Source organism: Mustela nivalis, assembly GCF_964662115.1.
Source record: "Mustela nivalis genome assembly, chromosome: 6".
In the NCBI taxonomy this organism is placed as follows: Eukaryota; Metazoa; Chordata; class Mammalia; order Carnivora; family Mustelidae; genus Mustela; species Mustela nivalis.
Genome location: NC_139025.1, coordinates 3,057,631 through 3,124,571, shown reverse-complemented (window position 1 = coordinate 3,124,571; position 66,941 = coordinate 3,057,631). Strand labels below are relative to the sequence as shown.

The window sequence follows — 66,941 nt, the reverse complement described above, 5'->3', positions numbered from 1 at the left end:
CGGTCTGGATGACGTCGTCCAGCGTGAAGCCGCTTGGCGTGCTCTTGGCGCGCAGGTCCGCGTACAGCTCGGGGGTCAGCACCTTGGCCATGTGGTTGTTGTGGCCGCTGAGGTCGGGGAACTCGTCCTCGGCCGGGAAGCGCAGCTTCAACGTGTTGTGGCTGTTGGAGAAGGGCATGGCGGCGGCGGCGGCGGCGGCGAGCTGCGGGGAGATTCGGGGGTCAGGGAGGACCCGGCGCACCGTGCCCCTCGGGGACGCGCAGGCCACGCGGGGCCTCGCTGCCCGGGCTCCTGGTCACCCTGGGACGCGGCCAAGGTCAGCGGGGTCCGCAGCTCGCGCAGGGCGTTCCCGCACCGCCCAGGACCCCAGGCCCCGCCGGCGCGCGCTCCAGGCGGCGGACCCCGGTGTGCGGGACTCTGCGGCCCACAAGCCCCTTGGTGCGCAGCAGCGCCCCCGCCCCGGCGCCCCGGCGGCCTCCGCCCGTCCTCCGGCCCACTCACCGGGTGGCCGGGCGGGGCAGGGGCTCTCCGTCCGTGGGCAGCTCCGGGCGCGGCGCAGGCGAACAGCCGCCGCTCCGCGCTCCCGCGGCTCTTAAGGGGCGCGACGCGGGCCGCCCATTGGCCGCTATTTATAGCCCATTCATTCCATTGGCCCGCGCTGCGGGGTGGTGCCGCCGCTTTGTCCGCCGCCCGCAGCCCCCGACAACCCCCCCAGGCCGCCCACCCCTGCTGTCTCCTCGCCGGGACCCCGCGCAGCCCGCCCACCCCGCCCGGCGTCCGCCCAGGACCCCGCGGCCGAAACCTCAAGCCTTTGGACGTGCTGGAAGTTCCCTCCCACGCTGCCTCCGGGCGGGAAACTGAGGCAGGGAGCCGCGGGGCACTTGAAGGCGCTCGGGCTCCTCTGCAGCCGGGCTCTGACCTTCCCCGGTCCCGCCGGGGCCCGCGGCGGTCACGACGAGGGGCCAGGCGTGAACGTTCCGCGCTCCCGCAGCAGGTACTAACCCTCCCCCACCCCACCCCCGCCGGGTCCGAGCCGGCCAGGAGCCGCCGACCTTCCTCAAGGTGTCCGGAGGCATCTCCCGGGCAATGTTGGTGCAGAGCGAGGGCGCGCCGGGAGGCGCAGTCTGGCTGCGGTCCAGCGGGGCGGCTCCCGCGGTACCTTGACCTTGGGCAAGTGCCCCGACTCCGGGGAACCCGAGCCAGAGACCCCCGGCCCAGCCCTTCCTGGGAGATGAGAGAACAACATGGCTCTGGAGGCCACCGGGGTTGCACAGCCTCAGAGCCTCCAGACCCCAGCCTTGGCCCCTTTCCACCGGGGACAGGTTCATCTCACCACCCCACCCCCAAAGGCAGGCCCCAGAGACTCTCGGCAAAGATGGGAGGAAACACGAACAAACAATAAGCATGTGTGACATTTAAAAACAAACAAAACCAAAAACCGCCCCTCACTAAAAATCAGAATCATCCAAATTAAAACTAGGACTATACCTTCCTTCCACTGCCCCCAATACACCCAGATGGCAAAAATGTGAAAGACTGACACCAGCCAGGGCTGGCTACGGGCTGGAATGTGGATAGACAGGCCTTCACACACTGCTCAACTGTGAACGGCTACATCCTTTTTGGAAGGTAATTTGGCAGTATATTAAAATTAAAATTGCTTGTACTCCATGACCCAGCAATCCCCCTTCTAGGAATCCAGCCTGTAAAAAGGACAGTCTCATTTCTCTTTGCCGATAGAGATGTGCAGTGGGAGAAACATACAAATGAGCTTGGATAGAACTCGATGCCCATCACTTGGGGACTGGCCAGGGGTAGGAAGGCGTGTCCCCAGCATGGAGTATTACACACTTATTTTAAAAAATGAGTTAGACCCCTAGTCATTGAGCCACCAGCAAGGACTCAGCAGCCTCCCCCTCAAACCCCTCACCTCTTGAAGATCCACCTGCCTTCTCCCAGGAGGCCTTCTGTCGGCCATTTCCACCGAGGAAAAGGGATCCTGTCCTATGTCCGCCCTCCACAACCTCCACTCTTCTGAACCCTTTGCTAATGCACATAAGAGTAATGATCTGCTTCCTGCTGGCACTGCGGGTCACATCCATAAGAGCATTCAACAGAGAAAGGGCAGGAAGACCCTTCCTACTTCCAAGTCACCAATGATTACAAGAGAAAGAACTTAATGAAGGTGTTTAAGAGGAAGCCTGCCTACAACGGTGATGCAACGAGCACCCAGAATACGGAGAAGTAATTCCGCTGCAAGCTGACCGTGCGAAAGCATGCACCAGTTCCTCACAGAGACCGGGCTGGCTAAGGACGGCCAGCGGAAGTTGCGAGGCTGGGCTGTTGTTGTTGATGTTCATCTTTTTTTAAGTAATCTCAGCCCACAATGTGAGGCTCCAACTCACAACCCCGAGATCAAGGGTCGCGTGCTCCATCGACCGAGCCAGCCGGGCGCCCCAGTTTCATGGGTTTTAAGTGCTTTTGATTCACTGAAGCTTACATGAGGATTTCCTTGCAATGAGTAGAATTTCCCTTCTGTCCCTTATCGCAAGTTCAGAAACCTCGTGGCTTACATAATGTAACCATTGGGGTCTGCTTTTAGCTTGGAGTAATGCAATTCCTGCCTGCGGTCAAATGAAGAGAAAGGGGCGCCTGGGTGGCTCAGTGGGTTAAACCTCTGACTCTTGATTTCAGCTCAGGTCATGACCTCGAGGTGGTGAGATCAGGCTCCAAAGCAAGACAGGCTCTTTGCCCGCAGTGTGGGGGGCTCTAGAGTCTCTCTCCCTTGCCCTCTGCCCTTCCCCCACTCACGTGGCCTCTTTAAATAAATAAATTACATCTTTTTTTTTTTTTAAGGTATTTATTTGTTTGTTTACCTGAGAGAGAGAGCACAAGTGGTGCGGAAGGGCAGAGGGGGAGGGGCAAGCAGGCTCCCCGCTGAGCAGAGATCCGAATGTGGGGCTGGATCCCGGGACCCGAGATTGTGACCTGAGCCAAAGGCAGAGGCCTAACCCACTGAGCCACCCAGGCGTCCCAGTAAATAAAATCTTTTTTATTTTTTAATGAAAAAAAGGGGAAAAAAGTGAATTGGAGCTTGTGTGTCCATGTCCACCATACACTGCCCTGTGAATAAAGCAGGAAAGGAGACGAAGCCTGTAGCACTGTGTGTGTCGCACAGCATCCCTGCTGCAGGCTGCGAGGTGAACGTGGCGCCGCTGCCGGAAGGCTGGCCCCAAGCAAGCAGCCACCCGAAACAGAAGGAAACCAGAAGGAAATACTGGCGGATCGGGGAGGAGATGGGTGCTGCTGGGCAGGGGCGGGGCACAGGCAGCGCGAGCAATCCCAGTGTCTCTGGTGCCTCTGGGGAATGGGCACTGGAGCAAAAACCCAGAGGAGGAGCGAGTCCCTTCACCTCTGCCTACGTGCCCCGCCGCGGGGCCAGTGCCAGCAGGCAGTCCCTGCGCTCAGCCCCTTCCCTCGTGTGCCTTAGCATGCTTTGACCTGTTCCCTGTCGGCATTCTCTCAGGTACGTAAAACAAAGCAACGCGAAGTGGCAAATGGCCCCGGGCTGCCCAGATAGCAGGTGTCCCTTAAGACTGGAATTTCTGCGCACTGTGCTCGGGCAGCCCCTCCTCCAGTTTTAGAAATCATCTGCAGTTGCTCTCTTTACCTCCCCACCCCCAGCCACAGCCTGATGGGCTCAAGTTTCTGTTTCTGGAAGTCTGGAGGCTGACTTGGCTTTCAGACATGGGGGTGGGGATGTGGAACTCGGGGCTTCTCAGAAGAACCCCCTCTCCACCCTCAGGCCACTACGGGCCTGGCCTACTGGGTGGAAGGCCGGAAAGTCTTGCTCCCTCTCCTCCCTAGAGCTCGGCCCACACTGGCGAGGGGCAGTCCAGAGGTTTGGGGCTGCCCTGCTCAAGGTCAGGCCCCTGTGACCCTCCTGCCGGAGGCTCGAGCAGTCCTCGGCTTTCGGACATGGGTGTTGTACCATGCTGCAGAGAAGTGAAGGAAGACCAGAGGTGGGAGACGGGAGAGACAGGTCAGAGGTCCAGCAAACCCTCAATGGTCCAGGAGTGCCCAGCCCTGGGCTAATTTAACCTGGAGCCCATCCTGGGGACCCCTGGGGCAGGCCAAGCCTCGGCTGGACTAGACTCACAGCATGGGTGATCGACAGCTGTGCTGGGGGAAGGGGAGGAGAGATTCAAGGCCCTTAGACCTAAAGGTCATGGTGGCCCCTACCAGGCAGAGGCTGCTTGGGAGCCTGGGTGGTCCCAGAGCAGAGGAGCAAGGGGTGGGGAGGCCTGGATGGTGCCAGCCTCTACCGCAGCTAGAATAACATTGCCCCAGTGGCCTAACCCTTACCTGCGGACCCTCCATTTTCCCCAGGGCCCAAGGAGCCGGTTTGGCAGTGTCTGGGCAAGAAGCTGGGTGACGTCACCCAACCAGTTTATGGTCCAGGTTCCTCAGAAATCACAGCTGGTTGCACATTAACCAGCTGGCCCTGGAGGGGGAGGGAAGCTTCAATGGAATCCTCAGCTTTGCACCTGTGGGACTTAGCCTGCCTAATGGTGCTGCAGCTGTAGGCATGCAGAGGCAGGCCAGATGGGAGAGCCAAGCAGGGGGCCAGAGGTCATTCTCAGAGTCTGTCCTCAGAGGGCAGTCAGGGTATGGGCTGCCCCGTTGGCTCAGTGGGGAGAGCACGCAACCCTTGATATCGGGGTTGTGAGTTTGAGCCACATGCTGTGTGTAGAGATTATTTAAAAATAAAATCTTTTGGGGGCACCTGGGTGGCTCAGTGGGTTAGAGCCTCTGCCTTCGGCTCGGGTCATGATCTCAGGGTCCTGGGATCGAGCCCCGCATCAGACTCTCTGCTCAGCGGGGAGCCTGGTTCCTCCGCTCTCTCTGCCTGCCTCTCGGCCTACTTGTGATCTCTGTCAAGTGAATAAATAAAATCTTTAAAAAATAATAATAAATAAAATAAAATAAAATCTTTTTTTAAAAAGGAGGCAGTCAGGCTGAGCATTTCTTCCTCTTTGTGCCCTGTCCCTAGTTCTGAAGAACCAAAGGGGAAGCTACTTGGGGTCAGGAGAGGAGTGGGAGCTGCTTTGGGGTCAAGCACTCTGAGGCAGGAGGCTAGGCTAGTCAGAGAGGGGAGGCGCTTGGTCCCGGCCAGGTGCAGCCTCCCCCAGTGCGAATCTTCAGCTTCTCCCTTTCCCCCAGAGTGACTCTAACCCTTTTCTCCAAGGTCTTTTTCCTGCCTGCTCTCACCTTTATTCAGACCTACCATTGGTTCTCTGAAGTTAAGATTTACTGGCTTTAAATTCCAGTCCAACTGTGGACCCATTGCCTATGTGACCTGAGGCAACTACCTAACCTCTCTTGAGTCTGCATTTTCCCATCTGTAAACTGATCTGCACCCCTGCGCAGTCCCCTGCTCCATAGGATTGTGGAGAGAGTTTAATATGATGAGACTTAGCTGGGCTTATATAGAATCAGTTCTTGTTAGTGAAGCCTCAATATGTAAACTCTGCCCAAAGCAAGGTGCCCACCTGACCTGGGTCATCAGCTGGAGCTTGGGAGAAGCTGGTGCTTTGAGGACACAGACTGAGGGCTGGGGCAGGTGTGGATGGGACAGACGGACAACTCTGGGTAGGCTGCCTGGAGGAAGGAGCTGGGCCAGCCAGTTACGGACAGAGGCAAGTGGGAAGTTGGGACCACAGGAAACCACGGCGGAGTCACCAAGTTCTAATTTAGACTCTTAGTAGGCGCCCAGCCCCAGCTCCGTACTGCAGCTGAGAGGTTGGGGAAGAGGAACCCCCAGAAGTGGAACGCTGACATCTCCCAGGGGAGCGATTAGGTGGTGACTCAGGCAGGTGCATCACGAAAGGAGCGAAGATCACCTGGAACAGAGGCAGCCGCAAATGGGGCGGCTCGTCTCAGTGCTGGGAGCAAGAGGCAGAGAGGCAGGGAGGCCGTGATGAGACACACCGGCACCTGATCCCAGAGGAACATGAACCATGGGCTATGGGAGGCCGCCTAAGTCCCCTTAACTTTTTACCACCCCCCAAGGAAGGTTCCCAGACCGAGGTCCAGCCAGGGCAGAGGCATGGTGGGGGCAGGGTGGGGGCGGTGGACCTGAGGCTAGGCAGGGGTGTCCACCATGGATTTTGTGGGATCCATGGCAAGGGCCACAGACCCTCTGGCAGGCCTGGCCACTCCCATTTTGCCAGGCAGGAGCTATGTGGGCCTGGGGTGTGGCCCGTGGGTCATTGCTAGCTGGCCCTGGTTTAAGCCCTGACTCAGCCTCTGGGTAGCAGGGGTCGGCGGGAGAGTCTCTATCCCTTTCAGGCCAACAGGCCGAGGCCTGGCTGCTGGAAGCTGGGAGATGCAGAAAGGCGTCCCACGGCCCTGTCGTCCTCCCTCCCCCACTGTCCACCGAGGAGCTGGCTCTGAGTCAGCCGGGCTGAGACACAACAGGGCTGCGCTTCCCTTTTCTGGCCCTCGCCTTCCCGCTGCCCAGCCCCCAGCCCCCGCTCAGGCCGCTCGCCTGGGCCTCCGGGACCCCAGCGTGAACCCAGCTCCTGCGTCTCGGCACCACCGACCTGCCCCTCCCCTGCCCCTGCCCCACGGCTTCCCTGCAGTGGAGGACGTGCCCGCGGGGGAGCCCGGGCCCGGCCTAAGGCCGTCTGGACACCTTCCCGGACAGCCCACCGGTCTGCAACGTCACTTTCCGGAGTCCACCCCGGGGCGCGGTCCGAGGGGCTCCCAGGGCGGTCCCGCGGGCACCACGGCCAAGGCAAAGCGCCTCGACGCGCCTGGGCAGCTAGCGAGGGCCGGCCTTGCCGGGAAGCCCAGCCCCGGTGCCCGCCCACGGCAGCCCGGCCGCGGGGACGCTGCAGCCCCCCGAGGGTCCCCGCACGAGCTTGTGTAAACAGGGAAGCCGCGGCGGACGAAAAGGCGCCCAGGAGGCGCGCTCGACGGCCGGGCGGGGCTGCTCGCGGGTCCCGGCATCCCGCGCGCGCGGGGGGCGGGGCGCCGTGACGTCATCGGCGGGCGCCGGGCCGGAGCCGGAAGTGCGGAGCCGCTGTCGCGGCGGCACGTGCGGAGCGTCCGGGAGCGGCCCCCGCCGCGCGAGGCGGGTGAGACTGTGCCCCGGCCGCCCCCGCCGGGTGCCGACCCGGCCTGACGCACCCCGACCCCTCCCGGGGGGCCCTTGCCGCTCCCGCATCCCCCTGAAAGCCCGCTTGGGGGGAGACAGGGAGGGGGGCTTCGCGGAATGGAGCCCGGCCTGGAGGTGATCGCGCAGACCGGCGGCCGCTGCCCCGCGGCGGCCGGGCCCTCATCTCGCGCCCGGAGCATGGCAGCCACTCGGCTGGGCTCCGGCCCTTGCTTGGTGGGAAACCTTGGGCCCGTCCTCCGCCGTGGCCCCGCTTCCGTTTCTCCCTCTGTGAGTAGGGCCGGTGACTTGGGTCTCGTGACCCAGACCGAGGAGGGTTTAACCTGTCCAGCCAGGGTGCAGCCAGGGACCGCGGCAGCCGCCCCACTCGCACCGCGGGGCTCTGGGCCTCACAGCCCTCGCCCAGATTCCAGGTGCACCCTCCCGGCACCTTTCCGCACTCACGTCGACCCGCTTCCTCCCAGGTCCCAGCCACCTGCCCGGTCGCAACACCATGAGCTTCGTGGCCTATGAGGAGCTGATCAAAGAGGGTGACACGGCCATCCTGTCGCTGGGCCATGGTGCAATGGTAGCAGTGCGCGTGCAGCGTGGGGCACAGACCCAGACCCGGCATGGTGTCCTGCGGCACTCCGTAGACCTCATCGGCCGCCCCTTCGGCTCCAAGGTGACCTGTGGCCGGGGTGGCTGGGTGTATGTGCTGCACCCCACGCCTGAGCTCTGGACCCTGAACCTGCCGCACCGCACGCAGATCCTCTACTCCACCGACATTGCTCTGCTCACCATGATGCTGGAGCTCCGGCCTGGCTCTGTGGTCTGTGAATCCGGTGAGTTCTGTGGGCTACCTCAGTTCTGTTTCTAGAAAAGTGACGTGAACATGGAGATCCGACCCAGCATCGAGACAGCCTCCAGCCTGCCCTTCCTGAGGACGGTTGTGGGTGCTCAGCCTGTCTCTTGCAGGAAGTCTCTGGGGGGCTAACTGCAGGGAGTGAGACCTGGTGGAACTGGTTAGGAGGCTGACGCTGTGACCTGAATGAGAGTTGATGGGGCAGGACCAGCGCTTTCTCCGCCAGGAGCTGGTGTTCGGTGAGGGTCCTGCCTGCCTTGGTGGGGCAGGGCCAGAGTGCCTCTCGGCTCTGGCCTGGCTGCCGACTGCCGTTGCCTACCTCTTTGCTGACAGAAGAGCAGGGAGCGCCTGGCCTAGCAGTCCCTGACCACCCCTTCCCGGAGGGAGGCCAGAGCTGCTCTGAGGTGCTCATTGTAGGTAGGGAGACTGCCTCAAGCTCATCCTCGGCCGGCAGCACTGTACCGAGTCCAGGGCCCGAGGTCCGTCTTGGCCCTTACACACACTTACATACACATGGGCAATGGGGCCAGCTAGGACGGAGATTGAAGCATACACCGCAGCCGGGAACAGCCCAGGCACGCGTGCACCTAGATTTCCAGCACGTTCGACATGGGCTGCGCAGCTGGGCTCCAAGGTCACGAAGTTTCCACCAACTTTCCAACTTTCTGAGGACTCGAGGCCATCTCGCCCTTCTGCATGTGGACAATTGGATGGTTCCTGTTGCCCAGCCAAACACTCTGAAATGGGAAGGGTCAGGCACAGACCTGGGCTGTGGGTCAGAGGGTGGGCAGGGGCTGGGCATTGGCCATCTGCTCATCCGCAGGGGACCTGGGGTGATGGTGGCGGCAGGACAGTAGGACTGCAAGACGGTGCCACCCCCTGCTACTGTGTGTGCGGTGGGCATGCTTCTGGGCTCTGCTGTGCCGGCCCCTGGTCTAGGAACTGTGGGTCCGGCCCTGAGTAGCACAGGTCGGGTTTCTGCTTCCCCGAGCAGGGAGTCAGCCCAGTGTCACCATTTCAGTGCTGAGTTGATTGTCGTAAGGCTGCACGTTTGAGGGCGACTCCCAGGGGTCCCTCCAGCTGGTTTGGTCGGGGAAAACTTCTGACAAGATGTTCAGCTGGGAATGATGAGAAGGAGGCACTGCCAAGAGCCGAGGGAGAGCGTCTCCCTAAGGGCGAGCCATGCAAAGTGCGGGCCCAGCAAGGAGGCCCGAGTGGCCAGAGCAGGTAGTGAGGTCAGGAGGAAACAGGCTCCGACGGCCATTAGGGGTCGGACCCTGCGTGGTGTGGGGTGGGGAAGGCAGGTGTGACTGAGGTGAAGAGACCCTGTGCCGTGTTTGAGGCGGGATAGAGGCTGGCCGGGCCAGCTGGTGGTGGTCACCCCAGGCAGCGGGGTGGCAGGGTGGGAGTGAGGGGAGACAGGAGTTACTAGTGGGTTGAATGCTGGGTGGAGAGGGGCACCGAGCGCGCTTCGGGATGTCTGGCTGAGCTCTGGGCGACTTTGGGCTGGGGAAGGCTTGACAGGGAGGGGTTTGGGATTGGAGCCGGCCCAGGTTTGCTCTTGCTCCTGCTGAGTGCCGGTCAGCTGTTTGGGGCAGGGGTGGGGGAGGCGTGTGCACTGGACACTGGGTAGGAGTCTGGAGGGCAGGGACATGGCCTTGCAGCGTGTTCATCAAGGCTGGCATCTGAAACCACGGGGGGGGGGCGGTCATTGTGGGGGCGGGGCCGTAGTCCCGCTGGGGGCTGCCAGGTAGGAAGTCCAAGCTGAGGGGTGTCTGAAGGCAGCTAAGGAGTGGCCAGAACAGGTGGAAGAGAACCAGGGGACGATGACGGGGAAGACTGGCGCCGTGTCGCCAGGTGGTTACCGTGTCCCAGCTCATCGCCGTGAGGCCGCGGGGAGGAGGACAGCGCTGCCCCTGTGTGGTGGAGGTGGGTGAGGGGCAGAGGGATGGGCAGCCTGAGCGGGCCAGGAGCTGGGGGAAGGGTACGGGACAGGCCCGCGCTGCCCTGTCCACTCTGTCCAGACCCTGCGGGGCCTCTGGCGTGGGATTGGGTAGGGCTGCCACCGCCCCCCCAGGCCCAGGGCAGACTCAAGAAATAAACCCCAGCTCCTGTCCCCACCCAGCCCTGGTGCAGCCCCAGCTAACCAGACTCTAGGCGGCCGGGACCTGACGGGCCGTTCTGGGAGCAATGCCCCCAAGTAACTGGGATCGTGTGTCCCCGTGGGGCCTGTGTGGGTCTTTCAGGGTGAGGTGGAGCTCCTTCGAGTGTCCCCAGCAGCCCGCCTGACGTGTGTGCCGTCCCGTCAGGCACTGGCAGCGGCTCCGTGTCCCACGCCATCATCCGCACCATCGCGCCCACGGGCCACCTGCACACGGTGGAGTTTCACCAGCAGCGCGCAGAGAAGGCCCGGGAGGAGTTCCAGGAGCATCGGGTGGGCCGCTGGGTGACGGTGCGCAACCACGACGTGTGCCGCAGCGGCTTCGGCGTGACCCAGGTGGCAGATGCGGTTTTCCTGGACATCCCATCTCCTTGGGAGGCCGTGGGCCATGCCTGGGACGCCCTCAAGGTGGAAGGTACAGTGAGGGTTCTGGTGCGGCCCTGGGGCTAAGCTCCTGGGCTGGGCCTTGGGCCACCTGAAGTCCAGAGGGGTCAGAAACCACCAGGCCACACAGCCTGGCCAGGCCAGGGCCCCTTGTGGCCCAAAATAGGGGTGGGTCAGGCTGGCTGAGGACTCAACATTGAGGTCAGCCCATGAGAGGGGGAGGTTGGAAGGAGTAGGGTCCGGGGAGAAGGCAGCCCCAGCTGACCCCTGCTCCTTGGCCTTGTCCCACTCTCACGCGGACGTGAGGTCTGAGTTCGCCGGGGAATGTGGCAGCTCCACCTCGGTGAGATGTGGGGCCCATGCCAGGGAACATCTCGGGGGTTGGAGGTCAGCCCCTGACCCCAGCCCTTGCCAGCGGAGTCTCCCTTCCCCCCAGCCACAAGCCAGCTGACGGCCCCTTTTAGGGAAGATGCTGGATGTGGAGGCGGGAAGGTTGGCTCTTTGCCAGGGAGGAGCTGGTGAGGCCCTGGGTTTTTCCCTTTTCTGGAGAAGGAGCCGGCCCAGGCAGGGCCCCTTCCCTCCTCCCTGCTGAGTAGTGCAGCCAGGAGAGCAGGGGGGGAGCCCAGGGGGCCCCCGGGGAAGGGCCGCCCCTCCGAAAGAGGTGCCAAGGCGCGGCTTCACGAGTGAGGGGCTCCAGGCAACGGTTCCCAGGGGGTCCCCTGTTGTGACCGTGACCCTGGGTTTTGCCAAGGTGGGCCTCGCTTCCCCACACCTGCACGCCTTCCAGCTTTGCCCCCAGGCACCATAGTCCCGGGTCCCGGTCCCATGGAGGCTGGAGCCAGCTGCCCAGCCTGGGCCAAGCCCAGGGGGTCACACTCTTGGGCCTTCTTCCTGTCACGAAGCTTCCTTCCTGGTGGCTGGCCCTGGGTACCATCTATCGCCCCCATCCCCCAAGCTCCTCGAAGCTCCCTCCTTTGGGCTCTTGCTGTGTCTGATCTTGTTGGTCCCAGAGGCTCCCAACTTACTTGTGGGCCTTGCATTTTCCAGTGGCTCCCCTGCCTGCTCTGTGCAGATCCCCACGAAGGGCCGTCCCCAGGCTCTGTGGAACTTGGGCTGGCCCGCAAGCTTGGGCCCTCGCCTGGTGGGGCCTGTTTTCCTGGTGGTACGCATGGGGTCGGGTTCTTTCTTGGGGATGACCCTGCGCCCTCCCTGGGTTGGCTTCAGACTGCTCGTGCCTCCTCCAGGCCCACACCTTCTTGAAGACCTGTCGGGGGCGGGGGGGTGTCTCTGTCCCCAGGTGTGGCTGACCAGGCCTCAGGGCCATTTGAGGACTCACCCGGCCACGGCCCTGTCCCCGCCGCAGCTTCCCCACACCCTCCCTGCTAGGACAGGGATGTGGGCTGGCCCCGGGCCAGGCTGAGGGACACCGCGGGTGGGCCGTGGTGGGAGGAGGCAGGAAGGGCTGTCAGCTCCGCCTGCACCCTGTCATCCTCGGCCGTCAGGCTCCGCTCGGAGTAGGCGCCTCCTGTTCCCCCGAGCAGGTGACAGCCTCTAATTTCCCGTGACAGCAGCAGCTCCCACCGCCTGTGAACCCCTTCCCCCGCTGCTGCCGCACTGCATGGCTGGATCTGTTCTGGGAGGGTGATCTGGCGGCTGCCAGGCAGAGGTTCCGCCCTGACCCCTGAGGGGTGGTTCGTCCCGGCCCCAGGCCTTGGCTTCCTTGTGGAAGTGGAGGGTAGCGGTGCCCAAGTCCAGACGGAATCAGGGTCGTGGGCTCGGTCTAAGCGGTCCCTTCTGCGCAGCTCCAGGGGAGCTGCGGCCCCATCGTGGTCTGGGCCCACGCCTGCCCCCCTCACCCCCGCTGCCCCGGGGACAGTGGGGGGCCCGGCCTCCCCCCTGCCACCCCCAGTCCTCCAACCCCAAGCCTGGCTCCCCACAGGTGGGCGCTTCTGCTCCTTCTCGCCGTGCATCGAGCAAGTGCAGCGGACCTGCCAGGCGCTGGCCGCCCGCGGCTTCTCGGAGCTCAGCACGCTGGAGGTCCTGCCGCAGGTGTTCAACGTGCGCACAGTCAGCCTGCCCGCGCCCGACCTGGGGGCCCACCCGCACCCCGACGTGCACCCCTTCCGCAGCGGGACGCCCATGAAGGAGGCTGTGGGCCACACGGGCTACCTGACCTTTGCCACCAAGACCCCGGGCTAGTGGGCCTCCCGCCAGGAGCTGCGGGGAGCGGGGAGCTGGCCACAGGCCGCCTTATATGGTCGGTGAGCCTGCTGGGCCTGCCTTTAGATGGACCTTGGGGCCTGCGGCGGGCGGGGCAGGGCCTCCCACAGCCTGGTTCCCTCCCTGCAGCCTCTCTGGAGAGGAAAGCCTCCGGCCCATCAGCCTGCTGGACGCCCCCACCCCCCGCTGCTGCTCTCTTGCTACAGAGTCTCCTGCTCTTCTGGTTGTTGAGACCAAGGGCTATAGGTGGTGGGGCCCGGGTCTGACCACTTCCCAGGTAGCCCCACACTGGCAGGGAGCAGGGCCGGAGCCAGGAGGAGGACCCCGGGACTGGGGGCCTCCAGAGCTGACTGTGCCCGGCTGGGGCGGGAGAGGTAGGCTTTCTAGGTGGCCTCAGGCCTGAGCACACCCCCATCCCTGTCCCCGTGAGGTGCCCTGCAGGCCAAGTGGGGGTGCCCTGTACCCCCTCCCATGGAAGGGAGGGGGCCCTGGGCAGCCCTGCTCGTCTGCCGCGCCTCTCTCGTAGCTGGAAGTGCCTTCCGTGGCCCCAGTCCAGCCAGAGCCCTGGCGTGTTGGTGAGAACAGCGCCCACGCGGCCAGGACCCTGAGGGGGATGGTGAAGTGCCTCAGGTAACCCGCCCAGCCCTCTCAGAGCTGTTGGAACCCCGGCTGGCCAGCCCCGGGGCTGCTTGGGTGCCTCTGCCCCTCACAGGAGTGCCAGGGGCACGGGGGGCGCATCTGGGACAGAGGGCAGCAGCCCTGGCCGCCAGCTCTGGGCCGAGCGGCCGGCATCCCCGCCTGCCTCGGTTGTATGAAGGGCCTGAGCGTCTGCCCTTGGCCTCCCCTGTCCTCCAGAGCTTCCGTTTCCCCCATTAGGACAAGAGCCCCAGGGAAGGTGCTGGCAGGGGGGCTGGAAATAAACACTGTTGTCTCGGCCATGCTCACTGGTCTCTTCGGTGACCCTCACACCAGACCCTTGTTCCCCAGTGCCAGTGTCCAGGCTGGACCTCCCCACACACAGCCCCTGCCCCGCTGCTTCCTCTCCCTGTCAGACAGCAGCCTGGGACATGATGGACAAAGGGGCAAGTGTGTGGCCACCCCCACTCAGCTGCAGAAAGGGCCACTTGTCCTAGTGAGGGGGAGGGGGGTCTGCCTGTGTGTGCGCGTGCGCGCTTGTCCTGTGTGTCCCAGAGCACTGGACCCTGCCTTCACGGCCCGGCCTGGCATGGCATTTACAGCATGGACCGCCTCTTGTGCTTCTGGAAGGGCCTAGAACTCAAGAAGAACCCCCCCCACCCCCTCCAAAAACAGGCCTGCCCTTCCAGCCCCAGGCCTGAGTCCTTGCAAAGGAGCCAGGTGGGGTGGGCCTGCTGGAGGACTGGGCTCCTGGGGCAGCTTTAGAGGCCTGGGGGGCCTCCCCTCTCCTGCCCAGGCTCCTGACAGGAACCGAGTCCCTTCAGAGTTCCTCTGGGGCCCTGGAACCACCGACCCAGTGTTCTTACTCTCCTCCCAGCACTCGTCCCGACCTCTGAGCAAATGCCTAGCTTGGGGGACAGGAGGGACCTGTGCCTTGGGCTGGCCTTGAAGAAAGCTGGGGGAGACCCCTGGCCCAGGTCATAACCCTCCATGCTCTGCAGAGCGCACGGCCCTGCCCGAGCACCCTCCTCCCTCCACGCGGCCTGAGGATGGCCTAGACTACAGCCCTGGGCGTCCCTGGGCCTGTGGGAGCTAGAGGATTGAGGTCAGGAGACCCTCACACTTGGCCCGGGGCAGCTCCAAAGTCCGGGGGGCCCTCTTGCCCCTCAGCTGTGCTGCCAGGCCCCACACAAGCCCCTGGGCATCAGTCTCACCCCAGGTAACCTCCAGGCCCCATTCAGCTTCAGCCTGGAGCTCCATGTCACCCTAAGCCCCCCAGGAACGCCTGTGCACCCTTTGAGACCCACGCCGGTGTCTCCGTGCCTCCCACCAGCAGTCTCGGGCTGCCCCACTATTCTCCCGCATTGCTCAGCCCGCGATCCCCGGTGAGTGCGCCTCGGTTCTGCAGAAGGGGGTCCTGGGTCCAGAGGTACCACCAGCGCCCATGGCGAGTGAGTCTGCAGGTCTGTATCATCACCCCTGCAAGTCAGCGGCATGGGGCTGGTCACAGGGCGAGGATTCACCCAGATGCTCCCTGTGACGCTCCGTTTTTCCTGGAAATTCCTATACTCACGCTGTGACACATCCTGCTGCCTCTACCCCCGCCAAGGCCTAGGGTCCCTGAAGGCCTAGAGTCCCTGGCTCACCCAGTCCCTGGGCGGCAGCCCCGGATCCTGCCCTATGGACAGGATTAGAGTCCGCTTCGGTCTCCATGGAGGCTGGCTCCAGCCGCTTCCCCCAGGAAGGGCCCTCCCGCCTTCCCCTCATCAGCCCTGGTGTGTGCTGCCTGAGCCCATGCTTTGCCTTCCCTACCTGTGAGGGGCTCACCTCCCCCAGCGGGAGCCCCTGGGGCGGCGAGGGTCCTGGGACTGAGCCTGAATTTCTGACAGGCACTGGGTGGATGCAGGCCCCTGGGGGCCACACGTTGTCTAGCCATGTGACAGGGAAGGGCTGTTTGTTCCGTGAAGACAGACAGCAGGTGGACTTCCCCACACCTGCCCCTCACCCCTACTCTAGATCTGTGGCCCACCAACCTTCCCCCCCAACCCCTAACCCTGTCTTCCAAGGAACGTGGGGCCCCTGCCTCTGATACGTGGAAGCGAGGGCAGGCAGGCTCTGTGGGACCCCAGGCCCAGGAGATGATCCTGTTCCTGACCCACCCTAGCTCACTGCACGTGTGGAGAAACTGAGGCCCAGAGGAAATGAGACTCGGGATACAGACCTCTAGCTTCTGCCTGCCCACCAGGGACCTTCTCCCACCCTGTGTGGTCCCCTAGGTTGTGACCCCAGAGGCCAAAGGGGAGAGAAATCTCTGCTGTAATCCTGGAAGACTCCTCAGAAGAGGTGACAGTCATACAGGGGCTGGAAGGGTGGGTGGGAATTGGAGGAGGCAGAGCAGGAAGCCTTGCCAGGTGGGAGTGGGTAGGCCTGGGGCAGGAGACCAGCTTGCAGGCCGGGAAGAGTAAGATGGGAAGTGCTGGTGGGAAGCTTCACTAGGTGTCTAGGACACCTTCTCCAGGCTGGGAGCTGCCTGCCCTGTTTGCAAGGCTGCTCCAAGCACAGGCCAACCGCCCAGACCCAGTGCCCCACTCTGCCAAAAGGCTTCTGGGCTCACGGGTCAGCCTTGCCGGAGGTCTTAGCTCTTGATGACCGCCAGGAGGGAGTGTGCAGGTGGGGGCTGATTGTGCCCGATTCTCAGAACCTTGCCCTCCTTGCCAGCCTCTCACGGGGTGCTCCCACCCAGCAAGTGCAAACCATGCCCCTCCTGGTGCTGAGGACCCAGACATTTGGGGCAGCCCGGCCTGTCCTTGGGGCTGGGAACCAGGCACAGACTGTGCAGGTGAGAAGTGCGCGGTGGGAGCTAACAAAGCAGGGGAAGGGGTTAAACTCTGGGGGGCAGGGTGGGTGTGGGTGTGGTTGGGGGTTGGGACTGTCAGGAGGGCTTTGCCAGCAGGTGGCCCCTGCAGCCCCAGAGGGACCAGGAATCTGGACTTGAACTGGAGCCAGGATGGCCAGACTTCGCTCTGCCCTCCTCTGCGGGGGGAGGCGAGCCCTGATGGGCGCAGGCTCTGAGCCTGCCCGCTTCCCGTCCTCTGGCGCCATGGCGACAAGTCACCTCCCTCCTCCTGGCAGAGGACGACGAACACAGTGCCTGCCTTGGGCTGGGGGTGGGGAGGAGCTGCCGTGAGATGAAGGATCAAGTCAGCATTTGCTCCGCAGTCCTCAGGGAACATTTCTGGTCTCTTTCTTTTAAGTTAAAATTTATTTTTTAAAAAATAATGTCTGCACCCATTGTGGGGCTCTGACGCATGGCCCCGAGATCAGGAGTGGCGCGATGGCGCACTCGTCCGCCGGAGCCAGCCCGGTGTCCTGGAACGTCTGATTGTTCTCACTGCCGCCTCCAGGAAGCCCCCGGGCCCTGCGGCAGATTCGCAGGCGGCCAGAATTCGGCCGCGGCTGCTGGGTCCATCTGAGCGTGTCCTTCGCGACCTGGGGCAAGCCTTGAAGGGCGGTTGGCCCCAGGGGCGCTTGAGGACGACGAGAGAGACTTCCCCGCCCTCGTGCCCCCCGCGCTCCGAGGGCAGCGCGACGTGAGGCGCCGCGAGCGCCGCGGGGACCCGCCCGCCCCGGCGGCCCCGGACGCCTGCCCCCACCCAACGCGCCTCGCGGGCTCCGCGCCTCTCCCGGCCTCCCGGGTCCGCGGGGACCTCGGCGCTGCGCCCCCGCCCCCGCCCGCCGCGGCCGCGCGCTCCTCCCTGCTCGGGCGCGCCCTGCTCGGCGGCGGCCGCGGCCTCGCGCGCAGGAGGGGCGGGCGGGCCCCTTCCGAGCCGCGGCCCCGGTCACGCGGCCCGCCCGCCGGCGCGGTGGGGAGGGAGACCCCGCGGGCGGGGTGCGGCGGGGCGGGCCGAGGGCCCCGGGCCCCGCCGAGCGAGGAGGGCGTTTCAAAGTCAGGCCGCCCCCGGAGCCGCGGCGTCGGCGGGAGGGAATAGCTCGGCTCCCACCAGGCCGAGAATAGCTCGGAATTGGGTCACCCTCACCCGGAGCTCCGGTCACAGCCTCCAGCCTCCGACAGTAATCAGCTTTCTCCCTGACATCTGTCCCTTCCGAGGGGGACGGGCTGGGCGCACGCCCATTTTTAGAAGGAGCAGAGGGGCCGGGGCGGGGAGGAGGGTCGCCCCGCCAGGCGGGCCACCCCATCGCCCCCCGCCGGCCACCTGCTGCTGCCCCCACCCGCGGCAGCCCCGCCACCGCGCCGGCCCGCGGGCGGATCCGGGAGCTCCGCCGCACCCCTGCTCGCTGGCCCACCTTGCCCTTTGCCTCCGGAGACCCCCTGTGACCCCCTCCAGGGCCCCCCTTCCTTCCCTGGTGGAGGAAGGTCGTGTCCTCCGCCAGGCGGATTCCCGTGCTCTGTGCCGGCCGGGCCCTCCTCGCAAACCCACTCGGCGGTTCTCCTGTTCCCCGCGGCACGACCCGTCCCGACCCTGGCCGCACGCGGGTCCAGGAACCCTCCCTGGGGCTGCGACCCTCCCGCGGCCGCCAGGGACCAGCACACCACCCCGGACCTACAGAATGTGGAACCCGGGGTGGGGGGGCGCGGGGATCCCTGCCAGGGGACCTGGCGTCTCCCCAACCGTCCTCCTCCTGTTTCTTAAGCAAACCCAACACATCCTGAGCGTAAGCAGCCCAGCCAGCCCCAGGGAAGCTTCCAGACCATCGACCTCCCTCTCCAAGGCCAGGCTGTTGTCAATTAGGGCTTCGCTTTGCCTCAGCCTGGCTGGAATGTTTGTGTCAAGTCCCCAAACCCTTCCCCTGAGACGACTGTCTCCAGCTCATTTCACAAAATGAGACATTTGGGCAATGGGAAGCCTGAGTGGCTATTCCGTGGGTTGAAGGAACGATCATGAGCCCCTGAACGGGGAAAGTGGCTGGACACCGGGTGAGGGGAGTCAAGGCAGCGGGCAGAGCGCAAGCCCTGGCCCTCCTTGGACCTGGAAGCTGTGCATTTTCTCGCATTTGTATTTTCCTGACATTTCCCGTGACGCCTTCTTTTAAAGGGGAAAATGCCCAGGGCTGCTCCAACCAATTGGTCGCTCTGGGTTCTGGGGCAGCAGCCCTGCCCCTGTGGGGGCTCAGACTCCCGCTCACAGCCTCCCCTCCTGGGGTCAGGGCCCTGGTGCTTTTCTAGGGTTTTCCAGCCTGGGGAAGGGTTGGGGGGGGCAGCGGGGTCACGCGCCGTAGGGCGGGCAGGAGGCAGTGAGCTGGTCCTTGGCAGGGCGACACGGAGCCGTCCATTCTCTGCTCCCCGCGGCGGCTCGGATCCAGCGGCCGCAGACCCAGACGTGGGTTTGGGGCTGGCAGAGGGGCCCCAGCGCGGAGCGTGGGAGAAGGGAAGATGGGGGCAGCAGGGTCCCTTGCTTCCCACCCCCGAGAAGGCTCCGTCCCACACCCCGGAGGTAGCGCCTGCCCTGGCTTCTCAGCTCCGGGTGACCACCCTGTCTCCTCCTTTAAGACCCTCCCCTCAGCCCTGGACCCCTGCTCCACTGCTGCCAACGGGTCTGAACTGTCCCCCAGAAAATGGCTCAGAAATCCCTTTCATCACAGTGTAATGGGCATGCAGTGGGGGGCACCCAGGCCATTCTCCTGACTCAGGCATCCCCTGGAACCCATGCCCCTTTCCCGTCCCTGCCCCTTCACCCCTGCCTTCCCCACAGCCGCTTGTGGCTCTCCCTACAGTCACCACATTTGCGAGAAGGTGGACCTAAGCGGGGCTGAAGCGGGAAGGAAGCGCGGGGGAACCCGGGGCTGTGGCCTCAGCGGCACAGGCGCAGCCGGGAGGAAGCACGTGGCAGGCGCCCCTCCCCCCACCCGCCTGTGCCAGTGGCCGCGGCTCCCAGGTGCTGGGCGCAGAGGCGGGGAGGGCTCGGGGCTGCTGGATACGCGGGAGGCCTGTGGAGACTCTGGGCCCAGGAATGCGGGCTGTGGGGCGGGGACGGCAGGGGTGACCGAGGCGTGTTGCTAAGCTACCCGCACAATGGACATTCCGGGCACTAGGCAACCGGGTAGGAGCTGTTTCCCGGGGAGGGGTAGGAACCAGAGGCCCCGGCTTCTCCTATCCCCCAGCTCTGCTGCCCCCCAACCTGAAGGTGCACAGGGTGCCTGGCCCCTCGGGGGAGAGTGCAGCCTCTTCCCAGTGCCTGATCCCCTGCGGCCTCCTCCGTGACCCAGGCCCGGAGCTGGGCTCCTGCAACACGGGGTGACCCCGCCCTCCCTGCCTGCCCCCAGCCTCTGCCTCCTCTGCTCATGCTTCCTGGCTGGTGCCCCCAGCCCGGAGTCCAGATGCAGGGACTTCAGGGGGCCCTGGGCAGATCTTAGAGGTTTTGGTGGGACCCCAGTCCTCTGCCATCTGCTGTTTGTCCCTGGCCCTTGCGGTTGGCACCCACACCTCGAGTCTGGCCAGGGCAGGCTCTGCTTTCAACCACGTCTTGGTAGGGCCGTGGGCCCCCAGCGGCTGTCCCTGGTGTCCAGCCTGGCCTCTGTTTGTCTGGGACAAGCCAAAGCTTTTGTTTTGCTCACTTCAGGCTCCACTTCCTCCCTCCGCGGAGAGACTGCTAAGGAGCTCTGGGCCCAAGTGCCACCAGCTGGCGGGGGAGGGGGGCGGCTCAGCAGGCTAGGGAGGGAGGTCCACGTGTCCACGCGGCCGCGGCCGGCTTCCCACCCCACAGCCCTGCTGAACTCCTAGGCCAGGCCACCAGACCTTTGCCCACGCATCTCCCCCATCCAGCGCCTTCTCCCCACCTGCGTCCCCTGCACCAGGGCTCCCCCCCGGCTCCTCTCACAGCCTGGAGAGACCAATGGAGGCCGCCAGCCCCTCTCACCCCACTACGCTCCCGCGCACGTGCAAGCATGTGCACACGCGAGCGCGCGCGCACACACACACAGCAAACACACGCACAGGCCAGGCATCACGGGATCCCGGGAGGAGCCAGTTTGGGTGGCAGAGTGCGAGGCGCTCTGCCTCGAGCCTCCCCCCACGAGCAAGCCCCGCCCCAGGCCAGCGGCACAGCGGCTACGCCTGCCTCAGGACAGCCTCCTAACACCCCGCTCTCTCCCCTTCCTGCGGCCCCCACCCCTGAAGCCTGGTGGCCTGCCTATCCGGGGAACACCCAGATACAGACACGCCCCAACAGAGCTGAGGCCCCCACAGCTGCCCCAGGCCCAGCATAGCGTTTGGGGTGGGGTCTGCACCCCAGCCGGTGCTGTCACTCCTCCGGAGCCAAGCCCAGGGACGGGCGGCTTCCGCCCCTCCCCCATGCCATTCATTTTCCCAGGAGGAAGGCTGGGCCTGGCCTAGGCTGAGTTGGGGCCCCTTGGGGTCTCTTTTAGGCTGAGAGCTGGGGACAAAGAGGCAGCTGCCAGCGGGGTGGGGGGGGCACGGCGGCCTTTGTGTGCGTCCGGCCCCTCTTGGTGACCTCACTGCCGGCCAGTGAAGGGCCCTTTCTTCCCAAAGGCGGCCGTTGGGAATCCGCCTGGGGACAAAGCCGCTGCCAGGCGGGGAACAAGTGAGTGGACGGCCCCCCTCATGGCATAAATTAGGGGGCCTGAGGTGGAGGAGGGGAGGGCAGCTGCAGCTGGCGCCTGAGGCAGAGCACACCCATGCGCGTGTGCAAACCTACAGACGGACAGCCCCACCCCCCTACTCACAAACTGGTGCATGGGGCTGTCCCCCGTGCAAGCCTCATTCATTCATTCCTCCCGCGTGGGGCACGCTGGCCTGGGGACACAGCATCTGCTGGTGAAGCAGTGAGGACGTCTGCTGGGCGCCGGGCTTCCCTGGGCGCAGGGACTCTGGTCCCCAGCGGGAGCTGGGACTGAGTCTGCAGGTGGACCCCCGAGCTCCCTGTCTGCAGGTGCCTGAGGTCCAGCGGGTGCCCCGGCCTGAGATCCCATGGCAGGTGTCTCGGCCTTCCCGCTCACCAGGTGAGGTCAGGAAAACAACTGGTTTCAGATGAGTGGTCTTGTGACACCCACCCCCTGGGGGCCCAAGGGCTTCCTGTCTCCAGGGTCCCTCCTGCTCCACAAAGTATCCTCACAGCACAGCCGTATTGACCCTCAGCCCTCCCTGCCCAGGGCACTGCCCCTGCCCCAGGGATGACTGTGTGAGACCCTTGGGATGAGGGGGGAAGGGGTCCAGGGTGGCCAACGGCAGCAGGCCCATGTGGACGTCAGGAGGGTCAGCCAGCATGGGTCACCACACTGTCCCTCAGGCCACCTCACGAATGCACCAGGTCTCCTCCGGCAACTTGCTTAGCCTCCCTGCGCACTGGAAACACTTGGCCCCATCCCGACAGCTTCAGGCCAGGCAAGCTTCCCGCCGGCGGAGGCAGTGGGCTTGGTCCCAGAGGCAGGCACGGCTACTGTCAGGCCCAGGGGCTCTCCCTCAAAGAATGGCGGCCCTGCCTGCCGTGAGTGCAGTCTGGCCCTGGTGTCCTGGCCCTGCTGATGACCGACGCTGAGAAGGCATCTGACCCAGTGAAGGGCACTGCCCCCCCCATGGGTCCCATCCCTTGAGGGGACGTATGTGCAGCTCAGGGCGCTCTCCACAGTGCTCCTGGCTGCCCCTCCCACACTGGGAAGCCTTGACCTGAGGCCTAGGGTCGGGGTCCAGAGAACTTTGAAGCTTGCTGTCACCGCAGCAGCACAGAGAGCCCTGAGATTTCTGGGCGGCTTCAAAGCTCTTTTGCAACCCCTGAGACCACAGCCCACCCGGAAGCGGGAAGGACCCTGGGGTGGCTGGGCACCTGCTGGGTGCTGGGCATTTCCGCACCCCCTCCCTTCTATGGAACGGGGCGCTGACCACCCACGGGCTGCGCCCAGCATCCAGGGGCGGCCGCCGGCCAGGAGGGGGCCCGCAGACGCCGGGGCGCGCAGCCCCGCTCCCCCGCCCCAGGCCGGGAAGCCCTGCGCCCTTCCGAAGCTGGGAGCGGGAGCGGGAGCCCGCGCACTCGGGACGGGAGCGGGGAGGGGGAGCGCTCTGGGCCGCGTGGCCATGGCGCCGCCGCGGGCCGCCCCGTGCACGTTCCCAGCGCACCTCCCGGGACTGCCGCTGCCGGGACTCGGGCTCGGGCCGGGTCAGGGGCTGCCCCCAGTCGCCCAGCCCCGCTCCAGCCCCAGGCCCCGGCCCACCTGCGTCTGCCCGGGCGGGGGGGAGGGGTGTCCCAGGGCGGACCGCGTCTGTCCCACCCCGTCACGCCAGCGCGCGCGCACGCACACACCGCGCCGCGTACCCGTGCACGCGCAGAGCACACACGTGCACACACGTGCGCAACCGCACGAGGCGCTCCGCGGAGCGGCGGGAGCCACTGCCCTGGAGTCCCCAGGAGCTTCACGTCCACCCCCAGGCGTAACGGGAGGCAAGATGTCCGCGCGGAGCTTCAGATCCCAGACCTGCCCGGGCTCCTGGAGCGCGGCTTCGGGGGTCTTGGCCTCCTCTGCTTGCCAAGTGCTGCGGAGGAGAGGCGGCTCTGCTGGACTAGGACGTAGGGGACACCCTGTCTAAAAGGAGGACATGAATGGCTCTGAGTTCAGATGAGATCTGCCTCCAGGAAGCTTTGGGACCTACTGGGCTCCTTGCCACGTGATGGCTGCGGCCACCCCCAGGGCTCCACGTGGGCCCCCTTCACAGACAGTGGCCCAGAGACACACGGGTGGGTAGCTGCCTTGGCCAAGGCTTCGGGCTGTCACCGGGGCCAGTGGACCACAGAGAGGCCCTGGGGCCCTGGGCAGCTGGCCCTGACTCCCTTTGTCACCTGATGTCAAAGGGTGGGGTCTGGACATCAGGGAAGGGACCCAGGTTCTGTGAGCTTCTGCAGGAGGGTGGGCAGGGACAGAGGCAGTGGCTGCTGGGAGGCTCCAGAAGGCTTCCTTGGGCAGAGGCAGGGGCTGGAACCAGGGTGCTGGGGCAGGGCAGGAGTCAGGGCCATGGTGAGGCCACACCGGAGGCCAGGAGTTAAGGTCCTCCACCTGCCAGCTGTACCCTGGGTCACCAGGAGGTCATGCTAGGGCTGGTGCCATCAGCCCCTGTGCCCTGCTCCTCCCTGGCCCCGGCCTGCCGTGCTTGGTGACAGGTGCTGTTTGCCTGGTTCACCACCACCTGTGCTGTCCTGCTTGCTGCTGACCCCACAGTGCCATGTGGGGGCCCTGTCAGCCTGGGGACAGCCCTGGGAGGCCTGCTGGGGGGAAACTGAGGCTGGAGAAGAGCAGGATGGCAGGGCTCCATAAGCCTCCAGAGCAACCAGAGGGAGGCCCAGGAAGGGGGAGGAGCACCTTCCCTTCTCACAGCAGCCCTTCCTGACCTGAGGGTCCAGACCCCAGCCCAGGTACACCTGTGGGCTCCTTCCCTCTTTTCAACTTCTTTCTTGACTTTCTCCACCCTGTTCCCCTAGAGCCCGAAACACAGGAGCTGTAGTGGGGCCTGAGGACAGAGGAGGGGGTGGAGATTACCCAGAGGAGGGGGTGTCTCTCCAAGGCCAGAGCAGAGCCCCAAGGGGCCAGCGCAGGGGGCTGCGGGCAGGAAGGGGGAGCTGGGGTTACCCGGGAGGGGGGACCCGCCTGCGGGGAGAAGGGCGCAGGCAGCGTGGGCTCCTTGTCGGCCAGGCGGGGGCCCACCCTGACGGCGCTGCACCCCGTGGGGCCCGAGGCGGGTCCGCCAGACCCAGCTCCGAGGGGCGGCGGAAGCTGCGAGAACCACGGGGCTGCGCCCGACCTTCCGCCGTGGCGCGTGGTTGTGGCGTTGACGGGTCGCGGAGCCCCCACGGGCAACCAGCTCGCGCCCGGAGCCGCGGCCACCTGTCCGCCAGCGCGAGGGCAGGTGCGCTCAGCGGGGACCCAGGAGCGACAGCTGCGCGGCCGGCCCGCGGCTCGCTCTCCGCGGTTCCCTCCACCCGGCCAGGACCCCGGTCCCGGACGCCGGGTCGCGGGCGCCGCCTGGCGGCCGCTCTTCCCCGCAGCGCACGACCAGCGCCGGCCCGGCAAGGTCCAGGGGGCCGCGTGCCAAGCAGGCGCGGGGACAGCGCGGGCTGGCTGTGGGGAGGGCCAGGGGCGTGGAGGGGGTGGGGGTGGCGGAGGGTTTGGTCGGGTCCTCCTTGTCCCCTGGAGCTCTCACCGGGAGGGGTCCCCTGAGGCGCCCTCCCAAGCCGGCCGTCGCCCAGGCTTAGCGAGGGAGGGACACCCACGGGACAAGTCTCTGCTAGGCTCGGTGGAGCTGTGGCGGTCGGGCCTCGGGGAGAGCGCCGGGTCCCAGCGGGCCACCTGAATTGCTGTATCACACCTGGCTCTCTGTTCTTGGGGACTTTCTGATTCCGGATGCAGTCCTGCCCCTCAAGGCGCCCGCAGCTCGCCCAACAGCCAGCAACGCGGACTCTCAAGGCCTTTGCCTGGGCTGTGGTCTGCCCGCAGGCGCTCCCGGATCCCGTACAGCCCGGCTCTCAGGCCCGCCCCACTAGCCATGCTGGTTCAGGGACAACTTCCTTTCTTCTGAGTGTCCGGGTGGGCAGGGAGAGCGGAAAGCTGGGTGTCCCAGGGCAAGTGAGGCATCTGGAGCTGGGAGGCGAGGGCTGCCGGGAGGGCCCTGGGCCTGCCTAAGCTGGCCTACCTGGAGGGAAGCATGAGGAGGCTGTGGGGGGTGCCCACGCGAGACCGCAGGGTGAGGGCTGCGGCCGGTGACTCACTGCCCCAGGCCCCAGGGTGGCAATAGGCAAGGGACAAGTGCCCTGTGCCCATTGCATTTTTGTGCCTTTATTGTTATTTTTATTTTTTAATTTATTTTTTTTAAAGATTTTATTTATTTATTTGACAGACAGAGATCACAAGTAGGCAGAGAGGCAGGCAGAGAGAGAGGGAAGCAGGCTTCCTGCGGAGCAGGGAGCCCGATGCGGGGCTCGATCCCAGGACCCTGAGATCATGACCCGAGCTGAAGGCAGCAGCCCAAACCACTGAGCCACCCAGGCTCCCCTATTTTTTTTTTTTTAAAGATTTTATTTATTTATCAGAGAGGGGGGGGGGAGAGCGAGCACAGGCAGACAGAGAGGCAGGCAGAGGCAGAGGGAGAAGCAGGCTCCCCACTGAGCAAGGAGCCCGATGCGGGACTCGATCCCAGGACGCTGGGATCATGACCTGAGCCGAAGGCAGCTGCTTCACCAACTGAGCCACCCAGGCGTCCCTCTTTGTGCTTTTAATAACCAGCTCCTGTCGTTAGTGAGCCAGACCTGGGGAATTCTCCCACTCACCTGCTTCTGTGACTGTCCCCCACACGTATTCTCTCTGGTCAGGCAGGTCAGACCCCTGGGAGTCCCCACCTCTGGGGCCGCCCTCACTGCGCCACCCCAGATCCTCGCCCTGGGTCCCTCACTCTGCCTGCTGCTCTTACCGCACCCCCGCAGGCCCCCACCCTCGCCCCAAGGCTCCCAGTTCAGCGCCCACCCCTGCCACCAGGTGAGTACCCAACCGGGCAGCCAGTCCTGAAAGCCTTGGAGGCTCCCGCGGCTCCTGGGGGGCGGCCATCCAACTGCTCCGTGCTCTGCCCCTGACTCCCTGCTGAGCTCTGCCGGGCCCTCGGGTATGCCTGGCACCGGGCTCTGCGCTCCGCCCCTGCTACTCCCTCACCTCTGGGGGCTCGGTGTAAAAGGTGTGCCCCTCAAGGACCGTCCTCCGACGCCCCCAGCGGGGGCACACGTGCGGTGTATGCACCCACCCTGAGCTGTGTGCCCCGTGACCCTCGTCTGCCTTCCCCATGGACACGGGGACACTCCTGGGGCTGGTGCTGCCGACCTCCCGGTACCCCAGGACAGGGCCCCATGGAAGTGTGCTGCGGGAACACAGGCGGCCCTCCTGGACTCAGGAGGTCACCCCACCCCTCTCTGCTGTCCTCTTGCCTGCTCGGTGGGGGTCGTTTGCCGTCATTCACTCCGAGAAATAGTCATGGGTTGGTCAGGTGCCGTTCTAGGGACTGACTATCCTGCCAGGAAGAAACCAGTTTTGTGACCTTAGAGTCCATATGGAGACAAGCGTGACTGGACATGTGCTGTGGCTTTGGGCCGCGGGACTCCCCGCCAAGCCCAGTGGGCCGGATCGCCACTAGTCTCAGCAGGTGGTGTGTGCTGTCGGTCCCCCGCTGCCCTGGGGGTTCACTACTGGCCGCTCAGCAGTCAGACTGGACGTGCCGAGGACCAGGGACCGGAGCCAAGGAGCCGATCCTTTCTGCAGGGCCGGCCACCAGGAGGTCACAGGGCTGCCTGTAACCAGGCACAAGATGGAAACGGTTCCATTCTCTGCCCTCCCCAGGGAAACAGAGCAACCCAGACAGTGAGAGAGAAGGGTGGCCCGGACCCAGACCTCAGGGGTCCTGGGGGGACCTTCCAAGCCCATTCCCACCACGTGAGCTCTGGTGCAGTGGCCCTCTTGGCAGAGGGTTCCTGCCTCTGCCTGACACCCTGGACCTTGGGCACCTTGCTGTCTGGCCCCGGACTGGCCAGGAAGATGATGTCAGACCAAGGAGGCCACAGCGTGCTCTCCTGGGGGAGGGGCTCGCTTCCGTGAGGGCTGCCTGTGTCCCTTCAGCTCCTCGCCCGGCTCGGTGCTCAGCCAAGGGCGGTTGGTCAGTGGCGAGGGTGGCAACACAGCAGCCTGGCCAGTCCTCTCACCACACAGGCCCCGGTCTGGGGGCCCCTGGGCAGGGGGATGAGGTGGTGGCTATAGGGCAAGTTCCTGACCGCGACACCAGGCCCCCAGCTACGGGTGCAGTAGACCAAGGTTCTTTGAATCCTGATGAGCAGAAAAGCAGGTGATTTTATTTGAGATTTCATTTTCTAAGGGGCACCCGGGTGGCTCAGTGGGTTAAAGCCTCTGCCTTCGGCTAATGTCATGATCCCAGGGTCCCTGGATCGAGCCCCGAGTTAGGCTCCCTGCTGAGCAGAGAGCCTGCTTCCTCCTCTCTCTGCCTGTCTCCCTGCCTACTTGTGATCTCTGTCTGTCAAATAAGTAAAAATCCTTTAAATTTTTTTTTTCTTTTGGCAAGTGGTGCTCACTCCTGGCTGAGCGCCGAGGCAGCGGATGGTGAACAGCCCGTGGAGCTATTCAGCAAGTTCTTGAACAGGTATTGTGCAGAGAACACTACTTCCCAAGAAGAGTTCCCTGAAAGGACATGGGGAGTCTGGGAGGCAGCGTGGGGTGGCCTGGCGAGGGTGACGCGGGAGCCAGAGGCCGGCGCGGAAGTCACGCCCGCAGCCTGGCCAGGTAGGGAGGCGACCGGACCATCCAGCTCTGTGTCCCAGGCCCCTGGAGGACGGGGCCCGGGACACTCATGTCAGCGTGAGGACTGGCCACGGTCGCTTGGGAAACAGGCTGCAGGGGAAAGGCCCAAGAGTTTAGATTTTATTCTGAGAGAGCACGTGAGCACGGGGAGGGGCAGCGGAGAGAGACAGAGTCTCAAGCAGACTCCGCGGCGGAGCGCGGAACCAGACCCGGGGCTCGATCCCACGACTCTGAGATCGTGACCTGAGCCGAAACCAAGAGTGAGACGCTCAACGGACGGGGCCACCCAAGCGCCCCGCAATGTCTCAAGTTTAAAGGATTATTGTGTAAATCCAATGGCCTGTGTCGTGACCGTGCGGTGAAGGCGAGATGTGGGGGCAGGCGGTGCTGCTCGAACGGGCGCCACGGCCTCCCGGCCGCTCAGGAACGTGCTCGGATCTGAAGAGGAGTAGGAAGGAGGTATTTTTCCGGTTATAATTCACAATGAAGAGCCATGAGGACAGAATAAGACACTGGTTCAAGACAGTATTTCTTGTGAAGTTTTCCCATTAAAAGGGATGCAGGGCGGGCGCAGGGAGCCTGGCTGGCGGTTGGTAGAGCCCGCCACTCTTGATCTCCAAGCTGCTGTTTGAGCTCCATGCTGGGTATAGAGATTACTTGAAAAAAAAAAATATATATATATATATTTAAAGATTGTATTTTTTTGAAAGAGAGAGGGAGCAGGAGCAGAGGGAGCAGGAGCCGGAGAAGCAGACTCCCGCTGAGCAGGGAGCCCGATGCGGGGCTCGATCCCAGGACCCTGGCAGCGTTGAAGGCAGAGGCTTAATGACTGAGCCACCCAGGCGCCCCTTAAAAAAAAAAAGGCCACAGGGTTTATTGATGTTTGGAGCCTAATGTGGTGCTCGTGAGCCAGAGGCCTCCTCAGCCTTCAGCGCTAAGGGCCCACTTAAGCCCCGGAGAGCTGAGATCCGGCCCCAGGCTGAGCTCTGGGCCGATGCCCCAGGCGGGCCGCCGAGTTCCCGGGCTGTGCACCGCGCCCGGGAGCACCTGCCGGGCACCTGCGGGTAGGACCTGCCCTCCAGGTGAACTGGAGCAGGAGTTCTGCTGAGCGGGAGCCGTCCCAGACGCGTGTGCCTTTCCTAGGTGCCCTGGAGCCAGGGTAGTTCCCCCGGACAGGTAATCTCCTGAGGGTCTGATTCATCCCAAGGACAACGCTGAAGCTGCCTTGGGGCGCTCCTGAGAATGAAGCGTGTGCGAAACGCGCCTCACACAGGGCCTGGCGCGGGGGCTCGGTCCAGGACGGTTTGGAGAATGAAGCATTTACGGCAGAAGCGGGGGCGCCTGGGTGGCTCAGTCCGCGAAGCGTCCGACTGGTCTCAGCTCGGGTCTTGACTGAGCTCGGCGGACAGTATGCCGGGGTCATTCGCCCTCTGCCCCCCCCCTCGCTTGCTCTCAGATCAGTCCCAGTAAAAGCCACCATCACACACGTCCTGACCACCTGGGTACCCTCAAACTCGCACCCAGGGGCCCAATCTGGGCCCTGCCCCAGCCCCCTCCCTCAGCCTCCCTGGCCCAGGACGCGCCCCCACTTCCCCGGCCTCACCAGAGCACACTCCCAGCTCGCGCCGCCGGTGTCCGATCGGAGCGCGCCCAGCACGGCACGCCCTCTGCCACCCTGGCCGGACTGCGGTTTCTTCGGGGCCACACAGTGACGGACCCGCTCCGACCGGCAGCACAGCACGAAGCATGCAGCAGAGCTGGACGCACGGGTTCCGGTGTCTGCGAGCAGTGGAAGCCTAGTGTGCTACGGTGCCTCTGTGTGGCAGAGCATTTAAAAATTTCCAGTTTCCCCCAAAGTATCCTTTTTTAACCTGTAGTTTGTTTCTTGTCACTTCTGGGCCTCGGGCTCATTTGCATGGCTGGGTAGGCTGCCCCGTCTCTATGTGGGTCACCTGGAGACCTTCGCAGGAGAGGCGGCAGCAGAAACGTGCCCGCAGGAGGCGAGAAGCAGAACAAGGTCCTGCTTTCACGTAACAGGCGGAAACGGGCAGGGAAACGGTCCCCAGTGAGTGGGACTCGTCCTTGCTGGAGGCGGAGCAGGGAGGCGCCGAGGGCTCGGGAGCTCTAGAACTACCCGGTCAGAAATACCAACTCTCTACCGAGAAGATGAGCTTCAACAGCACACCTTAACTCCTGCCTTTTCTCCGCGGAGAGGAGCTTCCCCGTTTCCCCGCTTTGCTACAGGTGAGGCCACCTCCTGCCTGCACGGGCTCGGGGGCGGAACGGGAGACATCTCCCCTGGGCTGTTCTCTGGTCCCCACACTCCGGGACTGCTTACGTCAACGGCCACCCCTTCCTCTGCCACAGGACTCTGATCCGTGCTCCATGCTGTCACCTCCTTAGGCCACTGCCACCGACGGGACCTGCGAACCCCTCCCCATGTCTGGCCCATTCTGCCAAGACATCGTTCCTCACCCAGGCCGGACAGCAAATGAAGGTGAATCAGAACAGAACTCACACCTCAGACTCACATCCTTTCTCCACTGCAAAGATAAGCTAAGAGATTTTTATTGCATTAATAATTATGGGTATACTAATATCTCAAAATACTGAATTATTTCAGACATACGATTACAATAGTCATACAACGGACGGAGTGGGGACAGGAACCAGCGCGCTGGGGGGCACATCCGGATTGTACATCAAAATCAATGGCAAATATTTCTCCAATTATTCTTAGAAAAATACTAGACAGATTAGAAGCTGAAAAGCTTTGCTTAATAACAACCTGTATATACAGGATAAGCTTAGACCTTCAAAAACCAGGTAAAAACTGGCAAAGTAAAACCCATGAGGAACACGGGTTAACACGCGTCCTGACCGGCAGCAGGTACCGTACCGAGGCATTGTACCGAAATAAAGCATCCACCGCCCGCAGGAGATAGTTCGTTCCGTCTGTCTTCATCACGACTTCGTTACAGGTAGACCGACTTTAGTCTAATGTGGGTCAGGACTGACCCGAGAGCAAAGCTGTCTCACGTGAGGTAAAGAAAGCAAACATTCCCAGCCAGTTTTTGCGTGAACATGGATTGTACTGTTTAATGCAGACCCAAGGCCGAACAGTTTTTGGGGGTAGGTTTTACTAACATTACAGGTTCTCCTCATGTAAGACCGTAAGAATACAATAGTGTTCCGAGCCCGATTCAAGTTACACGCGGCAGCCCCCTAGGACACGGACGGCTCCCAGCCGGGGACAAGGAAAGCTCCGTCCCGTGTCGCCAGCGTTCCTGACGGGAGCGTCATCAGGTGCAAGGAACTAGAACAGGTCGGACAGGGGACGTCATGCCTTAAGTCACGCGAGGATGATGCGATCATCTCCACGACCGAGGGCCACACGAGCACGCGCACCGCTCCCGAGACTTCCCTCCCTCACAGGCGCGCTCAGAGCTCGCGGCTCCGGAAAAGCGAGAGATCACCTTGTTTAAAACGAAACGATGGAGATTTTAAAAAGAAACTCCGACACTGAACTTTCAAATCTGACTTTGAAAATGAAGTCAAGCCTGGGGCAGGACAAGCCTCAGGCACTTGAGTTTAGAAACTAAAATTTTAAGCCCACCCGCGAGCGAGGATACAGAAGGGCTGCCCTAAAAAGGACTTTGGCCAAGGTGAGCTCCCAGTGGTCTGCATGGGGACCTGCAGGCGCCAGGGGCGGGATGAGCACATGGGAAGGGCCCAAAGCCCAAAGACACAAAAATGCCCTTGGACTGCACGATCCGCTGAGTCCCACTGCCGCAGTTCTAGCAGGAGACACACGTGGAGGCCGCTTAGCTCTCGGGCAGCGCCGAGACCAAACGGCGAGCTCGAGGGTCCCATTTTTATCCTCCTTTCGGTGTCAGGGCCCTTCCCTTCTCTTACTTCTAGCTGCCTGCGGTTACCGAATCATATCTCTGAAAGAAAATGACAGGCTGCCCGAGTCCAAGAGCCGTCCGTCCTCTAGTAGGGTTACTGGGTGAGAGGGGACAACAGCAAGTCTGTTCGCCACCATGCGGGGACCGACACGTTACCAAGCCACTTGAGAACATTGGGAAATTCTCTTCTTCCCATCAACTGGCAGTCACAGAACCGGGTCCCCAGAAAGCAAGGACAGACACCCGCATGCCCTTTAACGAAAGGGAACCCACCACGCGCGGACAGACCTTACTGGCTCTTTCTGGCCCTTGAGGCACCGCCACGTGCCACTGACGTGAGCTCCGAAGCCCAGCAGGTGCGCGGAGCCGCTGTCGCTGCTCGGCCCGGGCGGGAGATGTTCTGATGCCGGGGCCGCGCCCCTCCTCGGGCAAGCTGGCGAGGTCTGGTCCCGCAGAGCGACTCGCTGCCACTACGGAACAGCACGGGGTGTGCGCAGGGAGTCTGTCCGCGATGCAGCCTCCAACAGCAGCAGCCTGGGACGCGCCACACTCAGGCACTTCAGGAGGCTTAGCGCGACCTGACAGCGGCGACTCGTCTCCAGCTTTCCTGATCTTGCCGCAGGGATGGGGGTTTCCTTGTTTTTTAAGGTCTCCTTGCGTCACTTAAATGTTCCCAGCCTTACTGATGACCACTGAAAACTGTGAATTCAGAGTTTACAACAAAAACTTGAAGTAATAACGTGGTGTTTTATCCCTTCTTCAGGGCAGTCTCAAAGGTTTTTTTTTTTGCTACTAATTTTCATAATTTTCTTATGTTGCACAGGAAATAAAAGAGTTTCCCCTCTAAACGCAGAGTATGGGGGGAAAATACAGACACCATTTTCCAAACAAAAATGCTTATGAAAAAAAAAAAAAAACCCAGAAAATCCAAAAACAAACAAAAAAACCCCTCACCCTATTAACTTGGGTTGAACCAATCAGGCCTCAGAAACAAAGGAAAAAGCCCCCAAGCCCTCTGCTGTAGGTAGCGCAACAGAACATATACCATGGTCTGCTTTGTGTTTGGACCTTACTTCTAACCAAAAATCTCCCCGCCTCATCATCGTTCCAGTGTCCTGTCAGCCTATGTCTGTATCTAGATCCTGAAAGATCTGCACCCCAGTGCTTGCACAGCCCCCTTAAAAATGACAAAAGCTGCCCATTCCACTTTGATTTAAAAAACCCCCCAAAAACCACACCACAACATATGGATAACGATCCAAATGGAAAAGTTAATGTGCTGTAATGACATTTGTTTTGCAACATCAAAAGCAGCAGATACTGAATATAATTTGCTTAAATCATAAAAACGGAGACTGAAATCTGCATGTATAAATCAAATCTAGGCTCCACGAACTGACAGCTCCCCATAAACACGCAGAAGTATACATAAAGTGCAAAACAGGAAGTACCCCCGCGAGCCGGGCAGCGTCTAGTATTCCCACTCGTCGGACTTCAGGTCCAGATAGCTGAGGATGTTCTGGGCGAGCTTCACCGCCTGCTTCCTGGCGGCCTTACACTTCTCTTCTCCTTGCGGGTCCACGGCGTCCAGGGCCAGCAGCTGCTTCGTGAGCAGCTCTTCTAGCCGGATGTAGTTCTTATCTGTTCGGTTCCCATCAAACGAGAGAACTTCGCCCTGGATCTCGGACAAGTTGCCCAGGATGTCCCAGACCGCTTTATGGGACGGGTGCTCCTCGCAAGCCAGTGTCTTCCTCTTCTCCAGGGCCTCCTTCAGGTCAATGTAGGTTATCAGGGTTTGCACCTCAATGACCGCCCTCCTCCGAGCCTCCCGGATGCAAGGATTTTTCTCGAGACTGACCTCATCCAACTGCCCAATCAGACCCTGCAATTCCATCTTCGAGCTCAGGTACAACTCAGGAGGATTCTGTGCTTGAAGAAGTTCATTTTTTATTTCTCTCATTCTCTTGAGGACCTTTTCTATTTTTAAAATGGAATGATTCTGTCCCAGGTCGAACGCGTAAGTAGTATCTGCTTCCTCTTCCAAATCCAAATATTTCAGTAATTTGTTGATATCTTCCACCACCTCGCGCCGGTAGTTCCTGATCTCCGTCCGCCCGCACACGTCCAGCGCGTCCAGGTCGGCGATCAGGCCCGAGAGCACACAGGAGAGGTGCCTGCAGGTCTCCGTACTGTTCACGCCCATGAGCAGCGCGATCAGGGTGCCCCTGGCCTTGTTCACCTCACACATCACCGAGTTGATTCTGGCGACGGAAGGATGGGCGTCCTCGGAGAGCGGCAGAGAAGGCTGCTTCTTCACGCAGTCTTCGATGATCTCCTGCACCGCGCAGATTTTGGTTAAGGTGTGATACCTCGCTTTCCGCAAGGAGATCTTCCCTCCGGTTTTGACGTGTGTCAGCCTCAGGATGATATCCTGGATGCCTTCTTCAAATTCGTCAGCCACACGGTTGCCCCCACTGTAAAAGGGCACAATCTTCTCCTTCACCAGGGACTGGGCTTCTTTAAAGATGTTCTCTATTTCGATCCGGTGGGGGTGGTTTGCGTTCTGCTCCAGCTCCTTGAGAAGACGCTCTGTCTCTTGGGCCGCCCTCTTCCTCGCTTGCTGAATATCTCCTTTTCCTTCAGTATCTACAGAATCGATTTCGAAAAGTTGTTTCGTTAGAAACCTCTCCAGTTTCTTGTAATTCTTGTCATCTGACAGACCACTGAAGCCAATTACTTGCTGTTCTATGCTTTTTACTTCCTTTTGGATTTCCTGAAGCCTACTGATAGCAGGATGTTGGTTTCCCATATCCATACTTTTGTTGTGTTCGGTTTTACAAGCACTATAAAAAAAATTGACGAGAATGCCAAATTACACAACATTGCTACAGAAAGGTAACCGTATACTCATTTATTCTGAAATTTTCGTTAAAAAGATGTATTCAAGAAAAAGGGCCCATCATTACTGTGATCTAAGCAGTCATACTCAAGTAGAGACAGTGACCAATCCACTTTGCTGAAAAGCACCTTCACAGCCGTGATTAAGAGCAGACAGGAGGGGCATCTGGGTGGCTCAGTCATTAAGCCTTTGCCTTCGGCTCGGGTCGTGGTCCCAGGGTCCCGCCATCGAGCTCCACAGCCGGCTCCCTGCTCTGTGGGAGCCTGCTTCTCCCTCTCCCCCTCCCCCTGCTTGTGTTCCCTCTCTCGCTCTGTCTCTATCAAATAATAAAATCTTAAAAAAATAAAAAAGCAGATAGGATACTGCAGTGGGGAATGAGCTGGAGCTCTGAGCCTGTGAATGTGTCCTCAGCCGGAGCCGAGGAGCGTCTGTGCGCACGAGGTCAACCCCCAGCTTGGAAACAGTACAGGAATCTCAGGTAACATTAACCTCGGCCCTGGCTGTTGGCAGGAGCTGGGCGCCTTAGTCGATGTACAACAGCAGCTCGTTTCACCTTCAGAGCTACCCGTGCCATCCCAGCACCTCCCTGGCCCAGGAGCTATTCCTAGTTTCCTGAAAAAGGAACTCTAGGTCAAACAATTAGCAGCAGTCACCCCGCAAGAAGTCCCGCTTCTGCGTTCCTCTCCACCCTTCAGGTGCTTCTGCAAAGCGACCCTGTTTCTCCCCGCCCGCTGAGTCGCTCACAGATCGTCCCTCCGCTGGAAAGGAAAGGTGACTGGCACCGTGTTCAAAGTACCACCTTGGCCTCCGGAGGGCCAGGACCTCCGCAGGCCCCACCATGCTCCCTCCCCACCCCCACGCCCACCCGTCAGATGCCGCAATCCGTTCATTAGCCCCCCACGGAGAGGCCGGAGTGGCTCAACGCATCCCCCCAAGCTCTGAGCTGCCACCGGCCGGCTCGCGGAGGACGACGGACGACCCGCTGACACCAACCCCTTGTGGGTGTCCCGGCCAGGAACAGGCCTCCGGAGGCCCCCGAAGGGCGGGCTGCCCGGCTTCCTTGCCCCCTTCTCGCCCTCCCCTGCCAGCACTTTACCCAGAAGAGGTCTAAGCTGGTTTGGTCTTGGTTTCCCGTGGGTGAGGTGGCGAGGTGGAAGGTCAGCCCTTTACGGGGTGCGGCACCGGAGCTGGGCCCCTAGCTGCATCCCCTCACCCCTGCCGGCTAGGTCTGAACCGGGCGGCCGGTGAAGGGGCCGGCGGTGGCGCGGCAGCTACTGGCCGCAGCGGCCGCTCCGGGGGTCTCGCCCGGACCCCCGCTGCGCCCGCCGGCCCTGACCTCACAATGGCCCGCGCGGGGAGGGGACGGCCGCGCTCGGCCGGGCCGCCGAGCCCCCCGGGCGGGCGGGAGCCCCGAGAGGGGGGCGAGCGGGCCGGCCCGCGTCGGACGCAGGCAGGACGCGGCGCCCGGCCGAGGCCCCGTCGGGCGGGCGCGGGGGGCGCTAGGGCGCGGGGGTGGCTCGCGGGCCCTCCGGCCGCCGCGCCGCGCTCACCTGTGCCGCCCGCGCCATCGCGCGCTGCGCCGCCGACGCCCAGCGACTCCGCGGCTCCCGCCGTCGCCCGCCCCGCGGCCCCGCCCCGGGCCGAACAGCGCTCGCCCTGGGAAAACGTCCTCCTGCGCCGCGCCGCGCCCGCGCCGAGCCCGCCACCACCGCTTGGCCCCGCCGCCCGGAAAGGTCCGCAGGGCAAGAGCAGCCGCCGGCCTTCCGCCCCCGCGCCGCGTCGCCCGCAAGGCCGGTTTCACGCGGGGAAAGCTCACGGTCGGCCGCGCCGCTTTCTCCCGCCGGCTTTGCGACCGTGCCGTAAGGCAGCCCCTCGCGCCGTCGCGGCTCTGCCGTGCTCTGCGGCCGTCGGGGGACGCTGGCCATGGCGGCCCTGCGGCCCTCGAGGAGGGTACTTGTCCCTCCGCTCTGCCGCGCCTTCGCGGGGTCCGGCTGTCAGCTCGCCCCAGAGCGCGGCGCGGAGCGCAGGGATACTGCGTCCGGCCGGGTAAGCTGGGGTCCTGCAGAGGGCGGGCCGGGAGGGCGGACCGCCAGTGGCGACGGACCCAGGGTCACTGTGGGCCCCACACCCCTTTGTGCCCGGCCGCGGCGTCAGCCGAACCCTCAGGGAGCAGGGCCCGCGGGGCCGGGGGCGGGGGCGCGCAGAGGGAGCCGTCGGCCGCGCGAGGGGCGCCGACCTCCCGGCCTCGGAGCCCCCAGGTCCGGAGCGTCTGGAGCCGAGGGTGTCGCCGCCAGCCCGGGGCGTGTTGACAGAACCGCTGCCGCGGCGGGGTCCGGGGGCGGGTGTGTGCGCACCTGCTCTCCTGCAAGGTGGTGGCTGGGGTGGAAGAGCGCCTCGTGGGCGCAGCGCGTTCTGTCGTCGTGGTCCGGGTCGCTGGTGGCTCCCTGCGAGCGGTGGCCCTCCGCGCCGCGCGGAAGCGGCAGACGTGCGTGTCGCGCACGGCAGCTTCTTGTCCTTGCCTGCGGCGACAAAGAATGACAGTTCTTACGGCCGCACGGCTTTGGGGAGGGGTGTCGTGTCTGCGGGGTTCTGGGCTTTGAGTCCAGCCACCCGTGACCGCGCTCCGCGAGGTGCGGGATGGCTGCAGATCAGCGGCTCAGACAACGCCGCCGTGGGCCAGCAGCCGGAGGGTGGAGGCCGGAGAGCCTGGGTGAAGAGAGCCCGTGCAGAATCCCGGGAGGCGTCCGCCTGGGCGTTTTCCGGTCCGCGACTTGGTTGCTCTTAGCATGCGTCTGGAGACCAGCTTCGCAGTTCCGGCGCGAAGTTAGCAGGAGGACTGGTCACCGGCTCAGGTCCTGTTACAGTGGCCACAGCTGTGACTTCATTCCCGCAGCACAGAAGCCGGCAGCGCCTCGTCTTTGGGCAGGAGCATATTCTACGTGTGTTGGAAACCGCATCTACAGCCGTCCCGAGGGCGAGGACTGACTTGAGCTTATTCCGTGAGCTGGTGCTGGAAAAAAGGACACACAGGGGGCTCCTGGCCGGCTCCGGTGGAGCATGCGACTCTGGATCTGCGGACTGGGAGTTCCAGCGCCCACATTGAGTGTAGACATTGCTTAGACATAAAATCTTGGAGGAAAAAAAAAAAAGAAGGTAGAACCCACACACCGTTTTCTTTATTGTTCCCTAGCCTTTGGTTAAATAAAGCAAATCTTACCGTGGGTCCAACCCTCAGGGTGAGACCTTCCCATTGTAGCCCCAAGTGACTAGGGAGCTGGTGTCTAAGCCTGTGACGGTGTTGGTTGTGATGATGGCACCAGCTGGCCCAGGACTCAGACCTCCTCCTGTTCTAGCGTTGTGACCTGTGCTGGTGTGTTTTTGGTTTTTGGTTTTTGGTTTTTAGGACGTGTGCCCTGTTACGCTATGAATGTATGGAACTTAAAGGAACAGTTCTTACTTGAGGGCATTGTGTGTTCCTTTGTGTTCAGTCTGGTCTTTGAGAGTTTGCTGAGTACGCCGGCGGGTTCTCCAGATAATTAAATTCCTGCAGCACGGAGAGATTGTTGTCTTTGACTTTGATTTTAAACGTTAGGTCTTCTCAAAAGTAACTGTTGTAAACCTTCTGTTTTCTTTCTTTAAGTAGATATATGTTAATCCTGTACATTTAGTTCACACAGCGCATTTTTAATTAAGTTTTTAAATTTAATTCCAGTACAGTCACCACGTGTTATTAGCTTCACGACGTACTGCAGTGATTCATCACGTCCACACGCAACCTGCAGTCCTCACAGGTGGGCTCCTCAAGCCCCAGTCCCCACCCACCTCTCCCCTGGTAACCGTCGATTTGTCCTCTGTAATTAGGAGTCTGTTTCTTGGTTTGTCTGCCTCTTTTTTCTTTCCTTTGCGCACTACTTTGTTTTCTTTTCTTTTTCTTAATATTTTATTTATTTGAGAGAGAGAGTATGAGAGGGGAGAGGGCAGTGGGAGAAACAGACTCCTTGGCGAGCAGAGAGCCCGACGTGGGACTTGATCCCAGGACTCTGGGATCATGACCTGAGCCGAAGGCAGAGGCTTAACCCACTGAGCCACCCAGGCGCCCCTATTTATTTACTTATTTTTAAGATTTTATGTATTTGAGGCGCCTGGGTGGCTCAGTGTAAGGTTAAGGCTTCTGTCTTCGGCTCAGGTCATGATCTCAGGGTCCTGGGATCGAGCCCCACATCCGGCTCTCTGCTCAGCAGGAAGCCTGCTTTCCTTCCTCTCTCTCTGCCTGCCTCTCTGCCTACTTGTGATCTCTGTCTGTCAAAAAAAAAAGATTTTATGTATTTATTTGACAGAGAGAGCACAAGCAGGGAGAGAGGCCGAGGGAGAGGGAGATGGCAGGCTCCCTGCAGAGCAGGGGAAGCCCCATGTGGGACTCAGTCCCGGGACTCCAGGACCACGACCTGAGCGTAAGGCAGTGCCTTGACCAACTGAGCCACCAAGGCGCCCCATCTAGTTTTAGAATAAATAAATAAATTACAAAACAAGTCAGCTCTTAAATTAAGTGTTCTCTAGTCACTTCACACCCCTTTATTATCTATGGAGGTTACATCTTTGGCTCCTAAACTTGTTTGCACATTTGGAAGACTAAAAAAGATGTGATTGGTCTGGGATGTGGCCCTGGCCTCAAGGTATTTATTTATTTTCTTGGTTTGGCTAGTTTCCCCGCCCCTCTCCCACCCAGCTTCATTGAAGTATAACATCAGGATTTTATGGGGGCGTCTAATACGGGTCACAAGTTAGAGAACCGCTGGTTACGTGATATGCATTCATATTCGCTTGTAGTCCTGAATCTCATTAACATAGTTATGTGATATGCATTCATATTCGCTTGTAGTCCTGAATCTCATTAACATAGTAATAATTAGCATTTATTGAGCGTTTGCATGCCCTGCTCTGAAAGCTTTGTGTAGTTTTTAAATTTTATTTTATTTTATTTTAAAGATTTTATTTAATTATTTATTAGAGAGCGAGAGAGCGCATGCATGCACACAAGCAGGGGGAGCAGCAGGCAGAGGAGGAAGCAGGCTCCCTGCTGAGCAGAGGGCCCGATGCGGGGCTCCATCTCAGGACCCCGGGATCATGACCTGAGCCGAAGGCAGAGGCTTAACCAACTGAGCCACTCAGGCCCCCTGAGCTTTGCATATTTAGTTTATTTATTTTCACATATCAATGAAGGAAATGCTTTCATCATCCCCATTTTACACATGAGAAGATTTAAAGCATGGATAGGTTGAAAAATACCCTCAGGATCAGGTGCTTGCGCAGAGGGAGTATCTGTGTCACACTTCCGGAATCTGGAAGATAATGAAGTAAAATTTTTCTTCTAGTAATTGTGGATAAAAAAAATAACAAACACGCCCTCAGCATGGAGAGGCAATATTTACAAATGAACAGTAGGTGTACTGATCTCCTGTTTTGCTTACATTTTCATTAAAGAGAATGATCTTCAGCCCACACCCCCAACACACAAGTGTAGATCCCAGTGAATATAAGGAGGAAGTTAAATGCCAGATAAATGAGAAACTGGTGAGAGGATTTTAAAATTAACATGGATATTTCTAGTATTTAAAAAGCTTTCAGTATGTTTGTTGGGAAAAAAAAGAAAACTGGGGCAGAGGACTTTAAAATCGTGTGGTCAGGGGCCCCCGGCTGGCTCAGTCAGGTGAGCTTCTGACTCTTGATTTCGGTTCAGGTCATGAAGTCAGAGTCCTGGGATCGAACCCTACAGCCTGTCAGGCTCTAGGCTCAGTGGGTATCTGCCCGGGAGTTCTCTCTCTCCCTCTCCCTTCGCCCCTCCCCTCTCTCAAATACATAAATAAATCTTTAAAAAAATTGTGTGATTAAACTCCATTATTGTCAAGAAAAGGGCCCAGGGCTCAGAGAGGTGGAGTGACTGGCCTGGTGTTACCCAGGAGCGCTACGGGAGCCGTTCTCGGCCTCAGTCTGGTGTTTTCATGTCCCCCGTGTGCTTTTTCATCAAGTGAAGCAATTACAGGGTTTCCCCTTACTCTGGTAATGTGCACAGTTGCACTCATTTCTTTTCTTGTTACTTATAGGAAATTTAAACCATGCAGAATGGGCGTCTTGGGTGGCTCAGTCGTTAAGCGTCTGCCTTGGGCTCGGGTCATGATCCCGGGGTCCTGGGATCCAGCCCCACGTTGGGCTCCCTGCTCAGCAGGAAGCCTGCTTCTCCCTCTCCCACTCCCTCTGCTTGTGTTCCCTCTGTCGCTGTGTCTCTCTGTCAAGTAAATAAATAAGTACAATTTAAAAAAACCCCCATGGGGCGCCTGGGTGGCTCAGTGGGTTAGGCCGCTGCCTTCGGCTCAGGTCATGATCTCGGGGTCCTGGGATCGAGTCCCGCATCGGGCTCTCTGCTCAGCAGGGAGCCTGCTTCCCTCTCTCTCTCTCTGCCTGCCTCTCTGACTACTTGTGATCTCTCTCTGTCAAATAAATAAATAAAAATCTTAAAAAAAAAAATAAAAAAAACCCACAACCATGCATAAATGGAAGACTATAAAGAATTGCTCCCTGTACAGTTAGCTATGGGGGGGTGCGGGCGTTTATCTCATCTTTACCCCTCCCCTCCCCCTCCAGATCATTTTGTGGCAAATACCGGAATGCATGTTTCATTTGTTACTGTTTCTGTATGTAATATCTAAAATATTAAAATTCCTTAATTGCAGCAAATAGTCACTGTTCAGGGTTTTCCAGTTGTGTTAAGGATGCAAAGAAAACAAAGCATGCAGACTGGCCTGCACATTGCAGTTGATTGATGTGCTTTTAGTTCTCTTTTACTCTGTGGGTTTTGATCATCCGCTTCCGTTTTTCTAAGCAGTTTACTTGGGAGCAGGGGCAGGATGTGTCCTGTGGAATCCCCACAGTCCGCACCTTGCTCTTGGCGTCCCCCTGGTCTGATTGATGTCCTTCCATCTGTGTGTTTTCTGTAAATGGAAAGCTGTCATCCAGAGCCTTGACCACGTTCACATTTGACTTTCTTTTTTTTCTTTTGGAGACGACTGCTTCTCAGTTGGGGGTTCGTCTTCTTCCCTTAGGATTGACTGATTTTCTGATGTTAAGTTTCCACGCCCAGTATAAATGCGTTTGGTCCTGATGTGCTGGTCTTTCTGTGCTGCTGACTGTGGTGTGCCGATCTGCCTGGCCTCTGTCTGGATGGGAGATGGGGGACTCCAGCCCTCCAGAAGGTCAGACTTTGAGCTCCCATCTCTGACGCGGCCGGGTGGCAGACCAGGAAACACCTGCAGGAACACTGAAATTTGCCAACATTTGCTCCTTTCATCTTTGCCCGCTGGTTGCCCCAGTGGCCAATAGTGCGACACTTTAACTCAGGAGCTTTGTGGTCTGTATGGCCGTCCGGGAAGGAGGGCGTGGGGCAAAGTCTTCCGTCCCACATTGGGGCTTGGGGGTGGTGCGCAGGCAGAGCAGGAGTGTGTGGGGAGAGCTCGGGGGCCTGCTGGTAAGCCCGAGGGATGGGGACTGAGGCTGGGCCTACTCAGCAGGACAGAGCCCAGCACAGGGCTGCCTGGCTGGCAGTTTGCACTCAGGAAAATGCCGAAGATGAGTGCCCCGCCAGCCACGGTGACGGAGAGTCTGACAAGCAGGTGCATGCACGCTTCTTCCTCTGTGAAGAGGGAAAGACGTCTGGCTGCTTGCCAGCGGCGCTGCTCGCTTCCAGCTTGCACAGCCGCCTCCCGGCCGGCGCGGACACGGCCAGGGCACTTTGAGCTGACTGAGCTTTACAGGCCGATGCTGTGAGAACCATAAATTACAGTGATTACTCTGACCTCAGAGACATTCTTCCTTTTACAGAAGGACTTTTTCCTCCCCCAAGCCCCTTCTCCTCCCTTTTAAATAACAGCTCTTGGATATGCAGAGACAGCATGTATTTATAGGGGAGAGCGGAAGAGCTGCCTCTGCCCCCGCTGAGATGGAGTCGCTGGGATGATCGCGGAGAGCCGAGCGCGGCGGTCCGCTGCCCCTCGCCCGCAGCACGTGCGCCATCGCGAAGCTACGCACGAGGAGGACTTGAGCTCTCCTGGGGCCTCTTTGAGCTGCCTTCATCCCGTATGGGTCGCTCGGAAAAGCCGTGAATTGTCGGGGTGACTCCTTGACACTTCCTCATAGGCAGCCTGCAAGAAGGAGAGCCTGGGATACGGGTCTGGAAGGTGGTAGAACTGGTGAAGCACGGTTGGGGTGACGCCTGTCCGTCTGTCCCCATGCTGCTGTCCCTCAGTATCCTCGGTCAGCTTGGGGGAGAGGAGGAACCCCCGGCGTGGGATGGAAGTCCGAGGGGTGAGCCTGGGGCGGCCATCTCTGTTTCCACCCACTCGGTCCCTTTGTGTGACTCACCTTTAGTTTCTAAAGACTTTGGGGCAGAAGCCCAGAAGTGGTCGTGGAGGGTTTTTCTTTTCTTTTTTTTTTTTTTTAAGATTTTTTTTTTTTTTTTTTTTGACAGAGAGAGAGATCACAAGTAGGCAGAGAGGCAGGCAGAGAGAGAGAGGAGGAAGCAGGCTCCCTGCTGAGCAGAGAGCCCGATGTGGGACTGGATCCCAGGACCCTGAGATCATGACCTGAGCCGAAGGCAGCGGCCTAACCCACTGAGCCACCCAGGCGCCCCGAGGGTTTTTCTTTTAAAGGCTTTTTCTGAAACAATGGAAACCACAGAGATCACGTATTGTTCTTAGAATGTGGATGAAGGCGGCGTGCAGTCTTGCTGTAGCTGAGAAGGACTGTCAGGCCAGGTTAGTATCAGAACCGTGTCCGATGACAAGCAGCAGTTTCAGGGCTTAGGGAAGCAGATCAGGATGTCTTTCTGCCAGCAGGGCCCTGCTGCTCTCTCCCAGCAAGCAGGAATTCAGTCCCCTCTGTGGAGTCGCCAGCTCTTCGTCTGGAACTTTCCACCTCGGCTCTGTCTCTTGTGAGGCGTCCAAGTGCGTGAGGGAAGCACTTCAGAAGTACGAGGCGGAAGTAAACATGATCCAATGTGAGATGTCTAAACCCGCAGGAAGAAATGAATGCAGCATGAAGTCCGACCGAGCACGGCTAGGGCGCAGCAGTGCACAGTGCGGTGGGGACCTGCAGCAGTTGTGGCCACGCAGGGGTGACGGCAGTGGCTGGGCTGCCCCCATCGTGCCCCCCCCCCCAGTCCGCAGGTCAGTCTGGCTCCCACATCCCCTGCAGCTCTGACCAGTTTGCCTACACCAGCCCTGCCCTGTTCTCCCACCATGTGTGAATCTTTCTGCAGAATGCTCACCGAGGTTCCACTTCTCTACTATCCAGACTTCGGAAAGTCTGGAAACTTGTCAGGAACTAACAGTTAACCATCCTTAGGAACCCCAAATATAGGGGCGCCTGGGGGGCTCAGTCGTTAAGTGTCTGCCTTTGGCTCAGATTATGATCCTGGGGTCCTGGGATCAAGCCCGCATCGGGTTCTCTGCTCGCTGGAAGCCTGCTTCTCCCTCTCCCGCTCCCCCTCCTTGTGTTCCCTCTCTCGCTGTCTCTCTCTGTCAAATAAATAAATAAAATCTAAAAAAAAAAAAAAGGATGCAAGATGTAAGGAACACTGGACAGCGATGGTATTTGGTGCCTCAGAACTTCTGGACATTGCTGCTGGGTCAGTAACTGCGATCTCTAACTTGTTGGCTGTCCTTCCACCAAACAGTTCATATAAATTGAGCTTTTTTTTTTTTTTTTAAGATTTTTTTTGTTTATTTGACAGAAACGTAGAGAGAGAGGGAACATAAGCAGGAGGAGCGGGAGTGGGAGAAACAGGCGGGAACCCGCCAGGCAGGGAGCCCGATGCGGGGCTTGATCCCACGATGCCGATGCCGGGATCATGACCTGAGCTGAAGGCAGATGCCCAATGACTGAGCCACCCAGGAGCCCCTAAATTGAGCTTTTTTTTTTTTAAAGATTTATTTATTTGACAGAGAGAGATCACAAGTAGGCAGAGAGACAGAGAGAGAGAGGAGGAAGCAGGCTCCCCGCTGAGCAGAGAGCCCGATGCGGGACTCGATCCCAGGACCCTGAGATCATGACCTGAGCTGACGGCAGCGGCTCAACCCACTGAGCCACCCTGGCGCCCTAAATTGAGCTTTTTGAAGGTGGAGTGGATTTCTTGCATAAACAGAGAGTCAATAGGAATGATTAAGACTGGGAAGAACATTGTTCTGACAAGTGTGTGTCCCGACTGGAGACTAGACAGATGCAGTCTGGGCCGCCACGGGCTCACAGTCTGGTGGGAGAAGCAGGAACAAACAAGAGCTGTGGGGAGCCTCAGGAGCGCCTGGAGCCTGTCCTTGAACCTGAGGTCTGTGACCATGAGCAGGAGGGAAGGGTGCAGGGAGAGTGTGCACAGGGTCGGGTGTCACTGAAGCAGGCGCCTATGGGTGGGGGCAAAAGCCCAGACCGCCAGGCCACAGGAGGGGTTAGACTCTGTCCCGAGGGTAATGAGTAACCACTGAGGTTTTAAGGGAAGGGGGAGCATGGTTTAATGGGGGTTTGGAGAGATGGCTTCGCCGTCTCAGTGGGTGTGGAGCCCGCGTAGACGGGAGGGTGTGGTCCCCAGGCAGCTGGAGCGGCTCAGACCAGCCCATCCCAGAACTGTCTAGGGGACAGAAACCCAGTGCTCGTGATTGCTGGCTCACACCCTGTAAACCTCAGCCCTGGAGAAGCTGGGTGCGGCTGTTTGAATACTTCAGTCCTGGTGTGTAGGAGGGAAATGCCACGGTTCAGCATTGCCTGGGGCCGGGGCGGAACCCAGGCCAGAACTGTGCAAAGCTGCTTGTTCCAGCCCTAGACACTAAGGCTTGTCAAAGGAGAGCATGTGACTCTTTCTAACTTTGATCAGAGGTCTTGCCTCTGTGGCTGCAAGAAAGTTACAGTTACGTAAGTGAAAATATTGGCCGCCATCGTGCAGTAAGCTAACTTGAAACAGGGAGTTGTCAGTCTCCTAGCGTCCTGCTGCAGAACCCCAGAGGTGATAACAGGAGAAGTGTTGGGGGAAGCTGCGGAGTGAGCTGAGAGGCATTGCTCAAAAAGTGAGGTTAGTTGGGCAGATCTTTTTTTATTTTATTTTATTTTTAAAAGATTATTTATTTATTTGACAGACAGAGCTTATAAGTAGGCAGAGAGGCAGACAGAGAGAGGAGGAAGCAGGCTTCCCGCTGAGCAGAGAGCTTGATGTGGGGCTCGATCCCAGGGCCCTGGGATCATGACCTGAGCCAAAGGCAGAGGCTTTAACCCACTGAGCCACCCAGGCGCCCCTGGGCAGATCTTTTAAGACAGAAACCACACAGTGAGTTTTAGAACTGTGTCTTTAAAAAATGTTTTTCCTTATTCTTTTTCTTTTTTTTTCAAGATTTTATCTATTTATTTGACAGACATCACAGGTAGGGAGGCAGGCAGAGAGAGGGGGGAAGCAGGCTCCCCTCTGAGCAGAGAGCGCAGGCGCCCCTATTTTTCTAATACACATACACTTAATGTTGGCTTGCTTCTAGAAGACATACAGGAAACAAACTTTGCCATTATGTTGATAATTTTGGAAGTTTTGTTAGGTTTCTTCTGTTCTCTCATCAGTTGTATTTAGGAAGATGAAACCATTCTAGGTATGTGAGCGAACGGTGTTGAGCTGTGTGTTGAGCACAGGGCTGGGGGTGGGGGTGGGGGTAGGGAGACATGCCGCTCTCCAGGCCGTTTGGCATCTGGTATTGGAGAAGCAGGAGGTGCTAGAAAGGGTGGTCTGACCCCTTCTGTTCTTCCAAAAGGCCCAAGCTCAAGCTCCTGGTGAAAGATGCCTTCCCTCTCCCAGAAGGGAAAGAACCTTCTTGATTAAAACAATTCTCATCTTCCTCTAGTCTGCCGTGTATTTCAGTTCCTTTTCCACAGTTGGTGGTTTCTGTTCAACCTGGCGTATCAGCCCAGGCCACTCTCTGGGTCTTCATTTCCCCCGGGGCCTGGGCACATGTGAGACTTGAGTGTCTTTTATTTATTTATTTATTTATTTATTTGACAGACAGAGACACAAGTAGGCAGAGAGGCAGACAGAGAGAGAGAGAGGAGGAAGCAGGCTCCCTGCTGAGCAGAGAGCCCGATGCGGGGCTCGATCCCAGGACCCTGGGATCATGACCTGAGCCGAAGGCAGAGGCTTTAACCCTCTGAGCCACCCCAAGAGACTTGGGTGTCTTGTGTGGATTTGTCTTGAATCAATTTAACTCTCAGGTCCAGCTGCAGACCGCAAGGGGGGTCCGGGAGGGAAGGCTCTGCCTTTTGCATGGTACAAAACTATAAATATTTAAACTACTTTTTGACTATATTTCCATAAACCTTCTTGAGTAACCTGGTTAAGGAGGTGTGCAGGGTGTGTTATGCGCCCTTCTGAAGAAAGGCAGCAGGGAACTGGGGTGACCAGGCGAGTGTGTTTGTGGTGGGATCCAGAATGGGGAGTGTGTGCAGGCACGTGTTCTGGGACACACTTAGCACTCACACCCCACTGTGAAGAGAGCCACTCGCTGCGTTTTCAGGAATTTTGCTAATAAATGGCTGTTACTGATAATTATATACTGAAATTCAATTAAAAGCAAAGATAAGGGGGCGCCTGGGTGGCTCAGTGGTTAAAGCCTCTGCCTTCAGCTCAGGTCATGAACTCGGGGTCCTGGGATGGAGCCCCGCATCGGGCTCTCTGCTCAGCGGGGAGCCTGCTTCCCCCTCTCTCTGCCTGCCTCTCTGCCTGCTTGTGATCTCTGTCTGTCAAATAAATAAATAAATCTTAAAAAAAAAACAAAGATAATATGTACTTAAACTCTATCACTTCTGTTTATTTTACTACATTTTACAGTGTTCTCCGCTTGTGAGGTTGTTTATGATTGTTGTATCTACATGGTAGAAACACCATATAATAATAGGCTGCTCGAAACTCCACGGTGGAGGTATTTACACCATGGAAATCCCCAAATGGGCTAAATCAGGGCTCAATTTATTACTTGGTTGATTGACTTGACCTAGGGAAGTGAGGGAGAAAAGCTAGGAAGAGAGCTTGAGGTAACGCGTGTGTCTTGTCTGTCACCATCCCACTGTGAGAAGCCCCAGCTGAGGAAGTAGGCTTCTCGCGTTCAGAAACCAAGAAGTTTCTCATGTCATTGGCAAATAGGGCTTGTTTCACTTTTTTTTTTTTTTTTAAGATTTCCTTGCACCTCGAAATGGTGAGCCTGATGTATTGAGATGCCCTGAAGGCAGTGCCTCCCGAGGGAAGAGGAATGTTCATCGTGTTTGTTGTGATATTTTTGGGGGGTTTTTAAGTTTTAACCTTTCTTTTAATTGACTTTGAGGTGTAATTTGCATACAGTGAAATGAATACACCCATTTAAAATGTCCATTTGGTGAGGTGTGTTTTTTTTTTTTTTTTTTTTAAGATTTGTGTATTTATTTGACAGAGATCACAAGCAGGCAGAGAGGCAGGTGGGGGCAGGCGGTGGGGGGGGGGAGCAGGCTCCCTGCTGAGCAGAGAGCCCGATGTGTGGCTCCATCCCAGGACCCTGAGATCATGACCTGAGCCGAAGGTGGAGGCTTAACCCACTGAGCTAGGCACCCCCGTGATGAGTTTTGACAAACACGAATCTTTGCAGTTTTCACCCCAGTAAAAGAGCGAGCCCCCCCCCCATCTCTAGCAGCCACTGATCTGATTTTTTCTGGAATGCCGCACGGTGCAGTCCCAGAGCACATGGTCTTCCGTGCCTGGCTCTTCCAGTCTGTGTATTGTTGGTTGACTCCTCCGTGCTCCTTTCTGTTGCTGCGGGACGGTGCGTGGGAGACACTGTTATTGGAGGCAGAAGGCAGGGTCAGTAGTTGTTGTTGTTTTAAATAACTTAGAAGAGATTTCTAGGGGCACCTGGGAGGCTCAGTAGCTTAAACCTCTGCTTCCCCCTCTCTGCCTACTTGTGATCTCTGTCAAATAAATAAATAAATAAATAAATATATTTTTAAAGTAAGGTTTAGAAGAGATTTCTAAATTGAGTGGTATTTTCCCCATGAGTTTTGGTTACTCTTTTAATGGACAAACGGAAGGCTAGTCTTTTGATTATTCAAGTGATCTTTTTATTTTCATACCGAGTTTGCTGCAGCCTAGTTTATATACAGCAGTACTCCCTGCTGACGAGGTGTGCGCGCTGCGGTTCAAGGTAGAGAACGTTTCCACCGGCCCAGGAGATGCCTTTGCGGTCCGCCCCTCCCCCCACCCCAGCGCCTGTCCCCCACAGTGTCCTGTGAGTAGAATCCTGCCATACGCAATGTCTTGATGGTCTTGATGTGGCTTTTTCAGGGAACACGAAGCATCTGAGATTCACGTGTGTTGCACATAGTTCTCTGCTATTGAAGAGCACCCGTTGTGCAGACATGCCGTGCTTTGTTTTCCACTCACCAGGCTGTTTCCAGCTTGGGCAGTTATAAATAAAGCCACTTCCAGCAATCATAGACAGGACGGGCATTTCTGGGATGAGTAGACAGGAGTGGGTCGCTGGGTTGTGTGTGAAACGTGGTTTGCATTCCCACCCGGGATGTGGAAGAGCTCACGTGGCCTGCGTCTTCAGCAGCCTGCAGCGTTGCTGGGCACTTCTGGGGCGGTCTTGGCCGTATTGAAAGGTGTGTGGTGGGCGCCTGGGTGGCTCAGGGGGTTAAAGCCTCTGCTTTCGGCTCAGGTCGTGATCCCAGGGTCCTGGGATCGAGCCTCACATTGGGCTCCCTGCTCAGCGGGGAGCCTGCTTCCTCCTCTCTCTGCCTGCCTCTCGGCCTACTTGTGATCTCTGTCTGTCAAATAAATAAATAAAATCTTTTTTTAAAAAAAATTGGATCATCTGTTTTCTTGTTACTGATTTTTGAGAAATTTTATATATTCTGGGAACAAATCCTCTTTCAGATTTGCCTGTGTTTTCCCAGTCGGGGGCTCGTGCTTTTGGTGTCGTAGCTAAATAGTGGTTGCCTAGGGTAAGATTGTAGACCCTGTCTACTGTTTTAGAAGGTAGAGGTTGTTACAGTTTTAGAGTGACCCATTTTGAGTTAGTTTTGTATATGATGCGAAGTAAGCCCGAGGTGGTTTTTCTGCATTCAGGCTGAACTAGCCCGGCGCCGTGGCAGAACGTGCTGTACGCACTGCTCGTGTTAGTAGTGTTACGGTTCCCTCAACTTGGTGTCCTCTGACACGTGGTGTTAAACAGAGGAAGCCAATGGGGGACTTTAATAAGTCTAGACTGTTCGTTACATATATAGGGATTCGTTTAGTTTATGTTAAAACCCTGTGCATTTTGTTAAAGGTCTCAGGATTCTGCCCTCCAAGAAAATCTTGCCATGATTGGATAGGACCCCCAGATAAACATTCAAACCTTCGACCCGTTCACTTCTACGTCCCCAAAAACGAATCACCGTTGGAACAGAAGCTAAGACAATTAAGACAAGAAACACAAGAATGGAACCAACAGTTCTGGGCAAACCAGAATTTGACATTTCGCAAGGTAAGCCTGGAGCAGAGGCTGCGGGAGGAAGAAAGAACAAGGGTGGCCACGTGGGGGCGCTAAGTCCTCTGCTTTTCCGTGTCCCGGTCCTGCCTCCTCCCTCTCTCCCCACCCCTTCCCTCGCCCTCCCCGCCCTCCCTCTGCCGCGCGTCTGAGAATGGACGTGATTCTTCAGTCAGTATTGTGCCTGTCCGGCAGAAATAGTGATCCTTGTAAAACCACAGATTTTGAGACTCCGAAGTATTAAAAGAAGTAGCAGAGCCAGCACTAGAATATGTGTGTGTGTTTATGAAAATAGGGGTTTTTGTGATGTGATTTCATTCTGAGAATTCAGAACTCTCAGCAGCGTATTGTTAATGAGCTACATGAGAAAGAAGCAGAAATGCTCGAATCCAGAAGGAACCTATTTAAGCTTTATATGTCCTGCTGTTGGGACAGGCTGTCTCAGATGGACTGTATTCATCTTACTCTGGATTCATAAACAGACAGGACCTCCCAAAGTTTATTAAACATCTTGCTTTCAAATCGTGCTTCAAGCATGGGACTTTGAACCAAATTCAGACGGCTTAAACCGGTTTGGAGTTGAAATCTCCAGGACACTTCGAGCCGCATCCTAGCCCAGGGAAGATGGCGAGACGAAGAAAGGGCATTCTGATGGTTGTCTTCTTTTAGGAGAAAGAAGAATTTATTCGCTCGAGACTGAAAGCTAGAGGCCTGGAACCCAGAGCTGGATCAGGTTTGTTCCTTTGTCCTTTCTCTGCTAACGTGGTGTGTGTGAGGAACTGCGCGAGGTGAAAAGAAAGGATGAGGAGGGGCGCCTGTGTGGCGCAGCTGGTCCAGTGTCCGGCTCTTGGTCGTGATCTCCGCGTGGTGAGACCCAGCCCCTTACCTCCGCCCGGACTTCGTGGGCCTTCTGCTAGAGATCCTCTTCCTCCTGCCCCTCCCCTGTGCCCCTCCCCCCAAAGAAAGGATGTCCAAGGGAGGAGAGAAACCCCGGGGGCGAGTTGTGGTCTCCTTTGGGACAGGTGCTCTGAGCGTGTAATGGTGGGTCTGCCCTCCTCCTGCTCCCTCTGTTCCCCTTGGGGGAGATCGTCCTTCTCCTGATTTTAGGTCTTGCTGATGGATGCCTTCCCTCTGACCTTTGAACTTCTGTCCCAAGGTCCCCTGGTTCTGCAGCCTTTTCTGCGGAAGAGCGCCGTCTCTCTCCTAGACCAGCTCCACTCCGTGCGTTCTGACCTCAGCTCAGGCTGGCGCCCACCAGCCCCCCGGGAGTCGCAAACGTCACGGAAGCCCTCCTCAGAGCCCCCCCCATTTCTCTGTGAGGATTTCCTCTTGCACATTTCCCCGCACTCGACGGCTCCCTGACTGATATACCGCGTTCCTTCTGGCGCTTGCTGATTCTGGGACCGCGGTGGTAGCTTTCTGACTGGTTCTGTGACCTCCAGTCTTTAAATCAGGGGTCGGCAAACTTCCTGTAGTGGGCGAGATCGTAAGTAGTCTCATTTTCTGGGCCGTGTGGGGTCTCCGTCTCGGCTGTTCAGCTCTGCCGCTGTGTGAAAGCGGCCATGGAAAATACGTAGACTACTGGGCCTGAGTGTGTTCCAGTAAAACTTGATTTCCAAGAGGGCAGGCGGTGGGCCGCGTTTGGCCTGTGGGTGTAGTTTATCAACTCCTGCCTCAAATTCACTCTGCAGTGCAGCCAGACCATCCTTCCCCAAGGGCAAATTTGACATTTGTTGCTTAGCTTAGGTTTTCAGACTCCACATGACTACAGAATGGCGGCTGTGCTCTGGGTCTGGATTGAAGGCCGCCACGGCCCTGCCTGGCTACTCTCCGCACCTCGTCCCCCGTGCCCTGTGCTCGATGTGGCGAGAACGCTGTGCTCCTTTGGTCTCTGCCCCCCTGAGCCGCCTGCTCTTTTCTGGATAGAAGATCCAGAGTAACTTTGATCATTTTCTCTTGCCATCGGTGTTAGGCCTGAATAACATTTCATAAAGTTTGTTAAACAGATTTCTGCTGTCAAAACGTGATTCTCATGGAAAATCAGAAAACCATTGGCCCTAAAAGCCATGTCTCTCGTTGGGCTAAAGCGCCATTCCCTCTCTCTCTGCTAATCCTTAGCCCGGCCAGGATCAGTTCAGGATGGAGAGCTGCGGAAGCCGGACCGTGTGGTGGCGGGCTCTGCCGTTGGCTGCCATCAAGGTGCTGGCTTGGCGGGCTGGAGCCGGCGGGAAAGGATGCTGGGTCCGGTCCTGACAGCACGTGGAGAGTAGCGGCTCACAGTTTCAGCCCGCAGCTGCGCTGGGTGCTACGCTGAGTCCTCTCCTGCGTCTTGGGTTTTAGTTCCCACCGGGACCCAACGAAGTGGCTCCTGCGACTTTTGCCATTTTATTTTATTTTAAAGATTTTATTTATTTATTTGACAGACGGAGAGATCACAAGTAGGCAGAGAGGCAGGAGAGAGAGAGGAGGAAACAGGCTCCCCGCTGAGCACAGAGCCCGATGTGGGGCTTGATTCCAGGACCCTGAGATCATGACCTGAGCCGAAGTCAGAGGCTTTAACCCACTGAGCCACCCAGGCGCCCCAACTTTTGCCATTTTAGAGATGAGGAATCTGAGGGCAAAGTACGTAACCAAAATGACACAGTAAGTGGAGGGGCCTAGATTCTGGCCTAGTGACTCGGGTTCCCAGCGCCTGTCTGACGTGACCTTGCCCCAGTGGCTCTCAGCTTGCCCTGTGCTGTCCTGGCCCCGGACCGTAGTCACAGTTGCCACAGCCCTAAGGGAGGGGCATGCCAGCCTCAGGAGTGTGCTGTCAGGGTCGTCAGGGTCAGGGAGGCTGTGACATAACCACTCTGTGAACAGGTGGGAGAGGTGGTTTTGAGTCTTGTCATTAATATCACAGAGTTCCTGTAGATGGCGTTACCATGTACTGGAAGGTTGGGCTTAAATCAGATCTTTTAATTAACTTGGTAATGAAACAGGAAAGAATGTATCAAGGAAAGGGACACCATAAGGGGAGGCACCCACTCTGTTAGCATTTCAGCCGTTTCCAGGCTGCGGTGATGGTGGTGTGGGGGGTAACACAGGCGTGTCGCCTCCATGGGCCCAGAGTACATGAGTGCGGGGTCCTGCAGACTGAGGGAGGAAGAGGTCTGTTCTAATTAACGATGATGGAGAATCTGCTTCTGGCCCCAAAGAGTAAATTTGGATTCATGGTCCCTATAATATAAATAGATTCCAAGTATTTCAAGAAATTAATTATTAAAAATCAGTTATTTATGGATTAAAAGTTAAATACAGTATTCTCGATTGTAGAAAATGTTTTTTTTTTTTTAAGATTTTATTTATTTATCTGACAGAGATCACAAGTAGGCAGAGAGGCAGGCAGAGATCCCAGGACCCTGGGATCATGACCTGAGCCAAACACAGACGCTTAACAACTAAGCCACCCAGGTCCGCCTAAAATTCACATTTTATTTACAATTAGTAGTAGTCAGCATTCACAGGATATGTGCGATCATCACCATATTTCATTCCAGAACATTCTCGTCACCACAAGAAACCCCGTTCCCACTGTCAGTCAGTTTTCTTCCACCGGGTCCTGATGGCCGCTTAATCTGCTTTCTGTCCTTATGGACTTGCCTGTTCTGGACCTTTCCAGATAAATGGAAACATATAATATGTGGCCTTTGTGTCTGCTTTTGCTCTTTTTAAGATTATGTTTATTTATTGAAAGAAGGAGAGTGCGTGTGAATGGCAGGGCGTGGGGGGCGCAGAGGGAGGGGACATGCGGACTCCGCGTGCTGAGCGCAGGGCCTGCCGTGGGGCTCGATCCCGTGATCTTTAGATCATGACTTGAACCAAAATCAAGAGTCGGACATTTAACCAACGAACCAAAATCAAGAGTCGGATTTAACCAACTCAGCCACCCAGGTGCCCGTGTGTCTGCCTTCTTTCCCTTAAGTGCATGTTTTCAGGTTTCGTCCATGCTGTAGCATGGACCAGGATTTCAAAGGTTTTTTTTAGCTGAATAATAATCTCTGGTGGGGATAGACCACATTTTGTTTGTCCATCAGTTGATGGGCATTTGGGTTGTTTCTGCTTTTTGACTTATGAAGACTGCTGCTGTGAGCGATTGTGTATCATACCTACAAGTGGAATTGCTGGGTCGTATGGTAACCCTGTGTTTAACTTTTTGAGGAACTGCCAGGTTCCTTGCCATAGTGCTGCCTTGTATGACGTCCCCCCGGTCCCCCCGGCAGTACGTGAGGGTTCCGGCTTTCCCGTGTTCTCCCCAACGTGTCCTGCTGTCTGTCTAACCATCCTAAATTACGGCCTACGATTTTAGCTGTCCTGGTGGGTGTCAGTGGTATCTTACTGACTTGATTATTTGAATTTCCCTGATGACTAGTGATACCAAGTCTCTTTTGTGCTTTTTGGAGAAATATCTATTCAGTTAATTTGCCCATTTTTAAAGTGGGTTATTCTTTTTTGTTGTTGTGATGGTTTTTTTTTTTTTTAAGAATTTTTTTAAAAAGATCTTATTTCTTTATCTGACAGAGAGATCACGAATAGGCAGAGAGACAGGCAGAGAGAGAGGGAGAAGCAGTCTCGGAGCCCAATACGGGGCTCAGTCCCAGGACTTTGAGATCATGACTGGAGCTGAAGGTAGAGGTTTAACCCAGTGAGCCACCCAGGCGCCCCAAGAGTTTTTATTTATTTATTTGACAGAGAATGAGAGAGAGAGAGAGAGAGAGCACAAGCAGGTGGAGTCGCAGGTAGAGGCAGAGGGAGCAGCAGGCTCCCGGCTGAGCAAGGAGCCCGATGCAGGGCTCGATCCCAGGACTCTGGGATCATGACCCAAGCTGAAGGCAGACACTTAACTGACTGAGCCAGTCTCTGTGATCTCTGTCTGTCAGAAAAATAAATAAAATCTTAATAAAAAAAAAAATGACGGTGTGGTGCTGACACAAGGACAGGCCTCAGAGTCCAAAAATAACCACAACCGTTCACGAGCAGCTGATTTTCAGTGAATGTAACAAAACAGTTCAGTGCGGCGGGTGGTTGTATGTGGAGCAGCCTCTTCAACAGACGGTTCTGGAATACTTGAAGGCCACATACAAAAATATAAAGTTGGTACCCTACCTTACACCATATACAAGCACAACCTCAAAATGGGTCAAAGACCTAAATGTGAAAGATAAAACTAAAAACCTCTTAGAAGGAAACAGGGACAAATTTTCATCTCCTTGATTTAGTCAGTACATTTTATTTATTTATTTTTAAAGATTTTATTTATTTATTTGTTTGAGAGAGAGAGATCACAAGTAGGCAGAGAGGAGGAAGCAGACTCCCTGCTAAGCACAGATCCCGATGTGGGGCTTGATCCCAGGACACTGGGATCATGACCTAAGCCGAAGGCAGAGGCTTAACCCACTGAGCCACCCAGGCGCCCCACTTCCTTGCATTTTTACATGAATTTTAGGATCTGGTTATTAGTTTCTGCCAAAAGCCAGCTGGGATTCGAGAGGGATTGTATTGAACCTGTGTGTCAGGTTCATCTCAGCAGTGTGAAGTCTTTAAAACCATGAACATTGGAATATCTTTCCATTTATTCGTGTCTCCTTTCATTTCTTTTAGCTGTGTTTTGTAGTTTTCAGTGTGTAAGTCTTAACACTTCCTCTCAAATACATTCCTGGGTCCTTTATTATTTTTGATGCTATTATAAATGGAATAGTTTTCTTCAATATGTATATACGTATATATGTTTCAGTTAAGTGAACTGTGCCCAACATGGGGTTCAAACTCATGACCCCCAGATCAAGAGTTGGTTGCTTCACTGAGTCAGCCAGGCACCCCTGGAATTGCTTTCTTAATTTCATTTTTGGCTTGTTTCTTGCTGGTGTGTAGAAAAATACAGTTGATATATGTATTTTAATCTTATATCCTGCAGCCTTGCTGACCTCTGTTAGATCAATAGTAGTTTGTGGGTCTTCCCCATTAAATCTTAATGTTTAAATTGAAATTAATTTTCAGGCCAAAAAGCAACATTAGATGCAGAAGAAATGGCTGACTTCTACAAGGAATTTTTAAGTAAAAATTTTCTGAAGCACATGTATTATAACAGGTAAGTATTTTTTTCTTAAAATCTGAATATTATATCTGTATAAGGTAGGATTATTTTATTTGTATTTAGTGACATTTATGTTTATATTAAAGGTAGATGTTGCCATAAACCTAGTTTTTACACTTTTAAATAAAATTGATAGCTTAAAGATACTCGGGTGGCAACCCTATGACAGATTGTACCCCTCGTGCTTGGACAGTGCTTTCCACTAAAGGGAACCTGGACTCTTTGGAGAAGCTGGTCTGAGGTGGGAACAGTGCCAGCTAAGTTGAGACACCTTGTATGTCCAAGTGCGGAGGCTTAGAGACCAGCAGGGTCACAGGAAAACAGCACTGGAGCCAACTGGAGGGGCTCAGGCCAGGGTTGAAGCCACTTCAGCTGCATAAAAGAAATGACCACTGTGGATTAAAATACACATCAAATATGCAAACGTCTTTGCAGTCATAACAATATTGAAAAGCTCAGTCACCTCTGGGTATAGGTAGGCAGCCAGCTGTATTCTTTGGATTCTAAAATAGGGGTGCCTGGATGGCTCAGTGGGTTAAGCCTCTGCCTTTGGCTCAGGTCATGATCCCGGGGTCCGGGGATCGAGCCCCGCATCGGACTCGCTGCTAGCAGGGAGCCTGCTTCCGCCCCCCCCTGCCTCTCTGCCATACTTGTGATCTCTCTCTCTGTGTCAAATAAATAAATAAAATCTTAAAAAAAAAATCGTAAATAAAAGAATCCAAAGAAAACACACCTTTCTTAGATTGACTGTATTTCTGGATAACCACACGAAGGAGCATTTTTCTTTGTAGGATGACAGCTAATGCAGAAGGAGTGGTGGAATTAGAATGTTAACATTTTCCCGGGCCGTCTGGGTGTCTTAGTCGTTAAGATCTGCCGTCGGCTCAGCTCGTGATCCCAGGGTCCTGGACTTGAGCCCCACATCAGGCTCCCTGTTGAGCACAAAGTCTGCTTCTCCCTCTTTCCTCCCCACTGCTTGTGTTCCCTCCCCACTGTCTCTCTCTGTAAAGTAAATAAAATCTTTAAAAACATTTTTTTAATTTCTTAAAAAGGTTTTATTCATTTATTTGACAGACAGAGATCACAAGTAGGCAGAGAGGCAGGAAGAGAGAGAGGGGGAAGCAGGCTCCGGGCTGAGCAGAGAGCCTGATGCGGGGCTCGATCCCAGGACTCTAGGATCATGACCTGAGCCGAAGGCAGAGGCTTAACCCACTGAGCCACCCAGGTGCCCCCATTTTTTAAAAATTAAAAAAATTTTTTTGAATTTTTTAAAATTTAAAATTAAAATTTTAAAATCTTTTAAAGCAAATTAACGTTTTCCCAGTGAAATAATGGATCTGGGTCACAGTCATTCACAGCCGCTATAACCATGGGGTAGGAAAGCTGGTGGGGCTTTATAGCATGGGGGTCAGGGTGACGGCTTCTGAACCCTGGCGTGTCTTCTCATCGTACACAGTGAGGCATCTGCCACTGTGCCTCTGTGAGATGCAGGAGGAAGTGGAGGTTCCACCTGTGACATGTCCTTACGAAAAAAATGGAGAGGACTCTAGGCAGACCTCCAGGCTTAATACCAGTTCACAGGAAAAAGGTGAAGGGTGTATGGGGTGGGGGTGAGGGGTTCATAGAAGATCATGTCTAAAATGATAGCCTGAAGGGGCGCCTGGGTGGCTCAGTGGGTTAAGCCTCGGCCTTCAGTTCAGGTCATGATCTCAGGGTCCTGGGATCGAGCCCCGCATCGGGCTCTGCTCAGCAGGGAGTCTGCTTCCCCCCCTCTCTCTGCCTGCCTCTCTGCCTACTTGTGATCTCTGTCTGTCAAATAAATAAATAAAATCTTAAAAAAAAAAAATGATAGCCTGAAAATACAGTCACAAAATGTTGGAAATTCTGGAAGAACAAATGATCTAGTTTCAACAGGTAACTATAGTGTATTTTATTTATTTTTTTATGAAGATTTTATTTATTTGAGAGAGAGAGCACAAGCAGATGGAGGGAGAGGGAGAGAAGCACACTCCCTGCTGAGCAAGGAGCCCGATGCCAGGACAGTCCCAGGACACTAGGATCATGACCTGAGCCGAAGGCAGACACATAACTAGAATTTTTTTTTTTTTAAGAATTTATTTATTTGACAAAGGAAGATCACAAGTAGGCAGAGAGGCAGGCAGAGAGAGAGGAGGAAGCAGACTCCCTGCCGAGGAGAGAGCCCAACACGGGACTCGATTCCAGGACCCTGAGATCACAACCTGAGCCGAAGACAGTGGTTCAACCCATTGAGCCACCCAGGCGCCCCACATAATTAGAATTTTAAACAGGAGGGTCATCCACTTCAGGTTAAAAGAGGCTTCGTGCAGTGTACAGTCCTTCTTTGGGTCCTAATGCAAACAAACCACTGTAAAAGATACTCCATTAGAAGAAATTAAACAGTGGCTGTATATTAGTCTGTACTGATACGTTATTGTTCATTTGATCAGATGCAGTGGTAGTATTGTGGTTACATGTTTTTAAAAAGTGTGTGTATTTTTTTTTTAAGAGAATCTTTTTAAAAAAATTTTATTTATTTGACTGACAGAGATCAGAAGCAGGCAGAGAGGCAGGCAGAGGGAGAGGGGGAAGCAGGCTCCCCGCTGAGCAGGGAGTCCGATGCGGGGCTCGATCCCAGGACCCTGAGATCATAACCTGAGCCGAAGACAGAGGCTTAACCCACTGAGCCACCCAGGCACCCCTACAAAGTGTTTTAATGATACATAATACGTATTTTCAGATTAAATGATAGGCTGTGATGTTTGAAAGGTAATAGCGGCTGTGTCAGGGTGGCCAGGGGAGGTAAAATCTAGAGAAGGGGGCAGTGGCTGAGGCCGGGCGAGCCCACGGGACCAACGCGCAGCGGTGAGATCAGTCTCAGAGCGTGTGCGTAGTGGGGCTAGTGCAATCACGTTACCCTGAGCTCACGAAGTTACTCAGTCGAGCCAGTATTGGTTCTGTTTCTCTGGACCTTCGATTTCTGATGTGAGCCCGTAGCGTGTTTGAAGCCTGCCTCGTCTCTGGTGAGCTGGGTACTCGCCGTGTGGGGTTCAGAGCACAGAGGACCCGCCTTACCCGAGGGCGGGTAGCCGAGGAGCCTCAGCGTCCCCTCCTGTGCTCTCGCCACCTCCTGCCCCTGCCTTCCCTATGGAAAGGGGAAGAGTTGAGTTTCCCTACACTTGTCAGAGTGTTGGTGGAGTGGCCCCGGCTCTTCCTTAGTGACATAAGAACTGTCATCTCGATGGGGTGGAAGCCTTTCTTGTTCATTTAGGACACTGCTTCCCATTCACAACATCACTGAAGGGGACAGACACATAAGGTCGTTCTCCTGAGGAGGGGGGCTTTCTATCCAGCCAGTGCAAAGGCTCCAGAAAACAAGTGCTTTTACCTCTTGCCGTTGCTTCTTTGGAGCCCTTGGTCCGTCTCCTTCTGTGCTGAGACCCAGTAAACCCTCAGAGTCTGGTCTGAAATAAAAGTCCCACGTGCCCTCGCTAGTTCATTCAACTGAAACGCACGGGCACTTACTGGCATTTCAGCTTCCAGGGGCTTAGAACCAGAAGAGTCTGGAGGGGCGCCTGGGGGGCTCAGTGGGTTTAGCCTCTGCCTTCGGCTCAGGTCATGATCTCAGGGTCCTGGGATCGAGCCCCGCATCGGGCTCCCTGCTCAGTGGGGAGCCTGCTTCCCCCTCTCTCTCTCTGCCTGCCTCTCTGCCTACTTGTGATCTCTCTCTCAAATAAGTAAATTTAAAAAGTCTTAAAAGAAGAGTCTGGAATGTGTGCATTCTGTTTGGAAACCTCCCGAGCTTGGCCCATTCAGCAGCATGCAATTTCCAGCACGTTTAGTACAGTAACTCATGGGCAGGGGAGCTCGAGACTGTGAACTCTATCCCAGTATTTGCACGAGCAGCTCTGGGACTCTCTGCTTGGAGACACAAGTGGCCCAAACTCAGATCATTTAGAAAGGAGGGTGTGGAGTTGATGATGCCGGCACGCGTGGTGAGTTACCTGACGTCCGCAGAGTGCTCTGCCTCGTGCTGCCTGTGCACGTGAAGTCACCAGGATGGTCCCTGCTGAGTCCTGCCGGCCATTGGCCCCGGGGCTATACTCCCATCACGCAGCAGTCGCCTCTCTCCAGGAATGCCACGGGACTCTGGGTGCCCCAGGCTTCTCTCTCGGAGTCCTTTAGCAAAATCTAGAGGACTGCAGCAGAATGGGAAAAGGTGGGGGTTGGGTAACACGGGGCACTCACTTTGTTGAGCCTTATTCTTGGTCTTATTCAAACCAGTGGGGGAAGGAAGGCTCTTCTGGCCCATTTAGTGTTAACGAGGGCGGAAAAGGGAAGAGACAGTGGGGAGAGGTGGAGGGTCAGAAGGACTTGCCTGTTGGCTGGGAACTCCCTCAGAGGCCTGGGCACTAGTCCGCAGTTCCTGGGGGGATGTCACATGTGTCTCTCCTGTTTCTCTGTACACAGAGACTGGTACCAGCGTAATTTTGCCATCACCTTCTGCATGGGAAAAGTGGCCCTGGAGAGGGTTTGGAACAAGCTTAGGCCAAAACCAAAGGAGACAGCACGGAGGAGCCCACCCTGACCTGACCACTCTGACCCACCCACCATCGGGGGCCAAGTTTCTGGGAGAAGCGGCTGCTTTAGGAATCCCTTCACAAGGGCTCTAGAAACCTGTAAGTGAGCTGAGTCCCACGCCTGCTTTATGGGGCCCCCTTGGCTTCTGTCAGCACAGGGTGGACTGCAGAACAGGGGGCCTGGTGAGCCACGGGCTGTGGGCCTGCCCTGACTCTGGATTCCAAGCTGGCCCTGGGTCATGGACATGATGTTAAATAAAACCCAAGCACCGTGTACTCGTGTTCTGTGTTTTTTTAATTTACCAGTTTGAAGTAGAACAGTATAAAAATACTAGTGCACACTGACCTGCATGTTCACCTCCACTGATGGGAATGACTTGGCAGCTGGCCGCTGAGTGCACTGGGAGGTGGCTGCAGTCATACGCGCTGTGCTGTCCTGGGCCCAGCGGGCTGTGAGTCCTGGACACCCCGGGCCATGCCCTAACGAGCTGTAGCTGTCCGGGGACGCTTGCACCTGTGGACGTGGAAGCAAGTGCGGCTCCTCTGTCAGAGAGACCTCGGTTGATGGTAGAGGCCCCTTGGAGCACTTTCATCCATTTACTCTAGTGAGGTAGAGCCTCAGTTTCCAAAGCTTTACTGAACAGCTGGCTACTGGATCAGGTCCCTCTGGTTTTCAAATTAAAAAAAAAACAAAAAAAAAACGGGCGCCTGGGTGGCTCAGTGGGTTAATGCCTCTGCCTTCAGCTCAGGTCATGATCTCAGGGTCCTGGGATCGAGCCCCACATCAGGCTCTCTGCTCAACAGGGAGCCTCCCTCCCCGTCTCTCTCCCTCTGCCTGCCTCTCTGCCTACTTGGGATCTCTCAAATAAATAAATAAAATCTTAAAATAAAAAAGATTTATTTGTAGAGAGAGCAAGTAGGGGTGTAGGCAGAGGGTGAAGAAGAGAGAATGTCAAGCCGACTCCCCGCTGAGTGCAGAGCCTGAGACAGGGCTCGCTATCACAGCCCTGAGGTCATGAACTGAGCCAAAACCAGGAGTCGGACTGACTGAGCCACTGAGGCACCTCAAAATCTTTGTATTTTTATTTCATTTATCTGTTTTTTTAAAGTATGTTATACACTCAACATAGGGCTTGAATTCAGGATCTCGAGATAAAAGTCATATGCTTATTGACTGAGCCGGCCAGTGGCCCTAAATCAGTAGTATTTAAAATAGGAGTGTATGGGGGTATCTGTCTGGCATCATTGGTAGAGTGTGTGGTTCTTGGGGTTGTGAATTCAAGCCCCACGTTGGGAGCAGAGTTTACTTTAAAAATAAGATTGCATATTATAAAATGCCGAGGCTCTCTTAGTATTAGATCCTGGAGCCCTGTGACATGGGGGTGTCACGGCCTGCAGGAGAAGACAACACCTGCCTTGACAGCAGGGAGTGGGCCTTCGGAGCCAGGCCTTGTTAGCAAGCCTGCCCTCTGAGGCCTGATGAGTTAAGTGGAATTAACCAGAAGCTACTTGGTGAGCAGTTTCTGTTGCAGAGCAAAGCATGATAACACAGTCTTTTTTAAAGATTTTATTTATTTGACAGAGATCACAAGTAGGCAGAGGCAGGCAGAGAGGGAGGAAGGGAAGCAGGCTCCCTGCCAAGCAGAGAGCCTGTTGCAGGGCTCCATCCCAGAACCCTGGGATCATGACCCGAGCCGAAAGCAGAGGCTTTAACCGACTGAGCCACCCAGGCGCCCTGATTATACAGTCTTAAGCCCCGATTTCTTCTGTGGCTTCTAAGGTGCTGGGAGCAGAGATTATTTCCACGGAGAAAACTCAGAACCCAAAGGAAGCATGTCACCCCCTCCTTCCAGGGACACTTTCAAGGGCCCATGGCTGAATGGGGTGCATGTCTGCCCAGGAGGGCCGCGGTGCTGCACGTCGCCAATGCTGCTGCATCTCCCGGGGGAGCTGCGTGGGCATAGCCATGCCCTGAGCTCTAACCTGGGTGCCCAGAGGGTGGCATGTGTGCACCAGACTGCGTGGAACTTGGGGTTCCGTAGAAACGCCTGGGTCCTTCCTTCACACCATACTGTGGAGCTCAGATTCTCCGCTCGTCACCAGAGCATGCGGTGCTGGGTGCGTCCTCAGAGACAGCGGAGAGCGAGAACTGGCCGGGCGCGAGCTTCGCATCCTCCTGTGGCCCGTCAGCTTCACTGGCTGGCCTGAAGGTCGAGAAGATTGTCTCTGTCGGGGACGGCGTCACAGTGGCGTGCGTGGCAGCCTGCGGTGTGACACTGCTCTTCCTCCTCCTCGCTTGTCAGTTCCTCCGGACTCTGAGGGTGACTTTCTGTAGGAACAGCGAAGCCAAGGACCATCCGGGCCCTTGGGGGGCTCAGTCATTCGGGCATCCAGCTCTTGGTTTCAGCTCAGGATCAAGGCTCCAAGCTCAGTGGGGAGTCTGCTGCTCTCTCTCTCTCAAATAAATCTTTAAAAAAAAATAAATCTTTAAAAAAAAAAAAAAGGACAAGCAGACCATCTGAAAGAAAATCGGTCTTCCAGGAAGTTGCGTTCAGCCGGCGGTCGAGGTGTGTGTGTGAGCGCAGCGTCACGGACGGTGCGAGACCCGCCGTGATCTGTGTGACTGTGCGAAGACGGGGGGACGGTTTGAAAAGCTCACGTATCTTATAGCCTGTGGGACTGTTGAACAGCCATACGTGTGTCCTGTTGGCGAAGGGCCTTTCGGACACACATGTGTCCTGGATCCCACTCTGAGCTGTTGAGGTCACGTTGTCTCTGGGTTCTTAGTTAGCCCGGTGTTCCAGAAAGCTTGTTTCCTGGACCTTGAGCCCACGGCTGCTGCCTTTCTTTCGGCTGGTGGTGTAGCGCTCCAGCGTCCGTCTTTCCCTCGTGTGAGACCCGGCCCCAGCTGCTGCTCTTCTCGGCAGTCTTCCCAGTTTACTCGCTGACATCCTCATGAGGCAAGTGTCTTGGGATTTCAAGGAACAGAAACTTACTCAAATGAGCTCTGGTCACAGGTAGGGGGTGGGTGACCATTAGAAGCCAGAGACCTCCAGGGGCGCCTGGCTGACTTAGTTGGAAGAGCCTGGGACTTTCAATCTCAGGGTTGTGAGTTTGAGCCCCACTTTGGGCTCATAGAGATTACTTAAAACAAACAAACAAACAACAACAACAAAAAAAAAAAAAAAGAAGAAGAAAAAGAAGAAGCAACAGCCACAGATCTCCAGAAACAGACCACCCAGACCTCTGTAGTGGGAACGCGCGATGCCCCGATGTCTGTCAGGGCCATGGATCTCTTGGGCCAGCTGCTGCCTTCTAAGAGTGGACAGGCCGTGGGCGGGCACAGGGCAGGCAGTGCGACCGAGGTGACAGAATGCCATGCATAGACTCCAGGTCCTATCCCCATCAGGACCCCTCAGCTCTGAGGCCACAGGACCCTGTCATAGTTCCAAGGATGCTTGCTTTTAAGAGTGACTTCAGGGGCGGGGCGCCTGGGTGGCTCAGTGGGTTAAAGCCTCTGCCTTCGGCTCAGGTCATGGTCTCAGCGTCCTGGGATCGAGCCCCACATCGGGCTCTCTGCTCAGCAGGAAGCCTGCTTCTCCCTCTCCCACTCCGTCTGCTGTGTTCCCTCTCTTGCTGTGTCTCTCCCTGTCAAATAAATAAAATCTTTTTTTTTTAAGATTTTATTTATTTATTTGACAGACAGAGATCACAAGGAGGCAGAGAAGCAGGCAGAGAGAGAGGAGGAAGCAGGCTCCCTGCTGAGCAGAGAGCCCGATGCGGGGCTCGATCCCAGGACCTTGGGATCATGACCTGAGCCGAAGGCAGAAGCCTAACCCACTTGAGCCACCCAGGCACCCCTACAGTAAAAATTATAAAAGTGAAGCTTCCTTTGACAGTTGCTGGTGGGAGCAGCGCCCTGGGCTGGGAGGGGGAGGCTCGCTGCGTCTCCACACCTCTGGGATGGGGTGATGGGGGCGCTGGGGTGCAGGTCGGCTGCAGGTTAAGAACTGAGCCACGGAGCGCCCACAGGTCCGTTTCCACCAACCCAAGGGGTTCTCTTAAATTGTTTCCACTTGACATAAATTACATGGTACTTAGGCAGTGAGCACTGGCGGCGGAGTCCAAGCGGCTCAGGACCTACGGCAGCTGCACTCCTGGGAATCTGGGTGCTGTCCTGCGGCTACAGTCACGTTTCACCCGACTCGTACTGTTTACCTGTACGAGGTTCTTGAGTGCTCTGAGCGAACGAACGGGAAATAGCGGTGCTCATTTCTTCTTCCTTGGATCTTAGACATGTAAGTTTAAATGATTGTGGTAAACGTTAGTTTAGGTCACAAATAAATGCAAATGTTTCATTATTAAGGTGATTTTGACCCTAAAATATGTATACTCAGTTAAAAAAAATTAGGTTGTTTTAAGATGATTTTTTTTTTTTAGATTTTATTAATTTCACACAGAGAAGACGGAGACAGAGCCCAAGCAAGGGGAACAGCCCGTAGAGGGAGAAGCAGGCTCTTCGGCTCTTCACTGAGCAGGGAGTCTGATGCCAGACTTGATCCCAGGACACTGGGATCATGACCCGAGATGAAGGCAGACACTTAACTGACTGAGCCACTCAGGTGCCCCTTAAGATAATTTTCTACCCTACCCATATTCATGTAAAGTATTTTTGTAGGCTTTAAATAATTACAGAATGAAGATTATCTCCATGATGTATTTTACACTGCTTTTCCCTGAATGTGTCTCTGATACATTAATGTTTCTGGGGCACCTGGGTGGCCTAGTCGATTATACTTCTGCCTTCGGCTCAGGTCATGATCCTGGGGTCCTGGGATTGAGTACCACATCAGGCTCCCTGCTCAGTGGGGTCTGCTTCTCCCTCTGCCTGACGCTTCCCCTGCTTGTGCTCTCTCTTTCTCTCTCTGACAAATAAGTTAATAAATAAATTAATTATTTTAAAAATTAATATTTCTGGGGGCGCCTGGGGGGCTCAGAGGGTTAAGCCTCTGCCTTCAGCTCAGGTCATGATCCCAGGGTTCTGGGATCAAGCCCCGCATCGGGCTCTGTGCAGGGCATGGAGCCTGCTTCCTCCTCTCTCTCTGTCTGCCTCTCTCTGTCTCCTTGTGACCTCTCTGTATCAAGTAAATAACATCTTTTAAAAAAAATCAATGTTTCTGTTTTCTGAGATAAAAAGTAAAATAAAATTGAGTTTCTCCCCCTCTATGTGTTAGGTGCTATTTGTAGACATTTGTTTTGTTTTGTTTTAGATTAGATTAGATTTTATTTGATTGATTTTTTTAGAGAGAGAGCTGCGGAGAGCATGGGGTGGGGGGGGCAGAGGGAGAGAGAATCCCACGCAGGTTCCATGCCCTGCACAGAGCCCGATGTGGGGCTCGATCTCACGCCCTGAGATCATGACCTGAGTGGAAATCAAGAGTCAGACGCTTAACCAACTGAGCCACCCAGGTGCCCCAAGATTTTATTTTTGAGTACCCTCTACACCCAACATGGGGCTCAAACTTAAAACCCGAAGATCAAGAGTCACGTGTTCTACCGACTGAGCCGGCCTGGTGCCCCGCATTGGTTTCTTACTTGCTCCTGTTTCCCCAAGAAAAGAAAATCCAGGTGTAGCCATCAGAAGTACGAGGACTTGGGGGTCACTGACAATAGGAAGTCTGATTGCAGTGTTGTTTCTTGTTGGGTTGTAGTCCTGGTATCTTGGACAAGTCTGCCTCTGAGAGGTACAGTGATGTGTCCTTGTAACACAGTGCCACCGGACTGGCCTTCTAGAGCAGACTCATTTGCCTCAGGGCCCATCAGCAGGCCTCGGCTCCCTGGGTTGTGGGGGTACACGGCTGGCTGGCCCACAAACACTCACTGTAGAGTGACTAACAGAGCTGTGCCAGGGGGCTGGTTTCTGAGCAGGGGAAGGTGGAAAGCCAGCTCTTGTCGAGAGTCAGGAGGCCTGGCGCCGGTCCAGAGTTCAAGCAGGATACACTGGTTGGTCTCCTGTGTGTCCCAGAGCTGTCAGCACACAGTGGATCTTCAGGAATCATCCACCGAGCAGCAGAGCGTGGGAGACGCTCCTCTTAGCCCAGCCCC

The 66,941-nt window shown here is 57.1% G+C and overlaps 4 protein-coding genes across 16 annotated transcripts in view; 2 read left to right on the top strand and 2 right to left on the bottom strand.

Moving 5' to 3' along the window:
- Window positions 1-2,159, bottom strand: part of CKB (creatine kinase B) — a 4,788-nt gene extending 2,629 nt beyond the window's left edge. The window contains exons 1-2 of one of the 5 annotated variants that reach the window (XM_082737507.1): window positions 1,931-2,159; window positions 1-202 (exon numbers count right to left, since the gene is read on the bottom strand). The exon at window positions 1-202 is cut by the window's left edge and continues 15 nt beyond it. In XM_082737507.1, coding sequence (XP_082593633.1) covers window positions 1-202; window positions 1,931-1,978 — 250 coding nt within the window. In that variant the 5' untranslated portion in view covers window positions 1,979-2,159. Of the gene's footprint in view, window positions 203-501; window positions 571-802; window positions 1,097-1,930 lie in introns of those variants that run through there. The other 4 variants (XM_082737505.1, XM_082737509.1, XM_082737506.1 and 1 more) reach the window with 4 other exon arrangements.
- Window positions 2,160-7,035: 4,876 nt separating this feature from the next.
- Window positions 7,036-13,725, top strand: TRMT61A (tRNA methyltransferase 61A). Of its 2 annotated transcripts, none has more exons than XM_082737532.1 (4): window positions 7,036-7,142; window positions 7,645-8,004; window positions 10,334-10,600; window positions 12,509-13,725. In XM_082737532.1, the coding sequence occupies exons 2-4, from the start codon at window positions 7,674-7,676 to the stop codon at window positions 12,766-12,768; spliced, it is 858 nt and encodes a 285-aa protein (XP_082593658.1). In that variant the 5' UTR covers window positions 7,036-7,142; window positions 7,645-7,673; the 3' UTR covers window positions 12,769-13,725. The 2 variants fall into 2 exon arrangements, with proteins under 2 accessions (XP_082593658.1, XP_082593657.1); XM_082737531.1 differs by having other exon boundaries at window positions 7,093-7,297.
- Window positions 13,726-30,264: 16,539 nt separating this feature from the next.
- Window positions 30,265-37,226, bottom strand: BAG5 (BAG cochaperone 5). 3 transcript variants are annotated; one of them, XM_082737512.1, is made up of 2 exons: window positions 36,894-37,226; window positions 30,265-34,483 (listed from the first exon to the last, which is right to left on the bottom strand). In XM_082737512.1, exon 2 carries the CDS (start codon window positions 34,453-34,455, stop codon window positions 33,112-33,114), a length of 1,344 nt encoding a protein of 447 aa, XP_082593638.1. In that variant the 5' UTR covers window positions 34,456-34,483; window positions 36,894-37,226; the 3' UTR covers window positions 30,265-33,111. The 3 variants fall into 3 exon arrangements, with proteins under 3 accessions (XP_082593638.1, XP_082593637.1, XP_082593639.1); XM_082737511.1 differs by lacking the exon at window positions 36,894-37,226 and adding an exon at window positions 36,090-36,394; XM_082737513.1 differs by lacking the exon at window positions 36,894-37,226 and adding an exon at window positions 35,636-36,003.
- Window positions 36,393-61,110, top strand: COA8 (cytochrome c oxidase assembly factor 8). Of its 6 annotated transcripts, none has more exons than XM_082737537.1 (6): window positions 36,395-36,585; window positions 49,905-50,102; window positions 50,775-50,838; window positions 51,262-51,420; window positions 56,142-56,232; window positions 60,727-61,110. In XM_082737537.1, the coding sequence occupies exons 1-6, from the start codon at window positions 36,463-36,465 to the stop codon at window positions 60,842-60,844; spliced, it is 753 nt and encodes a 250-aa protein (XP_082593663.1). In that variant the 5' UTR covers window positions 36,395-36,462; the 3' UTR covers window positions 60,845-61,110. The 6 variants fall into 6 exon arrangements, with proteins under 6 accessions (XP_082593665.1, XP_082593663.1, XP_082593668.1 ...); XM_082737538.1 differs by lacking the exon at window positions 36,395-36,585 and adding an exon at window positions 44,552-44,911; XM_082737539.1 differs by lacking the exon at window positions 51,262-51,420 and having other exon boundaries at window positions 36,393-36,585.
- The last annotated feature ends 5,831 nt before the right edge of the window (window positions 61,111-66,941 follow it).

Coding starts and splice junctions, on each gene's coding strand:
- COA8 (XM_082737537.1), top strand. CDS start 36,463: ATGGCGGCCCTGCGGCCCTCGAGGAGGGTACTTGTCCCTCCGCTCTGC. Junction 50,839..51,261: donor GGAACCCAGAGCTGGATCAG/GTTTGTTCCTTT, acceptor TTCTGTCCCAAG/GTCCCCTGGTTCTGCAGCCT. Junction 51,421..56,141: donor AGAGCCCCCCCCATTTCTCT/GTGAGGATTTCC, acceptor ATTAATTTTCAG/GCCAAAAAGCAACATTAGAT.
- TRMT61A (XM_082737532.1), top strand. CDS start 7,674: ATGAGCTTCGTGGCCTATGAGGAGCTGATCAAAGAGGGTGACACGGCC. Junction 8,005..10,333: donor CTCTGTGGTCTGTGAATCCG/GTGAGTTCTGTG, acceptor CCGTCCCGTCAG/GCACTGGCAGCGGCTCCGTG. Junction 10,601..12,508: donor GGACGCCCTCAAGGTGGAAG/GTACAGTGAGGG, acceptor GGCTCCCCACAG/GTGGGCGCTTCTGCTCCTTC.
- BAG5 (XM_082737512.1), bottom strand. CDS start 34,455: ATGGATATGGGAAACCAACATCCTGCTATCAGTAGGCTTCAGGAAATC.